A 72089-nucleotide genomic window follows, 5' to 3' on the forward strand; every position below is an offset into this window, starting at 1 on the left:
CATTCATGTGGAGACATATGAGCGGGGGTATCCTATATAAAAGAGCTTGAGACCACGAAATGTTTAGTCTCGTTACATAACTCCGTTCATGACAGAGACTTTCATTTCACTAGGATTACTATAGGTAACATGACCTTAATCCTTAGTGAGTTAGGAACTCTTGCCCATGAGGGCGGTCCTTTGATTTGTATGGATGTGAGTGGCCAGATCACGACTCAAACCTACCACTTTAGGGATTCATCTGATTGGGGAGCTGAGAACTCAGCTACACAAGACGAAATTCACTCATTCCCCAAAGTAGGGGTAAGTAGATAAATTACTCCCTCAATGGTTGATTTTAGGGCTTGAACAATGTGGCGCCACACCTTCTCATGGTCCGAGAAGTGTTTACTCATAGTGGGACTATGATGTATTGTTCATTAGAGGAATTAGTGGCACTTAAGAAGTTAGATATAGCTACTAGGGCAAAACGGAAAATTGGTCCAGCTGTACTTACGAACGATTTGTGAAGGGTCATCATACTGTTGATTGGTTATATCTAATAGACATAGAAATATATCTGTAGTGCGAAGAGTGCAACTGTCGATCTTTAGTGGAATGTTCGGAAGTTAATGGATGGTGGATATCATGATTAAAGAGTTTAGTCGGTTATTCACGTACTGTTAGAGCTTCAAGCTACAGGTTCATAAGGTCCCCTTGGTAGCTCAATGGATTAAAGTTGAGAATCAGTTTTTGGGTTAATTTAAAGTTTTCAAATTAACAAGAGGAAATTTAATTATATATGATATAATTAAATTGATTCAATTATATGTAATATAATTGATTTGATGTATTAGATATATTAATTGGAGGAATTAATATAAATATGATTTATATTAAATGCAATAAAGGAGAGAATGAATTATGGTTTAAATATTACATGTGATGTGATATTAAAAATCTGGGTTATAAATATAATATGATGAATTAGTTGTTATATTTATTTATAATAAAATTTTTTTGAGATAATTGTTGGTTAGTTATTATTTTCTCCTTTAACCGTTCGAGTGGAAGTTACTATCAGTTTTAATAACTGAAGAATAAAAATGAAAATTGTTTTCATTTTTAGGATCACATCACATTCGATTCAGTTGAAAGAAAAGCTATACGATAGCCTTTGAGAGAGTGTGTGAACGACAAGGCGTCGAGTTTACAAGACAACAACTCCTCATTTGCTAGATGATCAAGTACACAGTCTATATGATAGACTTAACCATTCTTCCACTTACTTGATCGTTCAATTCCTCCTTCCCTCTACCAAATCCATACAGAGTCCACACCTCCTAGATTCTCACACCGAGAATACCAAGGTTACCTCTTGGTGGTGTTGAGTTTGCTGTTCGAAGGTCGAGGATCGAGTCTTACTCGATTATGTTCGAGGATCTGACAATTCGTAATTCTCATTGGTTGTTTGTTGCGTTTGTGTGTTTTAAGGGTGGAATCGATTCGGTTTGACAAACCAAACCGAACCGAATTCATTTATATATAAAATTGAACCGCACCATTTGTGTGGTTCGAATAGAACCAAACCAAATCGAATATTCAGTTCGGTTCGATTTCGTAAATTGGTTTCTTCTTTTTTTTTCCATACTTTTAAACTTTTTTTTTTATTTTATTTCTTCTACCTTTTATTTTTCTTCTTCCTTATACTTTCTCTTGCCTTTTATTTTCCTTTTTTTTTTTTTTGAAATTTGTATATTCTCATTTTTTTTTATTTTAAAAATTTTTCTAAACATAATTTAAATATCAATCCACAATAAGAACATGTCCAAATGACTACAATAAAAAGTTAAAAACTAAAAAGTTTTCAAGATTGAACAGAGCAACAAATGCAAAAAAAAAAAAAAAAAAAACAAGGAGAAGGAGAATAATGATTGACAAACGAACAAATTATAAACTTGTTAGTAGTTACTATAATAAATATATGAATAAATATTATGTTTAGAATATACGAACCTTCCTCTTCATCCTCAATTTCCTCCAAGTATTGTCATAAACTAATACTAATTTGTTCAGAACGTAACCAATTTTGTGCACATACAAGTGCCTCAACAGTGGTTGGAGATTATGGTGTACGAAAAGGATCAATTACTCTACCACTAGTGTTGAATGTGGACTCAGAAGCAACTGTGGATACCAGAACTGCTAAAAGATCTCGTGCAATTTTGCTAAGAATATTATATCTAGAAGAATTCCCCTTCCAGTAAGTAAATATCAACTTCTGAATCACATTGCGAATCATCTTCATCCAAATCTTCAAAATTAAAACGGAAAATCTCTGAAGCACTTGCACTTTCAGTTCTAAATGGAGAACTTTGAGTGGTACATGAAGATTGACCCTTATTAGCAACTGATAGTGATAAATTGTATTTATTAAACAATACTCTCAAAACACCCTTTACCTTACTTCCTACGACTTTTGCCATATCAACATCAAATAATTGATTTAGGCAATACAAAAGAAATTTCATCTTATAACGAGGGTCCAAAACGAAGGCAACATACAAGAATAAATTTGCTTCATCTTTTTTCCCCCAATATTTATCAAACTTTTCTTGCATTTTCGTTGCCATTTCTTGCAAAAGCACATCATTAGGACCAGTTGCACTTGAATATTTTTTTTATGCAATTCTGAACAATACTAATCTCATGGAAGATTATGTTGGAAGTAACATACAAAGACCCTGAAAGCCTAACAATTACATCATATAACACTGACAAGAATTTGGTAAATATTCTCGCAATTTCCCAATCCCTGGTGGTTGGTTTTTCCTCCTCATTCATGTAGACTGTGTCGTAGTCTTCTAACCTCTCAAATGCCTTTTCAAATTTTACAGCTGCCTCAAGCATCAAATAAATAGAATTCCATCTAGTTAGAACATCAAGACACAACATAATTTTACTATCCATGTTCTCCTCTTTGATACAATTTTTAAATGTAGCAAGTCGAGCAAGAGAAGATCTAACAAATCTCACGACATCTCGAATTCGAACCAATGAATCATTAACATCTTTTAGGCCATTGCATACAATTAAGTTTAATATATGTGCAACATCGAACATGCAAGAACTCATCATCTAACACTAACCCATGCTTAAACGCTTCTTCAAATAAACAATGGCAGTATCATTTGACGAAGCATTATCAACTGTTATTGTCATAATCCTTTCAATACCCCACTGTTTTAGACATTTTTCAACCTCTTTTCCTATCGTCTCCCCTCTCGGATTCTCAATTTGGGTGAAATTAAGAATTCTCTTATGTAATTTCCAATCTTTATCAACAAAGTGTGCAGTCAAAACCAAATAGTTCATATTTTGTTCTTCCTTCTCAAAAAACAATTGCTAGGGATATTTTGAGAATATATGATAGTACGAAAGAGATGTTGAAAGACATTTTTGTGAAAGAAGGATAAAGAATGTCACTCACAACCGATACGTGGTCATCATCCAAAATTAGGTTATACTAACGTCAAAGTCCCATTCATAAACCTCTTAAATCCTTAGTTCTCCAAGAATTTAAATAACAATTCATCTATTACAATCATCTCAACAAGTAGTTTCCGAGCACTCTCAATAGTAAACATCTTATAACTAACGGATGAATGTGATTGTGAACTATCTCTAATACTCTCATTCTTCTTAACGACCAACTTACTTTGTGTTACATCTAACTTACACTTCCTAATCTTATAAGGATTTTTTTTACAGTAGTGTTCAATATGCATTCTCATAGTTGAATTTCCATTCCTTTTAGGATGTCATGCATACGCTATACCACAATAGTTACATTTAGCATGTGGATCATCATCACTATATTTAGAACATTTAGTAAAGTGATTCCATACCATAGATGAAATTTTCCTCTTTCTTCAATTTGCATGCTTTGAAACTGTCTCCTCACTTTCATCTTTTCGTTGTGGTGGTGGTGCCATCACAACAACATCATCATTGGAATTGTTGCTCTTGCTTAAGCTCAAGCTCATTGTGATAGTACCTATAAAGGGGAAAATAGAGAGAAAACTTATTACCATAAAAGAAAATGAGATTAAAATTCTATGAAAATTATTTACTTAAACTCAAAATTCAAATATTCCATTCCCTTCCTCGGCAGTTAGCCTCCACCACATATTCATTTTTTTTTATTTAAAGAAAATTTCAAAATTCAAACATAAAGTCAAGTGAGAAGGAACTGGGAAGTAGAAACCTGAATGCCAAACGGAATGGGTGGAATATAATTTGGAATCTTTTGTCAAGGAAGTGCACCACTCCAATTGTATAGGGCTTAACGATTAGAGATCGAGACCGTCAACGTCAAGGGAGAAAGAGAACTGATCTGATGGAAGGTGAAGAGATCAGAGATGGAAACTAAAATGTGAAACCTGAACGAAGGGAGATGGAATCGAAACTGTCGTCGTCGACGTCGAGGGACGAAAAGAGAACTGAGGGAAGGTGAAGACTGAAGAGATAAAGACGAAGAGATGGTTGTTGAACGTTGAGTGAGAACTGAGGTCGACTGAGGATTGAGGGAAGACGAAATCTGAGGTCGTGAACGCGAACGGAGAACGACTGAGGCTGAAGACGAATAGATGAAATTGAACGGCGAACGCGAACGACTGAGGCTGAAGTGAAGACAAAGAGATGAAACGAGTGGCCCGAACCCTAAACAAAAACGTATATATATTAATATTAAAACGGTTCGGTTCAGTTTAGAAATTGACTTTCAAATTTGGAACCGATCTGAACCGTTTAAATTCGGTTTTAACGTTCCAACGAACTGCATTGAACCAAATTTTTTATTTTGTTGATAAATCGGTTCTCTTTGGTTTGGTTTTGTAAATCGATTCGATTTATGCGGTTTTGCTGTCCACCCCTAGTGTGTTTGATCAAGTTTGTATGGATGCATGATTGGTGTTGATCGAGGGAATGCACGAAGAATAGTTCTTCAAAGGTATGCCACTCGATCCTAGTTGGCTTTAACTTAAAAGCATGCTATAATTTACTCAATGATGCATAACTGTTGTTGTTTGTTTGTAAATGTTTTATTCTTTCACAATGGGTTTCGAACGATCTTGCTTCTGCTCAATGGTTCTCTTGTTTAAGAGTTCCTTCATCACGTCATCCGTGATGCGTTATTTTCAGAATCTATGATAGCAAATGCAAGGGGAAAGATTTAACTGATAAAGTTGTTAATAACATGCCACCATACTTACACTTAAATGATAAGATCTCATCATTCTTAGAGAAAATGCATGAGATTACTTGAACACTACCAAACTCATACAAAAGAGTGTTTATTACTAAAAAAACTGTGGCATTAACGCATAATATTGCAGGGTTTCAACAAAGATTCTAAGTGTCGCAGGCAACGTCAACGCATAGGCATGCGTCAGAGGGGTTTCAACGCAAGAAAAATTAATTGATTTAGGCTATTTATGTCAAATCACCACTTGCAAGCATGGACATCTACAGCAGGCGGCGTCTGAAAAGTGTATGACTGTTAGACGGCTGACCAGGGTATGGAATTTAATGTTGCCCCATCATCAAGCTGATGAAGAACAATGCCTATAAATAGAAGAAATCCCACCAGATGAGACGATTTTAGCTCAATTTTTATAATTCTGAAATTTAGAGACTTAGAGTCTTGCTGTTGTAACATGAACACAAGAAGGAAGAGAACCACCCCCACCGTTGATCTAGGAGTGGAGAAAGCTTAGCTCAAGAGAGAATTTTCTTCCATTTCTTCTACAAGTTAGTCGTACACGAATTTAAATTGAGCCAAAAAGGACAAGAGATTGTACTCTATGGCTTGACTCATTTCTTTTCATCACATTTGATTGAGTATTGATTTTTTAAAGACAATCGGTTTCTTTATGAATTCACATATTTAATCTACTACACTTCGCCACTATTTATTTCTTGCTTTACATTAGATGCATCTATAACTTCATGCAAAATCCATTTCTAAACGTCTAAGCCAACTGAATCACTTGGTAAAAGCTACTTTAGCTTGAATTATTCAAGAGAATAAGCAAGCAAACCTTAAGTTAGAAACGCTTGGTATATCTAGAGATAGACATACTAGTGTTTTATTGCATTCTGTGACTAACGCATACGTCCTAAAGATAGGGAATTGTATGACATTCGCATTGAGAAGTACTGAATAGAAAGTAAGTAGAAATCTAACGCATAAACGAAGATAAACAAGTCATTTCCATCTCCATCACATTCTTGTACGTGTACATTTCACTTAGATTGGCGCATATCCCCTACACTATACACCATTTTCACACGACCCCTTGTTTTTTACTTGACCTTTTTGTATCTTATTGCACGCACACAGTAAACTTAGTGTAGATAACTCATTCCACATTCACTTAGAATACTTCTACATCAATTACAACGCAAGCTCTGTATTAGCTTAAATTTAAATCCCTGAGTTCGACCCTGGACTTAACAGGAACCCGAATTGGATTTATACTTGGATCTTATTCAGGAAAACTTGAATGCATAAAGAGGAGTGTCACGCGTCCCTTCACACATCACTAACGCATCAATCACATTTGCACTCTATTTTTTCAATTACCTCATACAATACACTCCTAAGCTCGCGTCACGAATCCGACGAACAAACAGCTATCCCTATCTATTGTAAATTTACTAAGCAAAATGGATCATATCTGGATTCAATTCATTCAACTTTTCAAAAAAATCTTGTAATCAAGGTATATGATTCAATTTCATCTCCTTTTAACATCTTTACTATGTGTTCTTTTGCCCTCCAAGCTTTTTGATAACTTATCTTAACTCCAAGTTTTGTAGAGCTTTGCGGATAATGTTTTTAGGAATGGATTGATTGATAGACATGAACCTAAAATCATCTATAAAATATTTGTCAATTACTGATGAAGAAGCTTGCCTATGACAACTCTGAGTTGTGTTTAATGGACAACCATGCTCAGAATGTACTTCTTAAGCATCCATAACTCATTATTCTTATACCAAAATGCCCTAACATACCACTTGCAACCTTCTTGCAAACATTTGAACTCAACAAACTTCGAATTTGATCTTGTAATCTTAAAATGAAAATTATTCTTCATTGCATTTACGTAAAAAACTTTTTGAAAGTATTTGTTTACTTTCAAATACATTTTTTTACCTTCAAATCTCATAAAAGAAAATATCCTTTATAACTTCATCATTTGAAGAAGAAGAATAACCTAAATATAACATTCTATAACCATCTTCACCTATACTACTTAATAGCAGTAGAAAACCCTTCCAAAGAATAAACAATTATATGAGCAACTATTGGATTGTTTTGATATCATTCTTTTAACAAATATCCACTCAGGCGATGGTACCACATCTGTCCTCATTGTTTCAATCCATATAGCGATCTCTATAACTTTATTAAATACAATTCCCAAGAATTTGATTTATATGTTTCAGGTATCTTAAATCCTTATGGGATTCTCATATGAATATCATTATCAAGAGATCCATATAAATATGTTGTAATTACATCCATAAGATGCATGTTCAGATTTTCATACATAGTTAGACCAATTAAATATCTTAGTGTAATTATATCTACCATCAGATAATACGTCTCCTCATAATCAATACCAGGTCTTTGTAAAAAAACATTGTGCAACTAGTCTTGTTTTATATCTTGTGACCTCATTATTTTCATTTTTTTACCCTCACAAATACCCATTTATATCCCACAAGTTTGACACCTTATGATGTTCGTGAAGGATCTCATAACAAAGGTTCCATGAACGGGCTTAGATCACTCCGATTTCACAGTGACCGAAACATAAACGATATACATTCCATACTAACAATTATGCATATTAAACTCATCAACGACATGCTCATAATACAATAAAATATAGGGAAAAGAGGTTCATACCAAAGGAAGACTGTCTTCGTATGTGTGAACCCAAAGCAGCGGAAAACTTCCCACCGATCTACCAGCACCCGGTAAGTCTGTCGACTGTTACTGCACGATCCGAACGTACACGAACAAGTTCGCAGGGATAACACCACTACAATGAAAACCCGGGTATCCTCGGCGTCAAAACCCAAAGAGTGGGCTATGGTGAGTTTGGTAGAGGACAGAGGAGAAGACGTCGTATAGACGATATGCACGCGCGAGAAGAACTTTGCTATCGTATAACGGAGGCGCTTATCGTATAGTAGAGCTACATGATCGTTTAGGAAAGAGGTATACGATCGTTTGATCGTTTGGAGAAAGCGTGAACTAGACGATCGTTTAGACGAATGAGCTTATATCGTATAGGCTCTCACGATCGCTCTTTCACGGATTCTTTTTGGGCGTGAGCGATTAGAATGCACAACTGAATTATTTCATCAAATGAAAACAATTTTCAAAACTTTAACCTGCTGGTTACCATAACCTTCGCGGCCTCATCTTCCCACGTCCGAATGTGGATTAATTGGTTAATTATTAAATAATTAATTTAATTAATAAATATAATTATATTATATTTACATCCTATAGTTTGATATCATATATCTACTATAGTATTTTCCTCTACTTGATATAAATCATATTTATATCTAATTTTCTCTAAAATAATGTATCCATACATTTAGCCAATTATACATATATAATTAACCAGTCCAATTATATCATATATAATTGGAATTTTCTCTTGTCAATTTGAACATTTCAAATTAACCCAATACTGTTCTCGACTTTATCAAGCTACCCAGTGACCTAATGGACCTGTGGCTCGAGCTCCAACGGTACGTGAATAACTGATTAAACTCTTTAACCACGAGATTCACCATCCATTAACTGTCAGTGATTCCACTAAAGACCAACAGCTGAACTCTTTACCACAGATATATTTCTGTGTCCATTGGATATAACCAATCATGAGTACGATGACCCTTCACAGATGCTCGTGTACAATTGGGTTAATTTACCGTTTTGCCCCTGTAATTACATCTCACTCCTTAAGTACCACTGATTCCTCTAGTGAACAATACAACATAGTCCAACATGTGTGAACACCTATCGGCCAAGAGAGGTGTGTGACGCCACATCTTTCAAGTCCCGGAATCAGCCTTTAAGGGAGTCATTTATCTACTTACCCTGCCTCGGGAAGAAGTGAATTCATCTTGTATAGTTTAGTTCCAGCTCCCAAATCAGACGAATCCCCAAAATGGTAGGTTTGAAATCGGCGACTTGGCCACTCGCAACCCATACAAATCAAAGGATCACCCTCAATGGCAGGAGTTCCCAACTCACCCAGTATTGAGGTTATGTTACCTATAGTCGTCCTAGTGAAGTGAAGTCTCTATCATGAACGATGTTATATAACGAGACATTACGCTTCGTGGCCAGGTCTTATACAAATCTTTGTATAGGACGCCTCCGCTCGCATATCCCAACACGAATGATCAGGATCAGATCATCTGTGGCAAGTCACAACACTTGTGACCATTCCACAAAGTGGGCCACGTTTGTAGCATTACCAGGATAAGGTTTCCCTCCTATAATCCATATACTACAGACCATTTTGGTTATCACTCAAGACATGATCCACTTGTATGTCACCACATACATGCTTGAGTCACAGATAACCAGGGATTTTATGTTTATTGGTTTGTGGTAAAACAAATAAAACAAATAACCGAGCAAAACAACAAGATGTGAAGTAAATATCATATATTAACAATCACAACGGTTCGTATATACTGTTTACAAACTATAGGACACGAGACTTTAGTGCATCAACCCCAACAGTTCGGACCATTGGTAAAAAAATCTGATGTTTTGAAAGTGAGTTTAATTTCGCCTCGATTACTCCTTTCTACCGAAGCCAATCTTTTCTATGTCAACATTCTTTAACAGATCTTGGTTCAGGATCCTCACTTTCAAATATAATATCAAGAGCAACATTATACGCAAAATGTTGTCAATAACTACATTAGTTCAGTTCCATCTTTTTCCTGTCATGACATAGTTTATTGAAATCTCATTATTATCTTTATGTATTTCACCTTCCTCATTAATCATGTCATAAATTTCTTCATGAGTATTTACATTCTCAACCATGTCTTCTTGACTATTCATTATTTTTCTTTTTCGAGAATTTTTCTCTTTGGAACCCACTGGTTTACCACGCTTCTGGCATGTTCCAGACTCATTAGTGACAACTTGCTGTGTTGGAATATCAATTTTCGATGGAACATTTGCAACTGGTATATATGACTTAGTTACTTTCTTTGCATCTATAAATGCATATTGGTAACTGATTTGCTATATTTTGTAAATGAATTATCTCTTGAACTTCAAGTTCACATTAATCTGTATGGGAATCTAAATGAGACAATAACGACGCATTCCATGTAATTTCTTTTTTCAACTTTTTAATTCCTCCTCCTAATGTTGAAAAATTCATGTCATTAAAATGATAATCAGTAAATTGTGCAATAAATACATCACCCTTCAGGGGTTCAAGATATTTGATAATTTATGGGGATATCCAATATATATTCCTAACCTCTTTTAAGGACTCATCTTAGTACATTGTGGCGGAGCAATTAGAAATATATATTGTACATTAAAAAAAAATCTCAAATGGGAAATATTTGGCTCATAGTCATAAGCTAATTGTAATGATGATAAGCTACTGGCCTAATATATACAAATGATGTTGTATACAAAATATCCTCATACAGATGTAGGAAGCTTAGCTCCATAAGCAATGGTCTAGCAATTAACTGCAAACGTTTTATAAAAGATTCTGCTAAACCATTTTATGTATGAACATGAGCTACAAGATGTTCAACACTTACCCAAATTGACGTATAATAATTATCAAAAGCTTGGGATATAAATTCACCAGCATTATTAAGAATAATGGTTTTAATTGTATAATCAGGTAATTGTGCTCATAACTTAATTATTTGAACAAGTAATCTTGCAAATGCAAGATTTTGACGTGATAATAAGCACACGTATAACCATCTACTCGATGCATCTATTAATACCATAAAATATCTAAATGGTCAACTTGGTGGGTTAATAGATCTACATATATCACCATGAGATTCAATCCTCACTTTAGTTGGAGATTGTTTAATTATCAATTTTCCTTGAGAGCAAGCATCGCATGATAATTCATTAGATTGAAAAATCTTTTGGCTCTTCAATAGGTGTCCATTTAAATTTTCAATAATCCTTCACATCATTATAGACCCTCGATGACCTAATATGTCATGCCAAATTGTAAATATGTCTGGATTCATGAACTTCAGGTTCATTGTTGCATATGTTTCAATTACTCGTATATGATTATATTATAATCCAGAAGATAAAGCAGACAACTCTTCCAATATAAGTTTTTCATATGAGACAGTAGATATGATATAAAGATACTCCATATTATTCTTTTTATCAGTCTCAATATGATAACCATTGCAACATATATCTTTAAAACTAAGTAGATTTCTCTTTGATTGACTAGAGAACGATGCATTGTCAATTGTAAATTTTGTTCCTCTATGCAAAATAATATTTGCTTTTCCAAAGCCTTCAATCAAGTTTGCAGAACCTGATATTATATTGATTTTTGCTTCCACCATTGTCAGTTTGGAAATTTTTTTCTACTTGTAAGTATTGTATATGTAGTTGCACTGTCTGCCAGACATAAATCTTCTTTACTCATTTTTTAGTCACCCAACACATGAAAATGATCTAGGTTTCTTCATTAAAAATAAATAATTACAATAAGAAAAACAACATTTAGAATATACAAAGGTTAACGTCTACTAAGGGAAAAAAACATGGAGATGAAATAAAAAAAAAAACATTAAATCTAGATATTTTCAAAGTAAAAGGAAACACTTAATGTTCCATCAATTCTGACGATTTTCTCTTCTGGTGATTCAAAGAAGCTTGTTACATCTAAATTTTTCATATGGGATGAGTCAAATATGTCATTATCCTGGTATGCAAAATTCGCTTTTACATTTTTTTTTTCTTTTTCCTTTAAGGATGCTTAATAGAGATTAACTAAGTGTTTTGACGTACGACTGGTGACCAGTGCCCAATCATTCCACATCGAAAACATTTATTTTCAAAACTTTTTTTTAACTCTGAACTCTTATGTTGGGGAACTCTTCCTTGTGATCGTCATTTTGTGTGGTTCTTTTGGAATTTGAATGATTAGAATGACCACCATGAAAATAAAAATTATTTCTTCATCTGCTACGGTCACGACCTCGACCGCGACCGTGACCACGACTACGATTATTAACATTCACAACATTCACTTCAGGGAATGATGTTGTTCCAGTTGGTCGAAATTCATGATTTTTCATCAATAACTTATTATTTTGTTCTTCCACGAGAAGACATGAAATCAGTTCAGAATATTGTTTAAAATCTTTCTCTCGATATTGCTACTGCAGGAGCATATCCCAAATGTAGAAAATGTATTCACTAACATATTGCTTTAAAATTTTGGAGCCTCAAGTGCATCCACTTATAACGAACTTAGCAAGAAAAATTATTTTCTGATGATCACATTTTTATGGCATTCAGGTGTATTTTGGTATCAAGCACTAATGAAAAATAATTATTAGCATTAATATCAAATGTTACAAATCCTAATTTTATAATATTTTCATAGTACACTATAACAAAATATTATATTTATAATAGAAATTTAATAGATACCAAATATGTAAAACAACATTCGATTTATTAATTATAACAAAAAGAGAAAAATCGATATACTTTTAGGACCTACCTTTAGCGAGGAAAATGATAGGAATTCGTGCTGATAACGTGTTGTGAATTTGAGGAGCACAACAGGAACACGGATACAAATAGAATGTAATATTAAAATAAATAAAATATAATATAATAATAGCATAAATAAAATATTAAAATAAATTAAACATAATATATAAATGAATAAAATAAAATAAATTAACAAAATATGAAATAAGAAATTTCTCTAAAATCTCAACTTTCTCCAATTTTCATCGATTTTGTCCAATGTGTGTATCTTCCAAAACCCACAAAAATGTCATTATTTATAAGCAATTTGGCAAGTAGGAGGATTACATGAACAATAATGTGTAATGTTGAGACACATGGACAAACACTTTTAGAAATTGGGGCATGACACGTGGTCAATGGACACTAAATATATGCATCTAATGGACATCTATTATCATAATATTTATAACAATTCTCTACATTTTCACTAATTCACTGAATATTTTGGTTCATGGCTTAATTGAAAAATGATTAAAACACAAAGGACCAAATTGAGAAAACAAAATTTAAATTGCACCAACATGTCAACTATTCAAAGATTTATAGCTATATAATACTCTAACCCTTTTTTTTTTTTGGTGCGTGTTAAATATATAATACTTTAATCATTCTAAGAACTAAGAGGAATTATCTTTAAATATCTATTTATTTGGGTTTTTTCAAAAATAGAAAAAAGAGGAAAACTATTTACACAAAATAGTAAAATTTAATTTTATTTGATGGAGACTGATAGAAGTCTATCAGTGATAGAAATTAATAGAAGTCTATCATTGGTAATATCAAACTGATACAAATCCGATAGAAGTCTACCATTGATAGAGACTGATAGAAGTTTATCATGAAGGATCCCTGTGAAGAGTCCGCAGCAAAAGCGGATCGTCCCAATTCTCAAAATTTCATAGATTACTAATTTTACAGTGACATATAGAAAAATGATGCATTTCTTCAGAATACAACATACTAGATAAATAAGAAGAGAAAAAAAGGGAAGAGGAGACTTACCCTTAAAGAATGAAATCTTCACGTTTTCTCTTCTTTGTGAAAATCACAAACACCAAAATATGACACTACCACAAAAGAAATCTCGGTATTTTCTAGATGAGAATCCAAGAAGAGTGATGCTCTGGCTATTTTGAATTTTGAGAGGGAAGAGATTGAGAGAGGAGGTGGACGGAGCAAGAAAAAAAATAGAACTTTTCTATCTCTTTCTTATTCTCGGTATCTTTTTTCACATAGGAAGAATAAAATAAAAAACTACTCCTTACGTGATGTGGAGAGAAAAGTAAGGGGAGGCCTCCCATTAATTATTAAAAAAAATTAAGTAAAATAAAATAAATTAAAAAACTTAATTTATTTTAATAAATAATTTAATATATGTATATTTATATGATAAACACTTTATCATATAATATGTATATATATATATATATTATATATATATATATATATTAAACTACATGTTATATCAAATATAACATATAACCTATAGTTTATATATTGTATCAAATATAGTATAACCTATAGTTTATTTTCTCTCACCAATGACATTTAATATAAATCATGTTTATATTAAATTTAACAATATGAATCTATAATTAATATTTGAATCATATTTAAATATTTATTTCCTCTCATTGATATTATAATCTATTAAATACATTATAGTAATTATATCATATATAATTAAAATTTAATTAATTATATAATATATAATTAATTTTCTCAATTGATTTGAATAATTCAAATTGATCCAAAAAGTAATTTTCACTAAATCCCGTTGAGCTACCGAGGGGACCTCATGGACATGTAGCTTGAAGCTCTAACGGTACATGAAAAATTAATTAAACTCCTTAATTAAATTATTCACCATCCGTTAACTGTTGGACACTTCACTAAAGACCGACAACAACTACACTCTTTGCACTACAAATATATTTATGAGTCCATTGGATATAACAAATTAACAATACAATGACCCTTCACAAATTGCTCGTAAGTACAATTGGGCCAAAATTACCATTTTGCCCCTGTAGTTACATCTAACTTCTTAAGTACCATCGACCCCTTTAATGAACAATAATTCATAGTCCAACTATGACCAAATCCCTCTTGGATAGGAGAGGGTGTGATACCACATTGTTCAAGCCCCGGAATCAACTTTTAAGGGAGCAATTCATCTACTTGCCTCGACGTCGACGATTTGGCTACTCTTACCCATGCAAATCAAAGGACCGCCCTCATATGCAGGAGTTCACAACTCACTTAGGATTCAGGTCATGTTACCCATGATCATCCTAGTGAAATGTAAGTTTCTATTATGAACGGTGTTATATTGAGACTAAACATTTCGTGGTATGGTTTGATACAAACTCCTTTGTATAAAATATTTCTGCTCATATGTCTCCACATGAATGACCAGTATCAGATCATTTGTAGCACTTTACAACAATTATAACATCTACAAAGCAGACCATACTTGTAGTGTCACTAGGATAAGATATGACATCAACCTTAGCATATCAATGTTTAAAAACTGATATAAGTCTATTATTGATACTATAAACTAATACAAGTCTATTACTGATGAATGCGATAAAAGTCTATAAATATTTTTTTTGCTATTTTTATAAATAGTTTGACATTTTTCTATACGTGAAATTTTCCGTAATTATTTTTTAAATGAAAAACAAACTAGAATTAAAAAGGAAAAAAAAAAAAAAACACATTTCCTGGACAAGAGGCAAACAATCTCACTTTTCAAATTTCCAAAATTACCCTAAGAAGAAAGCTAAAATGACCATCTCGCCTCTTCAACTGTATTGCGTTTTTCTATTCTACTCCGCCAAGCCTGACGAGTGACGGCCGAATCCACCATTGAAAATCCCCACAAGTCTTTGCTGTGAAGCTTACTGGTCGGAGTAATGATCTAGGTTTCTAGATCACGGAAATGGTTATCTTTATCTCGAAAGGATAGCGAAGGTGTCAAACAAGAGTTCTCTTCAAAGGGTATCAGAATGAGATCTTCTTCGGAGAGAATCAACATCGCCGCCAGTACCCGGCGGGTCGTTGTTGACAATCGATTTCCTCTTCGTTATTACTATCGAGTCGCCGATAATGTTTTGAAACAGGTGATTCCGCTTCTTGAATTTCCATTTAAAATTTAGTTTGTTTGACCAGCGCTCAATGTCGGAGGGCTTTTAATTGCATATCCTTTTCCATTCCTAATAATAGTCTATTTCGGGAATTCGATCTTGTAGTTTGTTCTTGTGGACTACTGCTGCATTTAGTCCAGTAATGGAACGAGGCCGTTTTAAATCTTTTTGTATATTTTCTCAATAGATTAAAAGAAGTGCCTTGGGGGCAGTCAATACACTGGTCGTCAATAAATATAACAATATTCTCTGGAGTCGTTAAACGTAAAACAATGATTCGTGTAGAAATTTTATGATTATGTTGGAGGAGTTGCTAAGCAGCTTGAAGTTAGGCGTGCAAAATTTTTAACTTTTGATTTGAGATAAAGCAGATTGGGGTAAGTTAAAAATGGGAGTTTAGCAAAGACGAGGTGTTTTGTTTTTAAGCTTTATGTCGTTACTGAATCGAGTATGTAATTCTCTCGCCTGTTTGACTTCACGTTCTTGTTCTCTTGTCCAATTAAGATTTAACTCACCGCCTGACACTATTTTTACATTTCAGGCTGACATCTTTCGAGCAGAGAAGAACATAATTGATCTTTATGTCATGTTAATGAGATTTTCAAGGTAAAAACTAAAACTAAAGCGATCGAGTACAAAAGTCATTGAGTTCTCAAGAAACTTTGATGTTTATCTTTTTATTTGCAAAATTATCACATTTGATTTTGCCAGTATGTTACAGTTTGTTTGTAACTAGCTACTAAGTCATTATGTAATCTGCTGTAAGTCTGCAAGTACCTGATCTACTCTTCTGTTCAAGAAATGAAAGTTGGTTTGTCTCCACTATTTCTCCTTTTCCCGTTTGCTTGCCAGTTTGTAGTTTGTGAGGCACACATGGAAATTGAAGGAAACAAGCTTTCTTTAACTTCCCTTCTGAGTGGATCATTTTAGGTCTTTCATTCAGTATCAAGATTAACTCTACATACATTTGGTTTTTTCATGTATCAGTTTGGTCACTGAGACAATACCTCGTCATTTGGAGTATGGGACAACTCTGAAATCCCAAAAAAATTATTTTAGAAAGGTAAATGCTGCATTTGGTGTAAATTACAAGCACTGCATTCATGTTGTCCATTACATCAACTTAGTTTGTTTGTGCAGAAGCTATTAAATGCTTTGAGCGAGCTTGAAGAATTGAAGCCAGCAGTTCAAAGAAAGGTGGATGAAATAAATGGGAAACAAAAATATCAAGTCAATGGGTGGGGTAATCAGCATCAAAATGGTTCATTAGAATGGCATTCTGGTGGAAAGCAATATCTTACTGATAATGGCACGGCTAAGGTATAATCGTGTTGTGACCTAAATGTATATGCCCTTTCACGAATTTGGTCAATGTCCTTTATGATAGCATTGCAAAGTAATACTGTTATTCATGCTCCATTAGAAAATAAAAGAAAATTGGTTTTTATTTGCTATCTTCTCTGACAGGCTGGTAGATCAGCTTCAAGAGAAATTGCTCTTCAAGGTTCAGGACCTCAACAATTTTCATATTCCAGGTCCATGAATGATAATTCTTCTATTGTAAGCTTATTCATGCATGTTTAGATGTTTTCAATTTCTTATTATAATTCTTCTATTGAATGTGAAATAAGCTTATAATAGGTAGCACCATTTTTCTTAATTTATGCAAATATTGCACAAATATTAATGTGCTTTTGAATGCTACTTTAAGTTCGTTGTTCTAATCCTGTTAACGAATATGGTTGATCTTGATACTATATGGATCTTTATTGTCCTCATTCCACATGTTTGTATCATTGTAGATCTATTCGTATTCCACTCCCAAAGGAGGAAACATTATCCCGTCATTCTATTTTGGGTCCCAATGGGCTTCACGGGCAGTGGCAACCACCTATCATTGAAAAAGGGGTATTTTCATACTAATTAATTTTTTCTGGGTTTCCTCAGAAGCATACTGATTGATCTCGTCAATGCAGGTCCAATATCCACGTATTTCAGATCTGTCTCCCCTTGACATTCCAAGGTTTGTCTTATAATCAACTTTGTAAAAGGTCCAGCTTTTAGTAACCTTAAACTACATTGAATCTTTACTATTTGTTTAAGTCATCACCCAGTAGGTCTATATGTACAATTAAGTTCTTACAGTTTTCTGTCTTGTCTCCATGCTTCTGATTTCTAAAAACTTTATTGTCACGATATTTTTGTTTCATACAGAAAGGATTTTACCTCTATTGTTTTGTATGTAACATCTTTTTCCTCCATGTTCAATATAAACAGCTTACAACAATCAATAGAAACCAAACTTACAATAGAAAAAGATGTTGGAAACTTGGAAAAAGAAAGATCTGATATAGACTCAATCTGCATCCAGAATAATGGTCGCGAGATAAATAATGCAATGGGAACAGATTCCTTGATCTCGTTTGAAAAAGTTGAAATGCCTGCCCCTATTGAAATTGTGCGACAGCCTTCTCCTCCACCTGTACTTGCTGAAGTACAGGATTTGATTCCTGCAATGTCACCTCAAGTTCCTGAGGCAGAATGTGCACAAGACACTTCATTGTCAGATGGTTTTGTTCATCCAGAAGCTACTATGGAATTGCACATTGTGAGTTACTGATCCTTGCTTTTGGTTCATTTTATATGCCTTATATTTTTCAGTTCTTTCTGGTATAGCTGGTGAATTATGAAAAGAGAACCAGCTGTAAAGATAGCAAGTCATACCTGTTATGTGTTAAATTATATACATATGAGATTGTCATTATTTTTGTGCTGAATATTTGGAAAATTTAGGGGCCATTTTATCTAGATGGAGGTTTAAGATTGTGTTTCATCCTTGCAATTTCTCTTTTCGCAGTCGACCGCGATGATGGAGAGCTTCATGAGGCTAGCCAAGTCAAATACTTCCAAGAATTTAGAAACCTGTGGTGTTCTTGCCGGTTCACTTGTATGTTTTGCTATTTCTGTCACCTGCACGTGTTTACAATTTTTAGCATTATTGGCTGTTTATTTGCAACTCTAGATCAAAGTTTAACAAATTGTTCCCTTTTTGCAGAAAAACAGAAAATTTTATGTCACTGCTCTCATCGTACCAAAGCAGGAATCAACACCAAATACTGTATGTCTGTGATGATTGTTTATTAAACACTGTTTGCTTTACACTTCATTCATCGAATGAGTATAAACTATTAACTTTTAATTATCTAATCATTAGTGTCAGGCAACAAATGAAGAAGAGATATTTGACGTGCAGGATAAGCGTTCTCTATTCCCACTTGGGTGGATTCATGTAAGAATTCTGATTTCTTACAACAGTTGATCGTTTTATTATTTTTAGTTATCATTTTGCAGTACTTTTCCTGATCTCTTCAATGATTGCAATTCATATTCAAGTTGAAGTCTTTAGATTTATTTCCATTCAAGCACGACACATTTTAAAAATAGACTGTAAACCATGATAACAAATGTTGTAAAAACAACATTTCTGTCTATCTTATCGGTTTTCAGATCTAAAATACAATTGCATGCCAAAAATATTTAATGTTATATCTCTCACTACAAAGGTCTTCAGTTTTATTATCAATATGTGTGGATATTAGTAGCGGTTCTAGGCATTTGTTGATAGTCCTTCATGTTAGTCTTTGAGTTGTGTACTAATATTCATTAAAAATACGTCAAATGCTACCAATAAATTCTATTAAAAAGAAGAGTTATGAGGACCAGTTGTTGACACTTTTTAAAAGTTATTATTAATTATTGTCATTATGTTGTTATTGTTATATTTATGTATATCTTTGATAGAAATAAGTAGCGATGATAAATAGTCAAAGGAAGATAAGGTATCCTCCCACCTTAAAGCCAGAGATTACAAAAAAAAAATTGTAAACGAAAAAAATGGTTCAATCATTGATCATAGGAGTGTTATGTTATTAAAATGAAATTTATTTAACTCTGCAAGAAAATTATCTCCATCCCTTGATAATTTTCTTTAATCAAACATCCAAAAAGAGGCCTTGATTACATTACTCCATATGGACTTAAGACTGCTTTGTCCCTGGTAGGATGACCACACAATGAAGAAATAACGACATTCTTAACCTTCTTAACCAAAAAAAAAAAAAAAAAAACCAAAAAAACAACAATGTTAACCTGATGACAAAACGACCTATGAGATAACAGTTCAGAATTGTTACCAAAACCTGCTAGGAATAGAACATAAAATTGAAAGATGATTTGGATTTTCTTTATCTTGTTTGCTCAAGGTTCCTCCTTGGATATTGAACCATTGTAGGTTTTCCTCTCCTATTTTGTTGTTGGTGCTGATGCCACCAAGCACAGGGATTATTATTGTTTTCTTTGTGTGTTTACCTTTCCCATTTGTTTTTCATAAGGAGGGAGGTCAGATCTAAAGTTGTAGGGTTGCAGAAGAAAGATGAAAGATATCGTTTATTAATTCTCAAAGAACAGTACAATCTCCCTACAATCTCAAGCTACGATTCCAAATGATCAAACACTCTCTAACCTCCTCTCTCTATTGAGAGTTCCTCTCTCCAACAAAATACATTCCCCTCCCACTAACATGCTCCTTTTCCAATATAAACCACCCCACTCTTAACTAACTAATTCTCAGTCGTGGTCCCCATAGTCACCCTTCTTTACCCTCCCTTATTCTTTCTAACATATGTATGTATAATTGGAGGCCTAACATTACTTCCCAGTTGAAGGATTTTTGCGATACCCAAAAACCTCTTCTGGTTTAGTAAGCCATTCCATATTATCAGAAAATGATGGAATATCGTACTGAACTTCTGACTATGGTCCCATCGCCTTCTTCAACTTAGAGACATGGAACACTAGATGAATGTTTGCCCCCGTAGGCAACAATAATTGGTAAGCCGAAGTCCCTACACGATCCACAATCTGATATGGTCCAAATAATTAGGGTGACAACTTCTCATTCCGTCGACTAGCCACTAAAGTTTGATGATACGGACGAAGCTTCAAATAAACTTGGTCCCCAATTGCAAATTCAACCTCCCTCCTTCTATCAGCTAACTTTTTCATTCGACTTTGAGCAGCAGCCAAATGATCCTTCAAAACACGCAACATTGCATCCCTTTCTTGTAGTTGCTGATCCAAACTAGAATTAAAGGTAGCTTGCTCTCCATAGTAAACCAAAGTTGGAGGTTGTCGACCATACACAACTTGAAATGGTGTAATTCCAATGGAGATATGAAACGTGGTATTGTACCAATATTCTGCTTAGTGCAACCAAGCATGCCACTGCTTAGGTCGATCCCCATAGAAACATTGCAGATAGACCTCCACACTCTTATTCACAACCTCGGTTTGCCCATCTGATTGTAGATGATAAGTTGTGCTTCGATTTAATTGTGTCCCTGCCAACCCAATTCTTGCCAAAAATTACTCAAAAAGATTGTCTCGATTAGAGACAATGGATCTAGGATAGCCATGTAGACGGACTACCTCTTTAACAACACATCCGCTACCACCTTAGCTGAAAAAGGATGTTTAAGCCCAATGAAATGACTATATTTAGACAAATGGTCCACCACAACCAGGATAGCATCATAATCCTGTGATTTGGGCAACCCTTTGATGAAATCCATTGAAATGTCCTTCCAAATCGCATTGGGGATAGCTAGAGGCAACAACCCAGCTGGAGATACAGCCATGGCCTTATTTCGCTGGCAAATAGAGCACTCTTCTACATACTTTTTCATATCACTCTTCATTCTCTCCCAATACGATTCTCCTATTAAACGCTTATAAGTGCGCAAAAAACCCGAGTGCCCCCAATCGTATCATGGTAGATATGCAAAATAGTAGGGATCAAAGTGAAAGCACAATTCTTCCCTTGAACCTCGACGTACCTTGCTGTATCGAAAACTGATGAACACTATCTTCATCGGTGAGTAGTTGTTGTATCACTGCTTGCAACTTAGAATCATGTTTCACTTCCTCTTTGATCACATCTAGATCCAACAACGTAGGAACTGTCAAATTAGCTAGTTCCACCTCCTCCAGCCTCCTAGACAAAGCGTTAGCTGCTTTATTCTCCACCTCTGGACGGTATATCACTTCAAAATTATATCCAAGCAACTTGGATAACCATTTTTGATGTTGAGGCTGTACCACCCGCTGCTCCAACAGATACTTCAGTGAGCGTTGATTGGTAATAACCACAAACTTATGCACCAACAAATATGGACGCCACCGCTAAACTGCCATAACCACAACCATCAATTCCCTCTCATAAAATGGCTTGTTGCGATCCCTGGTAGACAAAGTATGGCTAAAGTAAGCAATCGATCTCCTTTGTTGTATCAATACCGCTCCCAAACCAAAACTAGAAGCATCGGTTTTCACCTCGAAGGGCTTATTGAAATCGGGTAAAGAGAGATCAGGCAACGTTACCATGGCATTCTTCAATTTCTCAAATGCCTCTTGTGCAGCCTCAGACCACTCATAAGCTCCTTTTTTAAGCAATTGTGTTAACGGTGCTGCTAGACTCCCATAGTTCTGCACAAAATATCTATAGTACTCTGTGAGTCCCACAAAACCCCTCAGCTCCTTGATGCAAGTGGACATTGGCCATTCAAACATAACTCTAACTTTTCTCGGATCTGCCTCCACCCCCATACTGGAAATTAAATGTCCCAAATACTTAATCTTTCCTCTCATAAATTGGCATTTATTCCTATTAGCATATTACTCGTGATTACGTAGAATGACTAATACACAATCAAGATGCTTCACATACTCCAAGTCTTTACTATACACCAATATGTCATTGAAAAAGACTAGCACAAATTTTCTCAGATATGGTTTAAATATCTGGTTCATCAACGCTTGGAAAGTTGAGGGAGCATTAGTCAAACCGAAAGGCATGACTAAAAATTCGTAGTGTCCTTCGTGCGTGCGAAATGCCGTCTTCTCTACATCACTTGGGTTCATCCGAATCTGGTGATAACCTGATTTTAGGTCAATTATAGAGAATCACTTTGCCCCATTCACCTCATCAAATAGCTCTTCAACAACTGGTATCGAAAACTTATCCGGAATAGTCACACTGTTCCACTATTCAAGGCTCGGTAGTCGACACAAAATCTCCACCCTCCATCCTTCTTTTTGACCAATAAAATTGGACTAGAGTAAGGGCTGGTACTGGGTTGAATAATCCCTGAAGCTAACATTTCAGCAACCAGCTTTTCTATTTCACTGTTCTGATGAGATGTGCATACGATATGGTCTCACATTCACGGGAGAACCCCCTGTTTTCAGATGAATATGATGCTCTACTTCCCTCCTTTGAGGTAAATCCCCTGGCCAATCAAAGACATTATCCTACCTAAAATTGACTTCAGTCGGTGCTTCCTTCGGATTAAAAAAATCTTCAATACCATAGAATGCTTCCAGAGTTTCAACTCTCTCTAAACCACGACACTCTATCAGAAATCCTTGGTCTTCCCCTTTCCAAGTCTTCATCATCCTCTTCAGGCTAATCTGCATCTTTCTCAAGCTTGGGTCTCCCTTCAAAACCATCAATCTTCCCTCCTTCGTAAATTTCATGGTTAACGTTTGCCAATCAACTTCAGTCACCTCCAATATATGTAGCCACTGCATTCCCAATACCATATCCACTCCTCCCAACTCCAGAGGCAGGAACTCATCAACGTCCTGGACATCTAATTGGTTAAATGGGAGGGAGAAAAGAATTCAACCCTTGAAACCTAGGAAGTAGAAGTACATTCTGAATTCCAACAATTGCTTCCCACTTTATTGTCTGCAAGAACACCGAGTCTGGATATTAGAGGGACTAAGGAGACTAATATTTCCAATTATCTTCCCAAAATCTAGTGGAATCTCCATTCTGACCTTGAAGAACGATCTCTCCTTGATTTTTTTGTGGAATTTTGAGATAGAAAACCAAGATTCCTTTCAAAAGGGGCAGAAATGCCGGCAAATGTTTCGAGTATTATACATAATTTGCTAATGAATTTCCACTCTCAAGTGAATAATTTTAGGCAAAATAAAGAGTTGGAGTTTCAAATTGAAATCATGCTTAGTTAGGAATGGCCACTCGACAGTTTGTACATGGGTTACTGTTTATTTCTGAGATGTATATTATTTTCAATGCTAATTTAAAGTCTGTTTTCAATGTCTTAATATTTGATCATAGGTGCGTGAGTTATGAATTTATGATATTTTAAGCTATTATACATCTTGTTTCATTTTTCCTCGTGTTATTTCAGACGCATCCTTCACAGTCATGCTTCATGTCTTCGGTTGATGTTCACACACATTACTCATATCAGGTATCTCATTTTCTTGCAAGAAAAAAGTTGACGTGTTGGATACTTGATAAACTATACTTCCCTGTTGCATGAATTATCAGTATACTAATTTATTCCGGGATCCCTCATCTCCTTTCTCCTGTATGGTCTTTTCTTCCATATATGATATTTGTTTCTTCCCCCCCACACCGAAAAAAAGGAAAAAAAAGAAGAAGGAAAAAAAGAGTTTGTATGCGCTGGGATATTTCAGTTCAATTATCGTCAAACCACCTGGAGGTACACATTTTTTTGCGCTTTTGTTTTGGAAGCTAATGTAGATCCTCAATCTCCAGGTAATGTTGCCAGAAGCTGTTGCAATTGTGATGGCTCCCAAGGACAGTGCAAGGTATGATCTTAAAACAAAATCTTTATCTAGATTGCTTGGATTTCATTAAAATCATTCTCTTGGAACAATCTTTAACATCATCTTTCTAAGAATCTCCTCCCTGACATGAACAGAAACCATGGCATTTTCCGGTTGACAACCCCGGGTGGCATGTCCATAATTCGGCAATGCCAACAACGTGGCTTTCACTCGCACGGTCAGCCTCCTGATGGCGGACCCATTTACAAAACCTGTACAGATATATACTTGGACCCCAATTTGAAATTTGATGTCATTGATCTTCGATGATCACAACCATTGAATTTCAAACCAGTATTTTTGTGTCATTGGAACACTCCTAATTGTTCGTACAGATTTTAAAGTTCTATCAATAGAGGCAAGCTCCTTTAACTTTGTTCATACATAAGCTTTGCTCCAGAGGTAATGATGGTCAATCTTCTTCTAGCTTGAGCTTCCGTGCACCAAGTAATTTTGCCATACTGAAAGAAGAGTTTCCATCCAAACAAACACTTCAAAATGAGTGTTTCTTGTACAGACATGATTGCGTTATATTAGCGAGGAATTCTATACATTACAAAATGGCTCAAGAATCCTATGTTGAGGAAATTACTCATGTCAATTGATTGCGAATTGTGGATAGATATATCGGTTCGTTTTGATATGTCGGATATTAATTTGTGTGTGTGTGTTTTAGCTTATATCATTCGTGCCTAAGATGCCTTTTTCTATTTTTGTCGATAATTTAAAATAAAAAAGTTGCGGCATTTCTAGGTAGCAAGTCTATGCATGTATACAATATTCTCAATTCAACCATCAACTTTGAATCAACTTACATGTCCTTTTAACTAGTTTTGCTTTTAATTTTTTTTTGCACCGAGGGATTTACCTAAATTAAGGACTTGTTTGGAATGATTTAATTAAAAACACTTGGAAAGTTGTTCAAAACACTTAAGACATGTTCATGTAGCTAGTTGTAAGTTTGTCCTTCGAGGTGAAGCTTCTCAAAATGATGGTGATTTGCTCGGGTCTTGATCGTATTTCCTCAATCCATATTTCAAATATTTTTGTTAAATCTGATTGGAATGATATTGTCGTCGATATATTTGAAGTCTCTTTCTTTGTTACGAAGGCTAAAGATCGGGACGTTGAGATGCACACTATGTTGTGCATAAAGTTTTGGTGGATCAGGAATTAGTTGGGCTAACCCTTTAAAGGTCTTCAAATAATAATAAAAAAGAGTTCAAAACAGCCCTTAAATCATCTTTTAAAATTGCAATTGCAATTTAATTTTCAAATCATTGATCGAACTTAATGAATAAACAGCATATATGGTTTGATATCGACCACTAACTTCCAATCCTTGACAATTTGTAAGAACAATGGATGACAGTAATTCCAAACCACATTGGCCTTGTTCTGTTCTTCAATCCAACCCCACAAGACAGGTTTCTTCTTCATTTCAACTCTCTCTCCCCCTCAGGGGATGTTAAATTTCGACAAATCTTACTTCTTTGGTTGTTGTACAATGAGCAATACTTGAGTGTATCGCAAGATACACATCTTTATGCATTCTGCTCTCATCACACACATAAACAATGAATTAAAATATTTCAAAAAAGAAGAGGAATTTTCATGTGTCAATTTATGATTGCACAAAGATAGGTAGAGTCCAGGATGCATTTAAGTATTTTTCTTGTACGACTCTTTCTTCCCTCCCACATTCAAACTGGCATGACATGTCGGAAATGGTACTCTACCAAACATGGTTTGAATGATTCAACATGAAGGGTTATATAGAGAACCTCCCTGAAAGGGGTCTCCCATTGGCAGTTTAACCACCAAAATAATACACTTCCAACACATCAGTTAAGGTTCAATCACAATCACAGAGTACTTTGATGAGGATCACAACCTTTGTTTTGTTTTGTTTCTTTCTCTCTCACTTTCTGTTCTTCATGTTCATGTCCACTGCATCATTGCTTTCTACCCATCCTCTTATTCTCTATAACTAGACAACACAAGATGCGGATTGCCATTGGCTGATGGGTTACAGTGTTGCAGCTGAGGACTTTTTTGTCCTTTACCTCTTTTTCCCTTTTTTCCCCTCTTGGTCCCTCTCAACCAAGATTGCTCAAATGACAAGTTACTGGACCCTACTTCCCATCATTCTCCAACTCACTCAACTCAACATTGTTTCTTACTTTAAAACCAATTTCCATGCTGCATTTGTATAATTTAAGGAACACAGACACTTTAGTTTGGCAAGCGCGTCTGTGTTAGATACTTGTTAGTGCAACAAATGTGTTAGACAAGTATAGAAAACTTGTTGAATAGATTAAAAAGCCGCATGTATGTCAATAATAATAAATTTGAGTGTGAAATACATCAAACTAAGCTTTTTAAGCATGTAAATGCATCAACCCATTGACTTTAAATTTTCTTTTGGTATAAAAATGTGTATTTTAATAAATGTATCCTCACCGTGTCATATCCTAGATTTTAAAAAAAAAAGACGCATTGCCGTATTCCTTTCGTGTCGTATCTATATCGGTGATTCTTAACAGTGTATAACAAAGAACAACTCTTTTTTAAGTATATATGAGTAGTCAATATTGGAGAGCTTTTTGACATGGAATTGAAAAGATTTGTATGCTTTTGGAAAAAGGAAATAGAGAGAAAAAATCCTAATGGAAAAAAGGGGAAAAAGTGAATGTTGGCTTGACTTAAAGCATTCTCCATTTTATCATGTTCTCATGCTGTAGCTTTTGTCTCAATTAAGCATATTCTAGTGGAGACTGAAATAATAGTAAAAGAACTCATGAAATATGGCGAAATCCAACCTTTGAAAATGTGTATATAACTGGAAATTCAAGAGATCTTGCTAAGATCATTGACATATTTTATTTATTTACAGCTTGTTCAAACAATACCCAATATAAAAAAAGTGTCACAACTGACCAAAGAAACCAAGTGCAAGGTGCAATTTTGAATAAATCATGTGGGACAGCTTCCTCATGAGCTAAGACCACGTTTACCCCAATGAAAAAAGATTACAAATCAATGATAATATGAAAAGTGAGCCGTGATTACATTTGGTGTTGTTTACTTAAGTTGTGCATCCATAACGAGCGAAGCGTGCTCAATCCAATTGCATTTGAAAATTACGTCGTATTGTTACCATTACCACTACCAGTTATTGATACTGTTCTAGAAGAAAAATTATGAATTTTGTCTCATTTGCTATTATCGTTACTGTTTGACAATCAAAAGTAACGGTGACGGTAATACTAAATGTGAAAAAATTCATAATTTTAAGTAAACACAATCACAATTTAGTTACATTTGCGATTTAGGTTTATTACAATTGATCCATCAATAAAATTTTATTACGATCACTCCAATTTTCATTAAGATTCGATAAACGTGGCTTAAATAAAATTCAACTATGAAAAAGTCAACTTACAAAAGATGATAGTGCTAATCACAAGGGATTTACTTACTTCTACCTCAAATAAACTATATGTAAAATTGGTATTTAAGAAAGTATGGAAAAAAAAAAAAAAACAAGAGAACAATCATTTTCATTATAAAACTAAGGTGTAACAAGAAAAAATAAATTCTCACATTGATAGGATATCTTTACACCCTCTGCTAGCTGGGTTGTCTTTTCCCAACACATTAGTTTTGTTACAACTTGAAAGAATGAGACGATTTTACGTACGATTCAAATAAATTACTCGTTCGAAAACGATGTAGAAGAGGCTCTTCTCATTAATCAAACATGGAACAACACCTAGGAAATTTGGAAGCAAGTTTGTGTAGTAAATCCCCAACTGCTCTTCTTTTTCCAAAATTATTAGCCTTGTGAAGTTTCTTCCTTAAAGTACACATTTTTTTATCTAAGAAGGAAATGTTCAACTCTTTGAAAAGGCCACATTCTTTATAAGTTGGTGGAAAGAGGTGGTTTGTTACATCTAAAAATAGTAGATTGTTGCATTTAAATAGGACCAATAATCCACTAGTTTTACTTTTACAAGTAATCTTTATTTATTTAATCTATGACCAATCTAATACTTTTTCTATTAGAAATTTAGATACATTATGGTTCTTTTTCTTTTTGCTCCATTATGAGAGAAATTAGCTTGGAGTTGTTCACAAGTTTCTTTCTGCTGATTCAACATGGTAATTTCTTTCAACCTTTGATAATGAAAATAATAATAATAATAACGTTGAAACAAGCCACCTAATGTTTACAAATTCAGGAAAATAAAAAAAGTTAATTAAAAGTATGTTTGGAAGTGATTATAAAATTATTAAAATCACTTTGAAAATGCTTTTAATCATTTAAAATCAATTTTAATAGAGTGATTGCAATGAGTAGCACTTTAAAGCATAATAATTAAGTGTAAAGCAATATTTTATAAGCATTGAAAATATAGCAAACATTTATGAGTGATAGTAGACTCTTATAAACGATATAGTCTAACACTGATAAACTCTGAGAGATGGATCTAACATTTGCTATATTTGCAAATTATTTTGCATCGTTCTATAAACTACTAATACTTTAAGCAAGATTGCTATATTTGCAACTACCCCTTTTTAACAATATGAAAATTATGTTTAAAAGTGTAAAATTAAATATTGAATTGACTTTGAGTGATTAAATGCGTGTTTTGGTGAGATTTTGAACATGATTTTGACCCTTTTAAAATCACTCTAATAAAAACAACTTTTTCTACTGTTTTTTTTTCTAAACATGTGGACAGGCTTTACATTACTGTCTTGTAATTTGTAAGTACAATTGGCAAATGCTGGAATTTGGTCTCCAATACAATATAAAACTCTACCTCTAGCAATTTCCATTTACTTACCATCACTTTCTTCTTTTAAAATGACCAAATTCTTGAATCTATTTCCCTTATTTCTTACTCTTCTATCATTTTCTTTCTGCATTTTCTCACTTGGGTTCTTCCTTTTTTCTACATTTTCTTCTCTTTGATGCCATATCTTGAAGCTAGTTCCTTATCCTTTCTCAATTTATGTTTGATTTTGAAATTTGTCAGTTTGAACCTTCAAAGCTGTAGAAAACAACAAGATTTCCCTTATATTCTTGACTGATTTGAGCAATTCTTGTCTCACTTTTGAGTTTCCTCTTTTCACTGACAAATTAGCAGATTCCATCTTCATTTACTATGTAATATTAGAACATTGAGGCCCTGATTCTTGGGGTTTTTTGGACTCCATTTTTATCTTCCTTGAAACATGTGAAAGACAGATCTTTCTTTGTCTTCTTTTTAGTCCCATTATTTTATTTATATACCCCTTCTCTTTTTTTGACTTTCTTAGCTAGTCCTCCTCACCTATTTTCTCAATTCTCAAGCCTTTTTCTCATCCTCCTCCTTCTTGACTTCTACAACCTCCCCATTCCTCCAAAAGTTTCAAACTTGGAAGCCGGGGTGGTGGAAAGCGAACACCATGTGCTCGGAAATATCCTCGCCGAGAATATCGTTTTCGTATAATCTTGTTGGCGACGGTAGCCTACCTATCGATCAGCACGTCGAATACAGGCGGCGAGACGTATCATTGTTGGATTCAAATCTAGACTTTGAGTTCAACATCAGTATTGAAGATGAATCTTCTTGTGCTGATGAACTGTTTAGCAATGGAATCATTCTTCCCATCAAAATTCAATCTCACAAACAATCTCATCCTTCACTTTCACTCCCTCCTCTTCCTCCTCCCACACAGAATTCAAAGCAAATCACATTGGTGAATTCATCTTCTTCTTCTTCTTCTTCTTCTTCAGATCATCAGTTAGAACAGAGAGTTTCAGAGTCCAAATCCTTTTGGGGATTCAAAAGAAGTAACAGTCTCAACAACTTTGAAAGTAGAAGAATTTCTCTTTGCCCAATTCCACTTTTATCACGAAGTAATTCAACTGGGTCAGTTTCAAATTCAAAGTCCAAAAAGTTTAAAGATTCACAAAAGCAAATTCCCCAGAAACAGAACTCATCATCAATGAAGAAGTCATCGTCGCCGTCGTTACCGCCGTCATTGTTAAATCAATATCCAACAATTCTAAGGACTCAGATGTGCAAGAATCCAGGTGGGGTTTATGGAAATTATCATTACATTGGCCCTGTGTTGAATGTTCCTCCAAAGTTCTTTGGTTTTGGTTCACTTCTTGTATGTGGGAAAGACAAAAAGAGTAAGAAATGATTTGTTCTTCATTTTGTTTGTATTTTTTTCCCTTTCTTTTTTCAGTTCAATCTGCAACTGGCTTTGCTATTGTGTAATGGTTTTGTTATAAGGTTCTTAAACATTTTTTAAACTGATTTCTATGGTCATTTTTCTGGAGAATCTAGTATTAACATGTAGGATTATGTAATTGGCAGAGCATTTTAAGATTTTTAATTATACTCTATAATTTTTATTCTTCATTTAGAACATATGGTGACACCATCAATATTATTTTATTGTTTAATTAAAAAGAAACCCAGCATATGTTATTCAGTGTTATTTTGACAATTCTTTTAATCTCGTACTTTTATGTTTGTGTCAAATGTTGTCGATTGTATACTTAAATTTTTGACGTTTATCTTTAAATGTATAAACTTTAATTCATTTAATTAATCGACCAGTATGGTCTTTATTATTATTATTATTAGACGTCTGAAATTTGGAATTATGTTTAATGCTATGTTAATTTATGCTAGACTTGTGTCATTTTCTTAAACTTAACACGAGTTATTAGTGGTAGTAATTAGTGAAATACGAAGGACTTGCAATTTAAAACCCAACTAAAAAATGGTAAACCAAAATATTAGTCCATTTCATAATTATATTTAGCTTTTGTATAATTAAATAGCTTTTGTTTTTTATTGCAATTTTTTTTCTTTCTACTTGAAGTGGGAGATCAAGAATTTTGTATTAGAGGTGTTCAAAAAATCCGATGATTTGAAAAAATCGATCAACCCGTTTGGATTGGATTATCAACTCATTTGGGTCGGATTGGATTCAAATAAATGAAAATTTTAGGAGTTGGGTTGGTTCATGGATTTATCTAATATAACCCGAACCAACCCGAATTTATTATTAACTTTAAAAAATATTTTTTTATTACTTATAACACAATTATTTATACATATATTGATTTTAATTTTATTTAATTCCAATATTTTTGAATAATTTATTCTTCAACAACTCTTAAAAGTAGTTTCTTTGCACTCTAGAAAGAAAATTTTCATTATATAAATTGAAATTGAGTTATTAATCTCAATTCAATATATGAAAATAATTAAATTATATTTTTACATATTTACATTTTGTTTTTTTTAGAACAAAATTTTAAATAAATGATCCGATTAACCTGAACTAACCCAATCCAAATATTTTATAAGGCTTGGGTTGAGTTCATTTTTTAATAAGGGTTATTTGTGTTGAAAAAAATTATAACTTGAACAATTGGGTTGGATCTAAAAAGTCTGATAATTGATGTCTTTACTTAACGAGCTATAGTTGGATTGAGCTCATATTGCTGTGGTTAATAGAATTAAAGGAATAAGATTTAACATCGAATACTTTATAAATTTAAGTGAACATGGAACACATAAATATTTTTATTATATTTAAAACTTTTACGTTTATTTATTTAGCTTAATTCATTAGTTTTCTTAATTAATTAATATGACAGTTATAAATATAATAATCAAATCCAAATTATTATAGATATAGTATAATGCAAAAATAATTGTAGATATAGTAAAATTTAGATAATCTGTCAGTGATTGATCATAAAACTAGTAGGAGTCTTTTTGTGATAGATCATATCGTTGGTAAAAATCTATCAATGATGGACTAACCTTCTTCTCATATATCTATATTGTCTTTCTTTTTAGTAAACATTGGAATCATGTCATCATATTAATGTTATTTCAATATGTGCGTTGTTTTCTTATATTTAACACTACTTAAGAAATCAAATCTTAAAAAGTACTATTCCATTGAATTCCAAACTTCAATTTAGGTTGAAAATAATATCCTCTTAAGACCCCATCTTTTAAACTTCATGAACAAATATTTACCTTAGAAAGATTTGATTTGAACATTTAACATTCTAATTATGTTAGTTTATTATTATCATTATTATTTATTTTTTTAGCATAATAGAAAGACGAAAATGAAATAATTTAAAGAACCAACAAATCACCAAGCAATCATGAAGGGTGGTTTTCGAGTTAGATAGTCAAAAAACGAAATTTTTGAACATGATGAGCTAAGTCATGAGTTACAGAATTACTCTTGCGATTAATCAATCATTTTATATTTTTTTTAATAGTTTATTTTTGAAAAATAAAAAATTTTAAATTGTTTGTCAATAAACCAAATAATTTTGCTGAGTTGTTAAATGAGTAGCTTGTCATGTCGTCTCATCGGTCCAATCAACATTTTATTAATTTAAATTAAGTCGAGATCATATAAAATTATTTGGGAATTAAAATGTATCTTTAAAGAAGTTGGGAACCAAAACTAAAAGTGGATTTTATCGGAGAAATATTAACTTGGTTCAAAACGGACAATTAAAAACCTAAGAACAAATTTTGTAGGGTGGATGAAGATGAAATTGTTTTCTCAGTGAATCTCGACGATCGTCCTGGAAGAATAGCGTCTCCTTTCATTTGGTTTTGCTTAGCTTCTTTCCATGGACGCCAATGGCGACGATCCCTTCGATTCACTCACCAAACTCTGCATCGTTTCTGACTCCCAAGAGGATATTTTACGTCACTGCTCTTTCGCCGGCGACCCCGAATCCGTCAATGCCTCTGGTATTTCCGCCTCCCAAATCCTTCACCTTGAACGCACTGATAATTCCATGGCTTCTCTACCGGAGAGTTTGGAACAGAGAGAACGAACTACCTCTCGTGATTCCTACCAGCCTCCACCGGAACAGTCCGGCGGACAGCATCCCATGGCTGTAGACGATCTTTCTTTTCAATATGCGGCAGCGGCGGCGGCAGTTGAAGGCGGATGTGTGTGCGATATTGCTACTGTAGTCGATTTGGGGAAGAATAATGGCCTAGGGTTTCGTTTGGAAGTTCAATCGACACAACAATCTGCGGAAATTGAAATGATCGGTGTTGGTAGAAGAAAGGTTTCAGAGTCTGATGCTGGTGGAGAGGCGGAATTGGCATCGAAGAGGTTGAAATTACTTGTCGATCTCGAATCCGGTAGAGAATCGAAACCGGAATCCGTACCAGTCGGTGAAGAATCCAGCAAAATAGGCGATGGAAGGATCTCCAATGGCGAAGAAACTCATTGTAACAAGAACAAAGAAAAATTTTCAGAGAAGGAAGTCGAAAATTCCCAACCTGAAGGACAGAGCTACTTGGAAGGAGCGTTGAATCGCGATCCATGGAGGCACGTTCTGCCATTAACAATGAATGGATCAAATTCGAAGAAGACGGATGATGCAACTTCCTTTGGTGAATCTGGGACGCCCTCTTCCATTGTTATGAAAATCTTAAAGATTCTCTCACAAGAAGAAAGTGAAGAAGACAAGAAATTAGCAAATATGAGCTTATTGGAAATCGCATCGCGTCGTGGAATGACATTTCCTCGGCCGTGTTGGTGGCCGGAAGGGGAGGATTTCAGCTTCAACAAGAACAGTTGAAGGTAAAATTATTGGTATTAGAAGTTGGAAGAAAGATTGGTTTTGGAAATGAACATTTATTTTTAAAGATGAAGAAATTGTATAGTTAGTTCTTGAAATGGTTGAATGTTGTGAATTTTATACCATCAGTGTGTTTTTGAGATGCTCTGAATAGTTGAAGGAGTATTGGATGGGGTTTGTACTTTGTGAAGATTTTGAATGTAAATGATTTTGTTTGTTCTTCCATTTCATGGGTGTGTGTTCTTCTTTATCATAAAGAATAAGCTTAAAAAAGTTGAAGCAAGAAATGCCTTAGATTGTTTTTTAGGATGGAATTTGTTGAACTCAATATGAATCACAAATTGATTGGGGAAAATTTGTACGGATGACTCAAAAACTAGGTCCAAAATGTCAAATGACCAATTTTTAGAAAATGATGTCAATTGACCTTTTAATGACATCATCGCCATACCAAATTACGTAAATTGCCTTTACATCGGCCTCACGAGGTAAATTTCGCTCTCGCTCTCGCTTGAAATTCTCTGGTTTGATGTGATTGCTCGTCAATATATTGTTGATTTGACAAAATATCACGACGAAAGCTTCAAATCAAATCAATAATACCTAAACACAATACAATACTGATTTCTTTAAACTCTAAACTTCATTTCAAAGGTGATTACTTCTCTGGTTTTCGACGGTGTTTTGTTGAACGAAGATTTTTCGAACGGGGATTTTCAAGACGAGGCTTTCTCAGAAAGGAACAACTTTTTCATAAAGGTGAATTATTTTGAGTCTGTTTAATTATTTTTTATGTGTTATTTCTAGAAAGGTAGCATTATGAAATTTTGTATTGGGAGAGAGTAAGAATTACGGAAGAGTAAGAGAGAGAGCGAGATTACGAGAGAGAACGAGATTTTGAGAGAGAGCGAGATTTTGAGAGAGTAAGATTTTGAGAGAGAGCGAGATTGAGAGAGCGAGAGCGAGATTTTGAGAGAGAGCGAGATTTTGAGAGAGAGCGAGAGTACACTTCAGTTGCCTGTACAACTTAATGAAAAATGTTCTCTTGCTTTGTAAGATGACCGAAAATTGTATTTATTCGATTTGGAGGTGATTGGGATGAGAATGAAAGTTCGTATATTGGGGGACAGTTGAAAGGAATTGTTGTGCCCCCTACATTGAATTATGAAGAACTTAAATCTCGCATTTACAGGGCTACAAAAGTCAGTTCTTCAGAGTTTGATTTTATCCTGAAAGTTAAATATAATATTGAATTTGAAGCCCCTCCACAATGCATAATGGATGATGATGATGTTCACTTCCTTCTTTTGCGAGAAGAGCTTAGTAGACTTCGGATAGCTGTAACGTTGAAGTCTAAACAGGACGAAAGGGTTGGAATGAGGTTTGGAAATGTGAGTTATGATGATACGGCTGTGGACAGACAATACGAGGAATCATATCAGTTTCGTCGGAAAGAGGATGATATTCCATTGTCTACCAACATTGTACCATCAACATTCGATTATATGGATTATGGTCCTTCAGTGGATGTGGATGTAAATGAGCAACCAACAAGATTGAATGAAATGGATCGTGATCATGGAGATGTGTGTCGTTCTACAACAGCTTCAGTGGTTCCACCATCTGTGTCTTCAAGTCATAAGACAGAGTTGATTATGCCTGGTACCTTTTCATCTGGGATTGAGGACGTTGAAGTTGGTCAATTATTTTTGAGCAAAAAGGACTTGAAATGAGATTATCTATTCTGTCTATCAACAGAAATTTTGAATTTAAGGTCAGGAAATCAACTAAATCTCTATTCACTGTCAAATGCATTGGGGAGACATGTAAGTAGAGCCTTCGTGCAGTCAAAATGGAAGGGTCTGACATATTCAAGATCACAAAGCATTGCAGTTCGCACACATGTTCCATAGGAATTTTGAATCGCGACCATAGACAAGTAACTGCTACAGTTGTTGGTCAACTCATCAAAGATAAGTTCATGGGCATAGGACGTATTTATAAATCTTGTCATATCGTTGAGGATATGAGGAGAGATTATGGCGTGAACATAAGTTATGATAAAACGTGGCATGCAAGGGAAGCCGCGTATGATCTTACTAGAGGTACTCTAGAATGCTCATACTTCATACTACATGCTTATGGAGAAGAGCTAAAAATAGAGAATCCGGGTACAGTCTTTGAGATCGAACTTGAAGATGAGGTGCATTTCAAGTATATGTTTATGGCATTAGGGCCTTGTATTAGAGGTTTTGCAAGCTTTCGACCTTGTATTATTGCTGATGGGTCGCACTTGAAAGGAAAATATAAAGGCACCATGTTGGTTGCGGTTTCTATGGACAAGAACAATCAATTATACCCACTAGCATATGCAATAGTGGACAATGAAACCGATTGATCATGGAAATGGTTTATGTCAAACTTGAAATGAAGTATCGGAGAACCCGATAATCTGGTGTTTGTGTCTGATCGGATGGTATCTATCAGTAATGCTATTCGTGCATTTTTTCCCACAACATTTCATGGATTGTGCACATGGCATATAGAACAAAATCTGGTTACAAACTTTAAGGATAACACGATTATTGGGATATTTAGAGATGCAACAAGGGCATTTCGCATGATAGAGTTCCAAACAAAATGGGACGAACTCTGCAGTTTTAGAGACGGTACTGTCACGAAATATTTGGAAGACATCGGTCTTCAAAGGTGGGCACGGGTTTACAAATAGAACGAAGATATGATAACATGACATCCAACAGTGTAGAGTGTTTCAATTCCTTAACTAAAGAGTATCGACTAATGCCCATAGTATGCTTGATTGAACATGTTAGAGGAATGCTTCAATCGTGGTTCTAGAAACAGAGGAATTACTGGACATCTCGAACGATATTGCACTCTGACTACTGTGAAACCTGATTGGCAAGTGAAGCCGATAAGGGCAGACGATATCGGGTGGAGCCTATTGATTGTTATCAGGTACACGTGCGAGATAATCGATTGAATGGTGTTGTCAATCTTCACACGAAGGAATGCACATGTAAGGAATTTGACTCACTTGGTATCCCGTGTTCCCATGCAATTGTTGCTGCCAAGGAAAGAGATATACCCATCCACAGTCTTTGCAGTCAATTTTATACAGTAGACTCTCTAATGACTGCGTATGCGGAGCCTATAAATCCATTTGGCCACATATCTGAATGGAAAGAACCTTATGGATACGTCGAAAAGATTATCCTTCCTCCGAAGTTTGTGCCACAAGCCGGGCGACGGAGAGTGAGAAAAATACCATCAAGAGGAGAATTTCGCAGACAAATGAAATGTGGTTGGTGTGGAAATTATGGGCACAACGGCCAAAATTGTACTGAACCACTTACCAACATGCGGACGTGCGCAAAGCCATAGACCGAGACACAAACACCCCTAATCAGTTAGTATAAATACAATTGATAATTTTTCATACGTTCAAATACTTGTAACATACTTCATACTTTTATACTTTTAACATACTTCTACTTTTCATACTTCATACTTCACTTGTAAAAAAAAAAAAAAAAACAATAACAAGCGGAGTATTAAAATATGCAATATTCATACTCTCTCAATCTTCATACTTGTAACAAAAAACAATAACTTCATACTCTCTCAATCTTCATACTTGTAACAAAAATGGATACCAAATACTCTCTCAATCTCGCTCTCTCTCACAATCTCGCGCTCTCTGAACATCTCGCTCTCTCAATCTCGCTTTATTATTATTTTTACAATGATTTGTATAATAGATAACAAATAAGAAATTTGGAGATGAAAATAGTGTCTACAAAAACAAAAAACTAAATGGTTACCAAATGATCTTTAGTTATTTGTTTTTTGTTTTGAAAAATTAAATATGTAAACAATACTTCTATCTATTGATTTCTATGTCTTGTTTGAAGGATTGCATGACAACGCTACAGGGTAAATAGAGTTGCTTCAAAAATTATTATTTTTTTGATAAATTTAATATTAAATTTAAGCACTTGAAACCGATGAATAGAATTAACAACAAAATCAACTAAATTGCATAAGTTAAATAGTAATTGAAAAAAATAGGGTGGATCTAATACAAGATACAATGTCAAGCACAACGTCACAGACAATACGTATGACAAGTGGGCAACACAAAAACAAACAGAAATATAAAGGCACAGAGATTGATAATCCCATCTGGTGTAAATTTACCTATGTCTATGGGGTTGTATGTCTGTTGGAACGAAACTTCACTATATAAAAAGTTTAGAAATTATAATGAAAGTACTTATTTGATAGACTCCCTCTTCAGTGACTCACTTACAACTATCTCTTCAATTTCAACTTAGGGTCCCCCTAAGTTTGAGCTCCCTCACTTCCACAAAGAAGCTTCTCCAAGCTTTATATGAGATTCTCTTAATATAACATACTTAGACTCCCTCTAAGAGTGAGATCCCCTCACATTCATCAAATTTAGATTCTCCCTACATATGAGTTTTCATTATCTTCAATGTACTTAGGCTCCCCCTAAATATAATATCAAATCAAACTCGTCCCAAGTTCTACAATGGTTGTCAAACCAAAAATTCAACGACAAATACAAGGATTTTCAACCATAATACAAGGAGGTTAAGGATTAGACAAACCCTAAGCTCAAAACTCTCGATATACACTTGTCTAATAAGACGGCTAACTCTAAAATTGAATAAGAGTACAACATAAATAAGGCTAGCTATGAGAATATCTTTTAGGAGTGAATAAATATTATGTACTGGAGAGTAAGGAAAGCAACCACAGAAATTTGCAAATCAACGCAAGCAAATAAGGAAAAAATATTCTGATGAATCTGCTGCCATACATGTAATAATGTTAATAACAATGTCTTTGACATGTTGCACAACATGTTGCTCGAGTTTTGCTTGTAATAAAAGCAACCAACCACACTGCAGTCTTATGATAATATCAACCAATCACACTGCAATAACAATCTACCCCTTAGGCTATTTTTTAAGCCAAAACAAGCCAATTATTAAGGCACAATAGCGGAAGCAAACCAACAAGACTAGAGCAACACACACATAACCACAAACCATCAGAATGGTGCTGAACCAAACTTATTCTCCCCTTTTTGTTTGGCTTACAAAAACAATCATGACAATAGAGACACGAACCAACCAACAACAAGTAAGAGTAATATGAAAGCACAAAACCACTGCCCCATCAACAAAGCTACCAATGTAGCCATCAGAGTGCGTATCATCCAACACATGTTCAGAGTCTTGAACAACTTGCCCTGCTTAACACAATAGCCAACATAAGGAGAAATAGAGAGAGCTCTATCCAAGATAATAATATCATCGGTAGGAAAAATATCCCATCAACTAGTTGAGGAATGCCCTGGACGATGATAGGCACAAGATACCGTGAAGTAGATTAACACCAACATAAGTAACACCGAGATCGAGAATGCTTACGAACACCTTTAGAGAGTGTCTCTTTCACATAAACTTTTGTAGAACAACTTGCACAACAATATGCTGCTTACCCTAACACAAAAAACAATAATGCCTTTAAATTCAACCCACAAAAGGAAGGAATATCGTAGACACAACAAGAACAAAATAAAAAAGAATCACCTCAGCAAATCTACAACCAAATAAGGAAAGAAAATCAGAACAAAAAAACCACCCATAAAGCTAGAGAAAAAAAAATCGATGAGATAAATAAGGAAAATATTATCTGCCAACCAAAACCACAACAACCCATACCAAACAAACCAAAACAGAAACATGTCATGATCTCCGATCTCACGATCGCAATCTACCCATTCTCCCTCTTTTATCATGAAGAAAATCAGTTAGTAGAAGGGGGTTGAGATGACAACGTATCATTAGAGGATGTATTCCTAATGACATTGCCAACACTGAGAACAATAGGATCAACAACATCTTCAGCATCAACATGATAAGTAGTATGAATATTAGATATACTAACTTCTTTAAGCCCTTTAGAGCCTAAAGTTTCGATGCCCAAATCTGAAACAATTTTATTAATAACAAAATCAACACCGACCTTTTCCACAATTGATTCATTATTGACACAAGCATTCAACTCTAAAACATCTTCACGTATATTCACATCAGAGAGCAATGGATTGGGAATAATAGGACTAATATAGCAAAAAATATCTTCCTTAAAGATTAAATCTTTAGGTACCTATTCTTCTCAAAAGGATGAAAGCTATATCCTTAATGTAGGGATCGAATCCCGAGTGGAAGCGTGCGAATGCCTTGTATTTTGAAATTCGATTTTAAAGAAACAAAATGCAGCAAACTAAAACAAAATAGAAGAGGATAAATATCATAGTAAGCATGCATTATAAAGGAGAAACAAAAGAGATAAACGATTCTTACTTTCGTAGATTCTCAAACTTCTTGAAATTCCTCTTGTTCTTCACACGAATGTCTTCTCAACAATCACCGACACCACTAGAAGAATAACCTTGTTATTCTTTAGCATTCCAAGAGTTGGATGAGTGGTCTCCAACACTTGGAAGAGGAAGAGGTAGAGAGATTGTAAAGAGAGTGTAGAGAGGAATTATCTTAGAGTCTATGGTATGTTTTTACACAAATGAATGCTTGCCCTAAATAGGCTAATATGATGAATTTATATGGAGAAGAGTTTACCCCTTCTCCAAGTATTTCTTTTTTTCACCCTTGATGCTAACTAAATAAATAACTCCTTATTTAATTAATTGGCACATTAATTAAATAACCATATATTAAATCTAATTTAATATATAGTTAATTAATTAATATATAAACATTACATGTTTATATGCTACCACCTCTTTAACCTTATAACTAATTAATTCTTCATGAATTTAATTCACATCAATTAAATATTTGAATCTCATTCAAATATTTCTCTCTAACATAATTTGAATTATAGATCACATCTATAATTAATTATATATTAATCACATCAATATACAATTTCCTCAATTGATTTGAACAATTCAAATCATTCCTCATTAATATCATTTAATGAGCTAACAAGGGGACCTGGTGGACTTACAGATCAGAAGCTTCGATGATATGAGAATAATTGGCTAAACTCATTAACCAAATAATTGGCTAAACTCATTAACCAAATTAATCAATATGTGTTAACTGTAGGTATACTTCATTAAAGACCTACACCTGTACTCTTCTCACTGCAGATATATTTATGTGTCCACGGATATAGACCAATAACAACAAGTTAGTCATTCACAAGTGTTCGTAAAACCAATTGTGTTAAATTACCATTTTACCCTTGGATTACCTTTGTATCCTTAAATACCATTGCTCCTCTAATGAACAACTTGTTTATGGTCTAACCTTTAAACAAAAACACCTCTCGGGCCGGCGAGAGGGTAGGACCATATATTCAAGTCTTGAAGACACTACTTAAGGGAACACTTAACTTACCCTAAAGTAGGGAATGAGTGAAGTCCATCTTGTATTATTATGTTCTCAACTCTCCACTCAGTTTTGCCCCTAAAACGGTAGGCTTATTGAGTTGAAAAATTGGTCACTCTCACCTGTACAAATCAAAAGACAATCCCTTGTGAACAGGAGTTCATAATACACTCAAGATTAAGATTAAGTTGCCTAGGTCATTCTATTGAAATAGAAACCTAACTAGTTATGATGTTACATTTAGTGGTTACTATTTCATGGTCCGGTCTTATGCAAACTCATTGCATATGATATCTACACTCACATGTCACCTATATGAACGCGTTGGATAATTGCGTTTGTATCAAATACAAAATGGGTCGTATCCATAGTGTCACCAGGATAAGGTACCCAACCTTATCCCTATACTATTGATTTTTTAGGCCGTATCTTGAACATTGATCCCTGTATGTCTCCATATACAACTCAAGACTCATAAGACAACCTATGATGTTAGTTTATTAAGACAAAATAGAATACAATACAATCAATAAAATTTATTGTAATAACATCGATAACTCTTTATTGATGATGGTCAATTAATTACATTTATAATCTACAAGTTTTAGGGAATAAAACCCAACAAACTCCCACTTGAACTAAAATCCTAGTCAATAGGCTGTACATAATATCAAAATCCAAAACAACGTGAATATGGTAAATAAATAAAATAAAGTAGGGCATCCATATGCCCATTACACATCTTCTGCTTGCCCTAGGTTATACAATGTATATGTCTCGCAGACCTAAATTTTTTAAATGACTCTCGAACACTTTAGCCAAGAGAGCCTTCGTAAATGGATTAGTAATGTGTTGGGATTGATATCTTAAATTTCTCTTGTATTCTCGTAGTTTGTAAACATTATATAAACAAATTGTTATTTTATGAGCATTTACTCAATCCAATAAACTAAGTTCCTAGGTTATTTTATATAATTTAAACATGTATGTAGAGACATTGGGTGGATCATGTTTAAATGATAATCTAAACGGTCTGTAGTAGATGGATAAGGTTAGGTACCTTATCCTGGTGACATTACGGATACGGTCCGCTTTGTAGATGTTACAGGTGTTGTAAAATCTACAAATAATATGATCCTAATCATTTTGTGGAGACATGTGAGCGTGGGTATCCTAGATAAAGAGTTTGTATAAAACCAGACCACGAAATGACTAGTCTCATTACATAATTATAAGGATGAAAACCCTAAGGCACAACAGAAGCCATAACATACAGAACCCAAAACGTATTTCAAAAAGCCATTTAAAATCAAACCAAATTTTTTTTTTTTGGAATAAAAACTACAAATCAAAATATATTAAGCATGCAATTCTAGAAACAAAACATACAAAGAGAAGAAATCCTACCTTGCAAACCTTTTAGGAATTCTGTTGAATTCTTGAATGGGCACCACTACTTGAAGTTCTCCCTATTCTTGCAGGGAAATTGAGGATTTGAGAATTGTGGGATTCTCTTTAGAATTTGGGAGAATTTTGGGGAAAACACAGAGAGTTTTTGCTTTTACCAAAAAAACAGAGAGATAAAATGATTGCTCTTCTTTATGCATTTATTTTTATTTTATTTTTTTTATATAAAGAGAATGAGAGAGAAGTGAAGAGACGTGGGATAGTAACTTCCCTACGTGGGGAGTTACATTTTTATTTAATTAAAATTAAATAAAACTATTTATTTAATTTAACTAAATAAATATAAACCAATAACTATTTAAATCATATTTAATTGGTTTCCTCTCACACCTATAGTTTTAATGCGCATCTAATGTGCATTAATTTTAGCCTATAGTTTTCAATATGAATCTTATTCATATTAAATAAATATTTGAACTCCTTTCAAATATTTCGTTCTCTCATTTATTAATTTTGAATCATATCTAAAATTAATCATAAAGTCTAAAATTAAACTTTATATGAAAATATATCAACATACATTAAAAAATCCCAGTTATAAATTTGAACATTTTAAATTCAATTTAATGACAAATTTTCTCAATACCCTTTACAAGCTAGGAAGGGAACCTAATGGACCTGCAGATCAGAAACTTCAATGAAGTGAGATTGATTGACTAAATTCATTTGATTGACTAAATTCATTACCAAATTAATCAATAATTGTTAACTATGGGTACACTCCACTAAAGAACCACAGTTGCACTCTTCTCGCTACAGATATGTTTCTGTATCCACGGATATAGACCAATAACAACAAGTTAGTTCTTCACGAGTGTTTGTAACATCAGCTGGGTCAAATTACCATGTACTCTCCACCCCCATCAGATCGAAGTGTTTTAATCGTTTTACCTAACAGTTTTTGAACTTTAGCCTTATACTCCTTGAATTTTTCAAGGGCTTTAAACTTATGTTCTATTAGGTATAAGTAACCATACCTCTAATAATCATCTATGAAAGAGATGAAGTATTCGTATCCTCTGATTTTTACATTCATTGGACCACAAATATTTGAATGTATGAGCTTTAAGGGCTCTTTGATTTTATAACCTTTTCCACTAAAAGGTCTTTTAGTTATCTTTCCTTCAAGATAGGATTCATATGGAGGCAATGAATCATCTTCTAATTCACTTAGAAGTCCATTCTTCATCAATCTCTCGATTCTATCGAGATTTATATGACCCAATCTCAAATGCCAAAGATATGTATTATTGTTACTTGGAGAAATTATTTTCCTTTTTGTCTGAGTATTCGCAGTTTTAAACATCTCATGATTTAAAAATGCTTTTAATTTAGTTGGTCTTAACACATTTAAGTTGTTTTCTAGTTTAGCTGAACAAATTGTGACACCATTTTCATAATGAATGCTTTATTGAAAGAAAAAGAAACAAAATATGATTGTTCAATTAAACAAGAAATAGATACAAGGTTCCTCTTAATTTTGGGAACTATATACAAATTTTCCATAATTAAGTATCTATTTCTAAAAAATAACTTAGCGGCTCCCATTGCATGGGTTGAAATGGTGTCTCCCGTTCCAACCTTGAGCGTCATTTTACCCTTCTCGAGCTGTTGGAAGGAACTAATTTCCTATAAAGAAGAACAAACGTAATTAGTGGCTTCCAAATCAAGTATCCAGGTATTATGGTCATTTTCTACTAAACAAGTTTCTAGAACCAATAAATCATATTGACCTTCCTTCTCTTTCTTCTTCTTGACGAGGTACTTCAGACAATTATGTTTCCAGTGACCATCCATATTCAGTTGAAGCACTTGTCCTTGTCAACCACCTTGGCCTTTCCCTTGCCTTTCTCAGCAGCGGGAGCCTTCCCTTTCCCTCATTTCTTTTTCTGGATTTTCTTAGAACCAGAAAATGAGGGAACAAACTTAGCTCTCGAGGATGAACTCTTGTGGAACTTCTTGGAATGGATAACATTTGCCTCTCCTTTTATCGGTCCCTTATTTTTCATAAGAGATCAATAACTCTACAACTCATTTAGGAGGGTAGTTACTGTGTACTCTATTTTATACATAACCGCATTGCTGTGGAATTGAAGGAAACTCTTCGAAAAAGATTCCAGAATAAAGGACGCCTGACTTTGCTTGTCGATGATCACACCATTTCTCTCAACGACATTGAAGTGGACCATCTAGTCAAGAACATGTTTTCACACTGACTGGCTTTCTTTATGCACGTATTATAAACATACTTGAGGATCTCATGTTGGATCTGAGTGCATGGTTGTCCAAACATCTCCTGGAGAGACTCCATTATTTGACGTGCAGTGATCATGACCTCGTGTTTCTTGGTAAGAACATCAGACAAACTTGCCAAGATATAGACTCAGGCCTTGTCATTGGCCTTCATCCAGCGGTCATAAGCATCCTTTAATACTTAGGATGCATTACGAGCGGGGATTGGAGGACATTTCTCCATTAAGACGAACCATAGATTATCTATAACTAAAATCGCATTCAAGTTGATTTCCACGTTGCATAATTTTCTCCAGTTAATTTTTCATTCTTAAGCAAAAAAATTATTGTGGAAGACATGTTGAAACGGATAATGAATGTTATATTGATGATTAAACAATAAATTAACGAAATAAATTCAACCCAAAATAATCAAGGAGTTAATAATTCTACTTTAAAGCACCCACTATAATTCTAATAACAAGTTTGATAATGGATATAAAAATTCAAGAACGACCAATCAAAATAATCCAATATGAGCAAATCAATTTCAAGAACAAAATTTGCAATTAATTTCAAACAATAAAATATAATAACAAATTAATTGCCAAATTAAGCAAGAGAGGGATAGAGAAATTGACACCGGAAATTTTATAGTGGTTCGGTACGACCGGCCTACATTCACTTCCCAAACTCCTCTTAGGTATGCTATTACGAACTTGACTCTTTCCAGACTTAGAGTCGAACTATACTACATTCTTTTTCTGGTACAAGAACAAACTCAATCCTTTCCACGGTTGAGGATCAAAATATTGCAATGGCTTTTTTTCCGGGATGAAGAGCAACTCTTACAATGGTTTAAAAAATAAATATCACACTTGACAAACTCTCTAAAAGAGTGGATTTATAAATTTAGCACTCAATGAATCAATCCTCACAACATAAAATATCTCTCTAAAGAAGAAGATGAAAAGAAGAAAATTGAAGCTTGGAGAGAGAGCAATAATGGTGGCTTAATGAGTTATGGAGGATTGAAAATAATAAAAATTGTTGTCATGATTTGAAAAAGAAGATGAGTTCAAATAAAAGGAAAAATTGTTGAAAACCACATTTAATTTGGGTCATTAGATCTTAGAAAAGAAAAATCAATGGTGGAGTTTTTAAACTCAACTATCGTTAGATACAAACAAAATAATAATATAATAATATATATTTTTTAAAACCTAACAAAAAGCAATGTCCACCATGTGTCCAAAATTAATTGTTAGACACACACATAAGATAATATTAAATTCATTTTCTTTTTTAAAATCGATCCAAAAATCAAAAGCCCATATGTCCTTCCTCCCATGCTCCAAATGACACCTTTCAATTGGTCCACTTTGATGAGAAAAATTCTGACACGTCATTAACTTGAGATTTTTTCGTTAAGCTTGTTTCGGCCATATCTTCTTCATTTGAACTCTGATTTGAGTGATTTAAATTGCGTTAGAGCCGTTGTTCCAAGCTCTAGACAATGAAAATTTCAAAACACTCAAATTATTAATAATAAAATCAGGTTTTTTATCAACAAAATATTAATTAATTAAAAGTAATTAATTTGGGATTATGGGCCAAAAAACCAAGAACCACAACTTCATTGTGCCTAGAAATGTTACAAACATGATGAACAACATTAGAAGTCCACAAGTAACAATTATTAGAAGATCGTGTACCTGTCACGATAAGAGAATTATCACCATCAATGAATAGGCATCTGTCTTTTGAGAAATTAATATTAAAGCCTGATAACTTGTAGAAATACAAGTTATTTTTGCTCTTAAGATGGAACAACTAAGGTTTTTAATGATAAATTCTCCTCATTTTTAGAAAAAATGCATGGATTTATTCAAACATTAGCAAACTCATACAAAAGAAGTTTTATTACTAAATATCGCGGCACTAACGCGTTGTATTACAGGATGTCAACGCAAGGATTAACGCTAACACATTAGACAAGTGCCGCAGGAAAAGCTCTAACGCAAGGGCCATGCATCAGAGGGAGTTCAACGCAGAGAAGATTCATTGATCCAGGCTGATTGTGTCACATCACCATTTGCAAGTATGGGCCTGTCTCTTATACACATCTAGATGTGTATAAGAGACAGGTCGGAGGGAGTTCAACGCAGAGAAGATTCATTGCTCTAGGCTGATTGTGTCACATCACCATTTGCAAGTATGGGCACCTGCCGTAGGCGGCGTCTGAAAAGCTTCCAAGCAGCAGGCGTCGTCTGAAAAGCTTCTAAGAGTCAGGTGGCTAACCAGGGTATGGACTTTAATGCTAACCAGGAAATGGACTTTAATGCTACCTATTCACCAAGTGGACGTGACCAACGCCTATAAATAGATGAAGTCCCTCCAGAGTTAAGAAGTTCGGAAATTATCAAGATCTTTACTTTCTATATATTGTAGTCATAGTCTTAGTTCTGTAGAAGCTATGCCGTGGTGTTGAGACGATCAAAAGGGTTGAGAACCACCACCACCGCCAGTCAGGGAGCGGAGGAAGCCACTCTTGAGAAAGACACTCCGTCCACTTCCCATACAAGTGATTGTATACAACGAGATTAAGCCGAAAAACTACAAGAAATTGTATTCTTTGGCTTGACTGAATTTCCTTCTTATTTATCGCTTTCATTCCATTTGATTGAATATTGTTTTTGTAAAGACTCCTTGTTTCTTTATAAAATTCATATATTTGATCCATCATACTTACTATTGTTTATTTCTTGTTTATGTTGAATGCATTAATACTTTATGCACAACTTCATTCTAACGCTCAAGCCAACTTGACAACTTGGTAAAAGCATCTTTAATTTAGACTATTTGAAAGAATAACTAAGCTTCATTAAGTAGGACGCCTAGTACAGCTAGAGATAGACTTACTGGTGTCTATTGCATTTTGTGTTAGACGCATGCATTCTAGAGATAGGCTTTGTATGTTATTCACGTTGAGAAATGTTGAATGAAGTCTGATGCATAAACAAAAGATAAGCAAATCATCTCATCTCATTCACATCACATCCTAGTTATGTACACTCATCTTAGACCGACGCGTCCACTTACCTTAAACTCCATTTTCGCATGATCCATCATTCACCACTCCCCTTTTGTATCTTCTTGCACAGGCATAACAATTTAGTGTAAATAATACATTTCTCACATTCATTTAGGAAAACCTCTACAGTAGATACAACGCAAGGTTTACGTTTGGTTAACTAAATCCCTAAGTTCGACCCTGGTCTTACCAGAAACCTAAATTAGATTTATACTTGGGTTTGGTTTAGGAAAACTTGAACGTCATTACAAGGAGTTGTGTGCGTTCTGTGCATATATCTAACACCCCAATGCATTACAATTACTTAAACGCATCAAAGCTTAAACGCATCACTTGTATTTAGAACCTATTTTTCCAATTTATTTTATACAATACACTCCCAGAGCAAATCATTATAGCAACGAACAAGTTTTTGGCGTCGTTGCCGGGGATTCAAAAGCAAGAACTAACCAGAAATTTCGTCTGTATCTGTTGTAGGAACACTTCATTCGAGGGAGTATTACAAGCTACGCCTAAGCTTGTGAATGTTTATGAGCAGGGAGAGCACTCATGAATTCAGATACGACCCCGAGATTGAAAGGACCTTCCGGCGTAGGATCCAATCCAACCGTCGTCGAAAGTTAAGGTAGCAATTTCTCAGACAACAAGACAGGCAACGAACAATGGTAGAAGAACAGGCAAATCAGCAACTAGCTCATGCTGTTCAGAATCCGATCCTGATGGCAAATAGCAGCATGTGTCCCATGAGGGAGTACACATCCCCTGTACTGTATGATTTCTCTTCAGGAATTATATACCCAACGCCGGATGGAACCAGGTTTGAAATGAAATATGTTATGCTCCAAATGCTCCAGAGTGCTGGACAATTTGGGTGTGGTTGTGGTGAAGATCCTCACGCCCATATGAAGTGTTTCCTGGAAACGTGTAATTCATTTGTGATTCCTGGAATCACTCCAGAGGCGATCAGGTTGTCCTTGTTTCCCTATTCTTTACGTGATGACACAAAACAATGGGTGAGTTCACTAGAGCCTGGTGAAATCACCACCTGGGAGAAGTTGATGGAAAAATTTATGCAAAAATACTTCCCCACCTACCACCAACGCGAGGAGGCGTCGAGAGATTATGAACTTTGAATAAGAAGATACTGAGACCTTAAACACCGCATGGGAGCATTTTAAGGGCTAAGTCAAAAATTTCCCAAACCATGGACTACCACTGACTATCTAAATGGAGACGTTTTATGGAGGACTGAATAGAGCATCACAGATGGCAGTAGACACAGCAGCGGCTGGTGGACTTATGGACAAATTCTATACTGAGGCTAAAGAGATACTAGACCGCATTACTAAACACAATATGGAATGGGTGGATGATACATATGATGGAAGAATTGATAGGAGAAGGAGATCTCAGAACGTTAATTCTATTGATACCAACGCAATAACCATACTTTCTGCTCAAGTGGCTATGATGACCAGGCTTCTGCAGAACATAACGCTGGGAAACGCATCAATTTAGCAGAATGTGAATCAGGTAGAGGCGTTTGGGCAGCCCATGGTTAGCTGTATGGGCTGTGGAGATCCTCACTCCTATGCTGAATGTCCACAAAACCGTCAGTTAGTATGCTTCATAAAAAACAACCCATTCTCTAATGGATGGAGAAACCATCCGAATTTTTCTTGGACAGAAGGAAATTAGCAAGAGCACTACCCAGGGGCGAACCATCAGCAAAGGAATGGACCGCCGCCTGCATTTCAACAAACGCATCAGTAGCATCAATAACCCTTTAATAGAGGACAGGTGTTGAGCTCAGGATCTTCGCTTGAGAACCTATTGAAGGAATACATAGCCCAGAATGACGCGTTGCTGAAAAGCCAGGCATCATCTATCAGAAACCTGGAGATCCAGGTAGGGCAGATAACAAGCAAGTTGAAAAACAGGCAGCCTGAAGTTCTACCTAGCAATACCGAAACACCTGGGAATAATAATGGGAAGGAGCATATCACGCGGTGATGTTGCGGAGTGGAGAGCTCTTGAAGAAAGAAGAATGAATCCAAGAAACAACAGTCCTTCGAAAGAACGCATTACATGTTCAATGGATCAGGAAGAAAGAACGCCCGAAACCACAAGCCATTCGGAAACCAGTACGTCTAACACGGGAAAGCCTGAGGTGCCGCTGAACGCACCATTCCCTAGGCGTCTGATGAAGAAGAATGATGAACATCAATTCAAGGGCTTTCTTGAGCTCTTAAAGCAACTACACATCAACATTCCACTTATAGAAGCTTTGGAGCAGATCCCAACATATGTAAAATTTTTTAAGGACATTTTGACGAAGAAGAAAAGAGTCAATGAGAAGGAAGTAATAGCGCTAACGCAGGAGTGTAACGTGTTAGTAAGCAACAATCTACCAAAGAAGTAGAAGGACCCTGGGAGCTTTACAGTTCCTTGTTCGATAGGAGGATTAGATGTGGGTCATGCGTTGTGTGATCTAGAAGCCAACATTAATCTCATGCCACCTTCAATTTTTAATAAATTGGGAATTGGCGGAGCACAACCTACTTCTGTTACTCTTCAGCTCACTGAAAAAAAAATTAAGTACCCAGAAGGGAAGATTGAAGACGTTTTGGTGAAGGTTGACAATCTCATATTCCCAGCAGACTTTATTATCTTGGACTATGAAGTAGATAGGGAGGTACCAATTATCCTTGGACGCCCTTTCTTAGCTACTGGAAAAGTTTTGATTAACGTGCATAAAGGTAAATTAACTGTGTGCGTGGATAATGAAAAGGTGAAGTTTAATGTGCTCAATGCATTAAAGTTCCCAGATAGTGAAGATTGTCAACTAAATAGTATTTAGTTGCCTGAAGAAGAGACCCTTGTATGTGAAGTCCTCGCGTTGGAGGAGAACCTTAAAGAATTAGAGCCGCCAAGTCTGAGTGAGCGACGGACAAAACCAACGCGTCCATCACTTGAAGAACCACCAGAACTCGAGTTGAAACAGTTACCTGGACACTTGAAATATGCATTCCTTGGAACCAACAACACTTTACCTGTGATCATTTCCATAAATCTCATAGAGCTTAATGAGCAATCTCTCTTGTAGATGTTGAAAAAGCACAAGCGTGCAATAGGCTGAACGCTTGTGGATATCCGTGGCATTAGTCCATCTTATTGCATGCATAAGATTAGGCTTGAAGAAGGGAAGTCGGGGTCAATCGAGCTTCAAAGAAGGCTGAACCCCATAATGAAAGAAGTGGTTAAGAAAGAGATTTTAAAATGCTTGGACGCGGGAGTTATTTATCCAATATCTGACAGTAGCTGGGTAAGTTAAGTTCAATACGTTCCTAAGAAAGGGGGAACGACCGTGATAGTCAACAGTAATAATGAACTCATACCCTCGAGAATTGTCACGGGCTGGCGCATCTGTATGGATTACCGGAAGCTCAACGCAGCAATTAAGAAAGACCACTTCTCCCTTCCATTTATTGATCAAATGCTTGACAGACTTGCGGGTAAAGAATTTTATTGCTTTCTCGATGGTTACTCTAGTTACAACCAGATTCTGATAGATCCGGAAGATCAGGAGAAGACTACGTTTACTTGTCCCTTTAGAACATTTGCATTCAGACGCATGCCCTTTGGGTTGTGTAACGCACCGGGGACATTTCAACGATGTATGATGGCTATCTTCTCTGACTTCCTAGAAAAGACAGTTGAAGTCTTCATGGACAATTTTTCAGTCTTTGAAGACTCATTCTAGTCATGCCTAGATAATTTAGAGGTCGTCCTCGCTCGATGCGAGGAAACAAACTTGGTGCTGAATTGGGAGAAATGTCACTTCATGGTGACTGAAGGAATTGTCTTGGATCACAAAGTATCTAAGGCTGGCTTGGAAGTAGATGAAGCCAAAATAAATGTCATAGCAAAACTTCTCCCACCAGCAAATGTTAAAACTTTACGAAGTTTTCTAGGGCATGCTGGCTTCTATAGATGGTTCGTTAGAGGATTCTCTTTGATTGCGCGACCTCTGAGCGCATACTAGAGGCGAACCGACCCTATGACTTTAATGAAGACTGCACTGGCGCGTTTGAAACTTTAAAGTATTCGTTGATGACACCCCAGTACTGATAGCACCGGACTGGACGCAGCATTTTATTCTTATATGCGACGCGAGTGAAGTGGCAGTAGGAACAATGTTAGAGTAAAAGAAGGGTAACTTGATACATCCCATCTCCTACGCGTCCAAAACACTAAATGACTCTTAGGAACACTATACCACTACTGAAAAAAAAATGTTGTCTGTAGTGTTTGGTATTGAAAAGTTTCGATCTTACTTAGTTGGTGCGTCAGCCACCATATACACCGACCACTCAGCCATAAAATTCCTGATGAGCAAAAAGGACGCTAAGCCAAGATTGATAAGATGGGTGCTGCTGCTACAGGAATTTGATATTGATATCTAGGACAAAAGGGGAACAGAATATCAGATGGCTGTCCACCTGTCCAGGCTAGAGAATCAAGAAATGCAAGCCCAAGAAAGTGAAATCAAGGACGTATTTCCTAATGAAAGCCTGTTTGGAATTGAAGGCAAGGAACTTTGGTATGCGGACATAGTCAATTATTTAACCACTAAGCAATTCCCTGGGAACTTCAACTCTTAGCAAAAGAAACAGCTAGTTCATGACAGCAAGTTTTATTTTTGGGATGAACCGTTTCTATATAAACAAGGCCCTGACTCCATAATGTGTCAATGAGTCCCGGAGGAGGAGACACAACGCATCTTAGCCGAGTGTCATGACTCTCCTTATTGAAGGCATTTCGGTGGACAAAGAACCACAGCGAAGGTCCTTCAAAGCGGATACTTTTGGCCCACCCTCTTTAAAGACCCGAGGGAGTTTGTTCGAAAATGTGACCCCCTGCCAACGCACCGGGAATATTTCTTCAAGGGACGCAATGCCCTTGAACAATATTCTTGAAGTTGAGTTGTTTGATATTTGGGGCATAGACTTTATGGGACCTTTTCCCCTGTCCTTTGGCCAACAGTACATCCTGCTTGCAGTAGATTATGTATCTAAGTGGATAGAAGCAGTGGCTTGTGCTAGGAATGATGTGTCCACTATATCTAAGTTTCTTACCAGGAACATCTTTACACGCTATGGAATGCCAAGAGCCCTTATAAGTGACAAAAGTACACACTTTATTAATCGCATCATTTCCAAATTACTTGCAAAATATAATGTTAGACACAAGATTGCCACTGCCTACCACCCACAAACAAATGGTCAAGCGGAAGTATCAAATCGAGAAATCAAGTTCATCCTAGAGAAAGTCATTAATGCAACGCGGAAGGATTGGGCACAGAGGCTGAATGAGGCGCTCTGGACCTACAGGACTGCTTATAAAACTTCTATAGGTATGTCTCCATACTCTCTTGTATTTGGAAAAGCCTGTCATTTACCTTTAGAGTTGGAGCACAAGGCGTTTTGGGCAGTTAAGAAATTGAACATGAACTTGGACGCCGCGGGCACTCAACGTAAACTTCAACTCAACGAGATCGAGGAGTGGCGATTGAACGCATACGAGAACAATAAGCTGTACAAATAAAAGACAAAGTGTTGGCATGATCAACGCATCAGTAAGAAAGAACTTGTTGTTGGCCAAAAAGTTTTATTGTTCAATTCACGATTGCGTTTATTTCTAGGAAAGCTAAAATCCAGGTGGTCAAGACCTTTTATCATCAAGACAATCTTCCCACATGGAGCTGTGGAAATAACCAGAGAAGATGGCACCAACGTGTTCAAAGTAAATGGCCACAGAGTAAAGCCTTACTTTGAAGATGGACTAGAATGCCAAAAGTCATCTCTTGCACTACGCGAAGTCAATTGAGGCCCGCGTCGAAGTATCCCTACGTTTGCATCACCATATATTCCAGGGATGCTTCCTCTATTCTTATGTTTTTGTATTCTGTATTTTACGATGCGTTTGAGTTTGTTGATTTATTTGTTTGGTTGTTTTAAGATTGTTCTTTGTTTTTGCTTTTATAAAAGTTGGAAACTTGCTTGTTTTTCTTTAAAAGTTTGTGTATAATCGAGTTAGGAACAACGAACGCATTAGACGCAAGTCTAACGCATGGCCCAGTTGAAGGAACGCGTCTTGAGAACACAAAACACTCAAGTATTTAGATAACCGAGAAGTCCCTTCAGTTTTGCATTTATTACAAACGTCAGGCGCCGTCTGACGTCAGCCACGAATTTTCTCAGCCTATAAAAAGGGCCCAACAATTTGAAGTCTCTTTATTCTTCTTCATTTTTCACTCTCGAGCTATCTGAAACAAAAGAAAAATAAAAAAACCTCTCCGTCTTCCTCGCTTCCGATTCGCTCGAGCTTCTTCGGCCATAATGTCGTCCGCCTCAGATAGCCAGAACCAGATAGTGAGCTTTGGGAATGACTCTCTGGTAAGCTCTTTTTCCTCCTCCTCTATTTTGATTTCTCCTCCCCTAAGCCCTAGAAAAACCACCAAAACCTCGCCTAATCCAAACCCACACACGGCGGAGTAACCTCTTCTCAGAGGCCGTCCGTTTTGAAACCTTCCATAACCCCCACGAAACTCCCTTCCAAAGCCTCTAAAGCCATCGTTACCCCTCCGGCCAAGATCCCTCAACCTAAACCTAAAACCCCTCAACCAAAACCCAAAACTACCNCCATCGTTACCCCTCCGGCCAAGATCCCTCAACCTAAACCTAAAACCCCTCAACCAAAACCCAAAACTACCCCCAAGCCAAGGGCCAAGCACCTACAAAACCAAGGACGCGTCCGTTATCTACGGCCGCTTCCAAACTCTACACCAAGCCTGCCCTACCACCAGTCATCCCTAACATCACTATGGTGGGTACAATGCATAATCCACTCCCAGCCTACGTCCACAACGCGCCGTCACCTACTGTGCGTCCACCACCTCCACTTTCTATCGAGCCTTTGGCCATCATTTATCCCGTGGAATCAGACGCGTCGAGCCAATCACCTCATTCGCCGATCCTCATATCTTCCCCTGGGACGCCTCACCCCTCCATTTACTCCACCCATACCACCCTCTGACAATCCTGCGTCAGAGCGCAATCTTGAAGAGTTGGCAGAACTGGCTCGACTGAACGAGCAAGAGGTTTTTGGTGCGATCTTGGCATCCCTCAATCAAAGCCAAGAGGAAGAGCAAGTGATACATTCAGACCCACCTAACGTATCACTTGAGTTAAACGAAGCGGAGCGGTATGCTATGATGCTTGAAGAGGAACTAGAAGAAGAAGAAAATAGAGAAGGGAGAATTGGCCCTGACGCGTCCAACCACGCCCATCCGACGAGAATGAAGGGCCTTTAAAATAAAAAAGAATAACAAAGAAAAGAAGATTGATATTGGAGGAAGAAGAAGATGAGCAATCTGCATCTGGACCTGAGGGTGCAACGCATGAAAACAGCTCAAGGCACGACACATTAGAGTAGGAATTAGAAAACTACCAGCCCGCAAGACAAGGGCGAAGGAAGACGGATCTCCAAAGGGAATTGGAGAATGAATAAGAGAGCTAACAAGGGAAGCAAAAGAGCATGCGGTAGGAAAACACAAGGTAACCGACGCGTTAACTAAGAAGGCTTGGGGAAGAAAGCGTCAATTTAGTGACATACTCGTAGAAAAGGGCTTCTTCCCCGAATGCCACCCATTGCCAATTTACATAACTGAGACAATTAATGCATTGGGGTGGAATTAGTTCTGCGTTGGGCATACCCATATTTGGCCCAACCTCATTCGCATGTTCTACAACCGTGAGTTTGACATGGAGAAGAACACAATTTTTGTTGATGGGGTGTTAGTGCGCTTCTCAGCTGACAAGATAAATGAAGTGTTCAACATTGACAGTAATCCGGACGCGAAAGGAAATCGCATCTTGGAACAGCCAATGCCAAGTCAATTAGAAGATGCGTTAAAGAAGGTAGCCAAACCTGGAAGCAAATGGTAAACATCAAGAACCAGGGCAAAAATGTTAGCTTCCAAGAATTTAACTCCAGAAGCGAATCTGTGGTATTACTTGATCAAACGGAGCATCATGCCTACAATGCATAATGAGACATTATCAAAAGAACGCGTCCTAGTTACTTATTGCATCATGCAGTGCATCCCTCTGGACATTGGAAGAATTATAAGGGATCAGATCAAAGCCATCAAGACTAAGCCACAAGGGCAACTCTACTTTCCATGGCTGATCTGTGCACTATGTGAACGCGGGGGTATCCTTCTGGGGGATGATCATGAAGATATCGATGGCTTGATAGACATAAAGTTAGTAAGGCGTCTACTCTGCGGTTCGCCGCATCAACCTGCCTTACCTGCCAAGGAAGTGGCACCCAAGCCTCGATCATCCAAACGCGCCCTCAAAAGAAGACGCGTCCAGATTGTTGAACATAGCGATGAAGCTTCAGAGCACGAAGAACATGAAGCTGAGCCTGAACTTCCAGCTGAAAAAGTGCAACCACCCCTCAATCTTACTTTCCATGACTCACCATTGGCCCCGCCAGAAGGGAGTCCTAATTAAACGCACCAAGAACCAACTCATAGAGATTAAGACATCCCTCATTCCCTTCCTTCGCCCCAACTAAGTCCAATTCCCAATTTGGTGCCTCCTCCAATAATTTTTGAGCCAACTGGGCTAGGGTCAAGCAACGCAACAAATTTTGAAGACCTAGTTGAAAGAAGTGAAGAACCAACACTACCTCAACGAATCGCAAACTTAGAAGAGTTGAAAACTTTTATTAGTGATTAGCTCAGACCACTGGCCGCGTCTATCGAAGGTTTTCAGCAACAGAATCGGGTTCTAAGGGATTATCTAAGGCAGCAAACAAGACGGATGTAAGACCAATTTGTTTACACAACGTAATACATCAATCAGGTCTTGGTTGGAAGTTTGCCTGCCTTCAACTGCCTGCTCATCTCAGAAACCCCTTGCGCTTCATGAATGAAGACCCTGAGGAAGAACGCAGAGACGAGCGCGCCAGCACAATAGAGTTTGGGGTGTCGGTTATTTTGTATATTGATTTAATTATTCTTTTGTATCTGCTTGACTTGTTTTGTTTACTTCATGTGGGTTTATAAAAATGAATGAGAAATTCCTTATCATTTTGTTCCTTGCGTTTGACTTTGGCATACCTGTTTTTTGTTCTTTAGATATTTTCTAAGTCTTGTGGCTTGGCCTAACCTTAATGATATCAAGTATATGAAATCTATAAGCATAGAGTAGGCGTTAGAAAAATCAACAAGGCTTGAACTTCTCTAAAAAAGATTAAGTTTACCTTCTAACGCATGCAAGTTTTAAGTCTTAACTCCTTTCAGACTCTCAAAGCCTTTTGAAATGTTGTTCTTTTAGCAATGAGGATTTAGCTTGCCTCCAAATTTGGGATGAGTATAGCTCATCTCCAAATATTGGGGATGAGGAAAATTCGAGTTTAAGATGCATCAAACGAACTACATCATAAGAAAAGGAACAAAATAAGAAGAATGTTAAACGCAACTCCTCTTTGTCATTACTTTCCAAAAAAAAAAAAAAACAAAAAAAACAAAAAAAAAAACAAAAACCTTAAAATGGCATGAGTTTAGTTGGAACAGGCATTTAGCCGTAGTTGGATGCTCGCATGACACCCATGGGGGCACAAGCAAAACGAAGTTATTTTTACTCTTAAGATGGAACAACTAAGGTTTTTAATGATAAATTCTCCTCATTTTTAGAAGAAACGCATGGATTTATTCAAACATTAGCAAACTCATACAAAAGAAGTTTTATTACTAAATATCGCGGCACTAACGCATTGTATTGCAGGATTTCAACGCAAGGATTAACGCTAACGCATTAGACAAGTGCCGCAAGAAAAGCTCTAACGCAAGGGCCATGCGTCGGAGGGAGTTCAACGCAGAGAAGATTCATTGCTCTAGGCTGATTGTGTCACATCACCATTTGCAAGTATGGGCACCTGCAGCAGGCGGCGTCTGAAAAGCTTCCAAGCAGCAGGCGGCATCTGAAAAGCTTCCAAGAGTCAGGCAACTAACCAGGACATGGACTTTAATGCTGACCAGGAAATGGACTTTAATGCTGCCCATTCACCAAGTGGACGTGTCCAATGCCTATAAATAGATGAAGTCCCTCCAGAGTTAAGAAGTTCAGAAATTATCAAGATCTTTACTCTCTGTATATTGTAGTCATAGTCTTAGTTCTGTAGAAGCTATGCTGTGGTGTCGAGACGATCAAAAGGGTTGAGAACCACCACCACCGCTGGTCAGAGAGCGGAGGAAGCCACTCTTGAGAAAGACACTCCGTCCACTTCCTAAACAAGTGATTGTACACAACGAGATTGAGCCAAAGAACTACAAGAAATTATATTCTTTGGCTTGACTCAGTTTCCTTCTGATTTAAAAATGAGAGAGAGAAAAGTTAGGAGTTTAAAAAGAGAAGAGTTTTAAAATTTATAATATTTATTAGTTTCAGTTTATTCTTATTATTACTATAAAAAACAAAGAAAAAGATTATGTGATTTGACGACAGCCATCACATCATCTACTTTTTCTTACTTTATTATTATTATTATTATATTTATTTATTATTATCATTATGGGACTTTTTGGGACGCCGAGTTGATATACGATGTTTAGAGTTTATATGTCTGTGAAGTTCATATATCTGTGCTTGGAGTGCAGAATTATTTGGTTGAATATACTTTTTGTAAAGACTCCTTATTTCTTTATAAAATTCATATATTTGATCCATCATACTTACTATTGTTTATTTTTTTTTATGTTGAATGCATTAATACTTTATACACAATTTCATTCTAACGCTCAAGCCAACTTGACAACTTGGTAAAAGCATCTTTAATTTAGACTATTCGAAAGAATAACTAAGCTGCATTAAGTAGGAAGTCTAGTACAGCTAGAGATAGACTTACTGGTGTCTATTGCATTTTGTGTTAGACGCATGCATCCTAGAGATAGGCTTTGTATGTTATTCACGTTGAGAAATGTTGAATGAAGTCTGACGCATAAACAAAAGATAAGCAAATCATCCCTTCTCATTCACATGACATCCTAGTTGTGTACACTAATCTTAGACCGACGCGTCCTCTTACCTTAAACTCTATTTTCGCTTGATCCATCATTCACCACTCCCCTTTTGTATCTTCTTGCATAGGCACAACAATTTAGTGTAAATAATACATTTCTCACATTAATTTATGAAAACCCTCACAGTAGATACAAAGCAAGATCTGCATTTGGTTAACTGAATCCCTGAGTTCGACCCTGGACTTACCAGGAACCTAAATTAGATTTATACTTGGGTCTGGTTTAGGAAAACTTGAACATCATTACAAGGAGTTGTGTGCGTTATGTGCATATATCTAACGCCCCAACGCGTTACAATTACTTAAATGCATAAAAGCTTAAACGCATCACTTGTATTTAGAACCTATTTTTTCAATTTATTTTATACAATACACTCTCAGAGAAAATCATTATAGCAACGAACAAAACCCTGATCATATAATTGACTTATACTAATGAGATTTACTGTTAAGCCTTCCACAAGGATAGCGTCATTGAGAGAGGGAAGTCCAAAATATCAAAGTTTTCCTTTCACAATAATTCTTCCTTTAGCACCATCACCATAAATAACATGTTAAGAACCATATGAATTTAGACCAGTTAGAAAATTCTTCTCTCCTATCATATGCATGGAGCTGCCACTGTCAAAGTACCAATCTTCTTTGATAGATGATTGTAAGGATGTAAGAGTCACTTGACATATTGTCTCAGATTGATGACTCGCTTTCTTAACCCTCCATTCCATTTTGTTTCTATGTACATATTTGTTAGAGTTTGTAACGAGCCATGCTCTTCTTGAATAATTCCAAGATGATGTATGGCCGATTCTTCTATACACACGAAAACAACAAAGTCGAATGTATCATTCTTTGTCATAATAATGACAAATCCATTTCGTTCGCTCCTTATCATTTACATGAACTGGAGACATTCTTCTTGTCTTGGACATAAAGGTCAACATTGGTGAATCCTGGACTGGAGCAAAGTGATTTAAAGATGATGATTCACCTTTGTAAAGGTATTTTCTATGCTGATTGAATCTAATGTCACGCTTATCAGATGATTATTTACTAGAGGATAAGATCTTATTAAGATCATCTATGCTTGAATTAAGCATGCAAATAGACTTTGACATCAATTCAAGTTCAACATTTGATGCTTTCAACTCTTTCTTCAGCTCAGAAATGGTGCTTAATAGATGATGATTATCTTTAATTAATTTTTCCGTCCATTCTTTCTGCAACTCAAAAACTTGTAAGTCTTCCTCCCACATTTCATAGACTTCTTTTAGTGATATCAATATGGATTGAAGCATGATCAGATACCCTTGAGGCTTTACTTAAAATTTTATTAGATATTTCAGGCTCTTTAGTATTATTAGATGTAACAAAAACAGTCAAGACACGAATTTCCTCATCAGATTCACTACTTGAATCAGACTCATCATCCGACAAAGTCACTGAATATCCTTTATTCTATCTTCTCAGATAATTTAGGCACTCATCTTGGAAGTGGCCAAACCCTTCGTATTCTCTACACTTGAAGTTTTGATCTTTGCTGCCCTGAGCATTGCTTAAATCACATTCAATTTCTCTTTTTCTTCCAGATGGTTTAAAATTTTCGCGCATAATAAAGTTGCTATTACTATTGCTGTTTTTGACATGTGAAGTATGATAGTTCTCGCACCCCCTGTCCAATCGTTTTATAACTTTGCTAAAATATTTAGTTAACAGGGACAAAGTATCAGCAAGATTTTCATTCGTATCTTTGCTTTTATTTCGAGTTTGATCTTCATTAGAAACATACCTTTTCCTTTCTTATCACATTTTTATCAAAGGTCAATTCAAAGGTTTGGAAAGATCCAAACAACTCATCCACCTTTATGATAGCAATATCATAGGCCTTTTCAATAGTTGTAACTTTCATATAAAATCTTTTTAGTAGTGAATGTAAAATCTTCCGAACAAGTTTTTTTTAAGATATTTTCTCACCAAGAGAAAAGTATTCATTTGAAATATCCAAGATGCGAGTATTAAACTCGAAAAACATTCATCTTCCAACATCTTAAGAGATTCAAATTTGCAGATGAAACAACTTCACTTTAGAGGTGCTTTCATGCACCACGGGAGGGATCTCCCACGCTTCCTTAGTAGAAACAAAAGTATTGATAAGTCAAACAATGTTTGGATCAACTCCATTGAAAATAGCATTTAGAGCACGAGAATTTTCAAGGGAAGCTTCATCCTCAACTTCAGTCCAGTGCTTCTTGGGCTTGAAAGAGACCTTGCCATCTTTGTCAGTAACTTGGGGATGCATCCATCTAGAGACAACTACCTTTCAAGTTTTGCTGTCAATGGACTTAAGGAAAGTAATCATTAGGGCTGTCCAATAGAAGTAGTTAGTTCCATCAAGCATAGGGGGACGAGTAGTTGATCCTCCTTCCTTGATCGACTCCATTGAATACTCAATGAACAATAGTCAACCTTTTCTGATACCAATTGAAAAAAATAAGATGGATCTAACATAGGGTACAATGTCAAGCACGATGTCACAGACAATATGTATGACAAGTGGGCAACACAAAAGCAAACAGAAATATAAAGACACAAAAATTGATAACCCAATTCGGTTTAAATTCACCTACGTCTGAGGGGCTGTGTGCCTGGTAGAACGAAACTTCACTATATAAAGGATTTAGTGATTACAACGGAAGTACTTATATGATAGACTCTCTCTTTAGTGACTCACATACAACTATCTCTTCAGTTTTAACTTAGGCTCCCCCTAAGTTTGAGCTCCCCTCACTTCCACAAAGAAGCTTTTCCAAGCTTCGTATGAGTTCCCCTCAATACAACATACTTAGGCTCCCCCTAAGAGTGAGATCCCCTTACATTCACCAAATTTGGGCTCCCCTTAAATATGAGTTTTCATTATCTTCAACGTATTTTGGCTCCCCCTAAATATAATATCATAAATCAAACTCCTCCCGAGTTCTACAATGACTATCAAACCAAAAATTCAACGACAAATACAAGGATTTTCAATAATAATACTAGAAGCTAAGACTTAGACAAACTCTAAGCTCAAAACTCTCAATACACATTTTTCTAATAACGCGGCTAACCCTAAAAACGAATAAGAGTACAATATATATAAGAGTAGCTTTGAGAATATCTTTTAGGAGTGAATAAATATTATGTGTTGGAGAATAAGGAAAACAACCATGGAAATATGCAAATCAACGCAGACAAATAAGGAAAAGATATTCTGCCGAAACTACTGCCAGACATGTAACAATGTTAAGAATAATGTCTTTGACATGTTTCACAACACATTGCTCGAGTTTTGCCTATAATAAAATCAGCCAACCACACTGCAGTTTTATGATATTTTCAACCAATCACACTGCAGTAACAATAATGATTTTTATAGTGATTCAAAATTCCTATTCCACTCCCAAAAACTCCTTCTTGGCTATTTTACTGCATGAATTCTTTTATAGTTGAGAATCAAACAGATTTACTCTTTTTACGAGTTCAAGGGTCAAACCATTGTCGATCCTTTTTTCAGGTTTAAGAGCCAACCTATTACGATTTTTTCAATGGGTTCAAGATTAAACAACTACAAAATCTTTTTCCTTTTTGGGTTCAGAATTACAGTCAACCCAAGGTGCACCCACCTTATTACAAATTCCCAATTGAAATTGTGCAATTGAAAACCCACAAAAATGGAACACTCCCAAAAGTGTAGATATACAACTTTAGGCACTCAAAATAATCTCTCTCACAATAAACCCTCTCTTACGAAAGCAAAGTTATGGAAACAATGAAGTCTTGAAAGAATGAAGAACAATGGAGAATTAGAGAGAAGTTTTCAAATTAACTAGGAGATGAGAGAATTTTTTTAATCAATAATAATTAATTTTTGAAGAAGATGATTGTTGAGGTTTAAAGAGATTTTTAGCCTAAAAAGGATATTAAAAGTAGGATTTGAAAATAGCAATTGGATGAAAGCTTGAAGAAATGAAGGGTGAAGATTGAGTAGTAAAAGAAGTATATTTTAAAGATAACAAAAAGAGTAGATTGCAAAAACCACCCTTAAAGTATGGTGGTAGTTGCAATTACACCCTCAAAGTTTCAATTGTAAAAATTGGATCCTAAACTTCTATTAGAGTTAAAATTGGACTTAAGCTTACAATAATCGTAAAAATTGGACCCATAAATGATAAAAATCGAACCATCAAACTTATATAAATATTACAATTTATATAACTATATAAGTTTGAAGGCCCAAATTGACCCAATTTTAACATTTATATAAGTATGAGGGATCGATGTTTAAAATTAAAAGTTTAAGGGTATAATTGTAACTACTATCATATTTTAGGGGTAGTTTTTGCAATTTTACCTAATAAAAATAATAATAGATTATATCATTTTTAAAAAGGAAGTAGCGGTTGGAAGACTTTTTTCTTTTCTTTTATTTTAATTCCTTTTAAAATTAAAAATCAATTATTTTAATTTCTTTTTAAATTGTTTAAAAAGGAATGATCATAATAATGCCACATGTCACAATTTGAGCGATCCAATTCATTTGATTCACCACACATGCACTATCTCTTCAACCACATTGTCACGTGATTTGTCCACGTATTCCATATCATCGCCACATAGGAATTTTCTTTCTAATCTTCTTTTGGCCACAACTTTTTCATTTAATGTCAAATTTAAGTGATTTAAAATGTGTTGGAATTGACTCTCAGAGCTCTATGTTATGAACACTTTAGAACATTAAAATTATTAATAAAAATATTTATTATCATCAAAACATCTAATAAGATTGAAACTCATAAAGCTAATATTTTTATCTACATTTTATGTATGCGATCAATTTTGAAGCTAAATTCTGAAAACTAAAAGAAAGAGTTTTCGAAGATTTATTTTTCGTTTTTTGAATTTGGCTAAGAATTTAAATATTTATCTTGGAAATATAAAACCTATGATTAAGAATTTGGGAGAAAACAAGCACAATTTTTAAAAATAAAAAACAAAAAATCTAATGGTTACCAAATAAGGTTTTGGTTTTTGGTTTTTGATGTTTGATGTTTGAAAATCAAGCTTATAAACATTATTTTCATTTGTAAGTATATTTACTTTATTACCCACTTTCTTAAGAAAACCGCATCAAATTTTGAAAACTTAAAAAAAGAAGTAATTTTCAAAAACCTTGTTTTTTTTTTAGACTTTGACTAAGAATTAAGTGTTTATTTAATCCAGATGAAAATCATAATTACATAACAGGAACAAAATACATATAAATTATAAAAATAAAAAACTAAAAAACGAAATTATTATTAAACAGATCTGAAATATGTTTTCAATTTAGCTTCTGCAGTTTAAGAAGTATCAAGTATAAATTTCTTTCATCTAATTTTTTTTTTTTTACTCAATTCACCTAAGTGTATGGAATGTAAATTCATCCTCATCAAATTTTAATATTCAAAAAGTGTCCTCAGATTTTTAAATTAAATATAAAATAAGGAAATTACATTTTAACAAATCAGAGTGGCGCAGCGGAAGCGTGGTGGGCCCATAACCCACAGGTCCCAGGATCGAAACCTGGCTCTGATANTGGATTTCTTGAAATTTTCTTCTCCATTGATCCACACAGGTCCAGTCCAGCATTAGAGCGAAGCCCACATTCCCAATCCATCGTCTTGATTGGATTTGAGACCCAAATCCAGATCATCGTCTCTTCCGATTCCCATAATCTTATTGCAGAAAAAGCCTGCAATTATTTGTTTGATTCTTCCATTTTTTTTCCTTCCCGAAATCACACCTTCCCATTTCATCAATCGAGCTCTACTGAATGGAATTGATTTCTCCGATCTCTCCTTCTTTCGCCAATTATCTAACAACCCCTTCAACTATGAAATTCTAACCCAAATTCCCATCTGGGTATTGTCTAAACAGACATTAGAGTGAGCAGTTTCGTCTCTATCAATGGCGGGTTCATCTCTCATGGACACTCTCTTCCAGCGAACTCTCGATGACCTTATCAAAGGCCTTCGCCTTCAACTTATAGGTGAGTCTGCTTTTATCTCCAAAGCCATGGATGAGATTCGCCGCGAGATCAAATCTACAGACCCTCAAACTAAGTCCACCGCTCTGCAAAAACTCTCCTATCTCAGCTCCCTTCACGGCATCGATATGAACTGGGCTGCTTTCCATGTAGTCGAGGTTATGTCATCTTCTCGCTTCGCTCAAAAGAAGATCGGGTATCTCGCTGCGTCCCAATCGTTTCACGAAGCCACCCCAGTTCTTCTCCTCATCACCAACCAGCTCAGGAAGGATTTAACTAGCACCAATGAATTCGAGGTTAGTCTTGCTCTTGATTGTTTGTCGAGATTTGCAACTACCGATCTTGCTAGGGACTTGACACCTGAGATTTTTACATTGTTATCGAGTAGTAAGGTCTTTGTTAGAAAGAAGGCAATTGGTGTGGTTTTGAGGGTTTTTGGGAAATACCCAGATGCTGTTAGAGTGTGTTTTAAGCGTTTGGTTGAGAATTTAGAGAGTTCGGATCCTCGGATTTTGTCTGCAGTTGTTGGGGTCTTTTGTGAGCTTGCTTCCCAGGACCCTAGATCTTATCTTCCATTGGCACCTGAATTTTATAGGATTTTGACTGATAGCAAGAACAATTGGGTGCTGATTAAAGTCTTGAAGATATTTAAGAATCTTGCTCCATTGGAGCCTAGATTGGCTAGGAAAATTGTTGAACCTATAACTGAGCATATGAGAAGAACAGGGGCTAAGTCATTGATGTTTGAGTGCATTAGGACTGTGGTGACTAGCTTGTCTGACTTTGAATCAGCGGTTAGACTTGCTGTTGAGAGAACTCGAGAATTTTTGGTTGACGATGATCCGAATCTCAAGTATCTTGGATTGCACGCTCTTTCAATCCTTGTGCCAAAACACTCATGGGCAGTTCTGGAGAATAAAGAGGTTGTAATAAAATCTCTAAGTGATGTGGATCCAAATGTTAAATTTGAATCCTTGCGGCTTGTGATGGCTATGGTTTCTGATAATAATGTAGCTGAAATTTGCAGAGTTTTGGTGAACCTTGCGCTTAAATCTGATCCTGAGTTTTGTAATGAAATTCTTGGGTCCATATTAGCCACATGTGGTGAGAATGTGTATGAAATCATTATCGACTTTGATTGGTATGTGTCACTTCTTGGAGAAATGTCGAGGATCCCACATTGCCGAAAAGGGGAGGAAATTGAAAATCAGCTTATAGATATTAGTATGAGGGTCAAAGATGCAAGGCCTACTCTTGTCATGGTCGGCCGTGATCTGCTTATTGATCCGGCATTACTTGGTAATCCTTTCATGCATAGGATTCTATCAGCTGCTGCTTGGGTGTCAGGACAATATGTGCAGTTTTCAGGCAAGCCATTCGAACTCCTAGAGGCATTGTTACAGCCTCGCAGTAATCTTTTGCCTCCGTCAGTTAGAGCAGTTTATGTTCAGTCAGCATTTAAAGTGACAATTTTTTGTTTAAATTCCTACATTCAAGAGCAAAATATTGACTCCTCTTCCTATGTTGAGACGTTGGTAGAGAATGGTTCAGAATCTATCTCTGCCAGGGAATGCCATGATGCGTCTGATCTTTGTGAACAGGTTGAAGAGTTCAACCCGAGGGGGTCTAATCAACCACCAAAAGTTACTTTCACGGAAAATGATAGGGGGACATTGTCTCATGTCCAGACATGTACATCTGCATCGTTAGAGGATAATAGTTCATCTCTTGGATCAATAATTGAGTTGTTGAACTTTATTCAGTTTTCTTTGGGCCCTTTAACGTGGAGCCATGATGTTGAATTGCTTGAGAGATCTAGAAACTTGCTCAATTTTATTGAGCTAATTAGGCAACAGATCCCTGATGACCTAGATGAAAAGGATGGGAGTTCAGAAATGGAACTTGCTGAAATCTCCAAAATAGTTGAACTGATTCTTGAAGCCTTCTCCGACGACTTTGGCCCAATGTCAATAAATGCTCAAGAAAGGGTTCCGATTCCCGAAGGATTGATACTTAATGAGAATCTTGATGATTTGGAAATGATATGTAGTGATCTTCAGCTACCAGAAGGCTCTTATTCTTTTGGAAATTCTCTCTATGAGGAAAGGGTCGATTCATCTATATTATCTCAACAGAGCCAGCAAGAGTCTGAATCATCAAAAGCAACCACATCTCTTCTTTCTGAGCACCGTAAGCGGCATGGACTGTATTATCTTCCATCAGATAAGACTGATGATGCCTCTAATGATTATCCACCAGCCAACGAACTCAAGTTACAAGATAATCTGGATGATGATGCTGCCCACCTTGTCAAGCTTGCAGAACGGTCACTTGCATTAAAGAAAAAGTCTAATTCAGCCAAGCCTAGGCCTGTGGTGGTGAGATTGGATGAAGGAGATGAATTTCCTGTTACAAGCAAGAAGCCCCAGTTGAACGATGAACAGCTTTCTGATGCCGTACGCGATGTTCTTGTGGGTAGTGATGCAAGGCCTACTTCCTCACAAACAAACCAAACTTCCAAACCCTCTAGCAGGAGAAAAGGAAAGGAGAAACAGAATGCTGATAATCTTTCTGAATCAAAAGAAAATTTAGGTGATGTTGAAGAGCAATCCTCCAATATGGTAGATACAAGTTTGAGAAGAACACATCGACATCACGGAAAAGATGGCAAACAGTCAAGTCTTGAAAAGAGCAGTGAGAAAAAGGATCAAGCTCATAAAAAAAGCAAGCGAACGAGTAGTCAGCGGCATGGTAAGCAAAAAGCTAAACAAAGTGGGGATGCTTCGGTACCCGTGGCTTCACAGACAGTTATACCCGATTTCCTTTTATAGCTCGAAAAACCCGAATCAGATTTGCTGCAGAACATTCTGACATAATGACTGGTTTGATCTCCAAATTCTCATGTGCCATGATTAGTTCTGCAGTAAAAATTTGTTGATTTTTTTGGTGTATGTTTGGGGCTGCTTTTAGATTCATATGTTTCAGAATGGATGTCCATTTCAGAAACAGAGTTTCATAATCGGGATTATCTGGTTTCTGATATTGATATGAAGCATTTTTTTGATAATCTTTGTATATATATTTTGGAGTGGTGGTTCCAAATTTAAGTCGAGGAAGTATGGTGAATTTTGAGCTGATGTTAGTTGATAGATTTGAACTTAAATATTAAAAGCAAAAACATCACTCCTTAGAAACAAAGGCATTTATACTAAAAACATGTTAGTGTTTTCTGTTTTGCTTTTTTCTTTTGAGTACTAGGAAAGAGACCAAAAGAGAAAATAAATTGTTTCCTGAGTTGAGAGTAACCAAGAAAGCAAAAGGAAGAACGTGGTGAATCCTTAAAACGATGGTGGGGTGTGAATGAAGGGTGTAAAGTCAACTACTTGGAAATGGCAAATCCAATGGAAAGGAAGACTTTTAGAGAGCTATTATCAAAGTTAATCCCAAACAACTATTCATACATCACAATATCGAATTCGGGTGCTTAATGGATCTGATGGCTTTGGTTTTAGCTAATTATTACTTTTAACTGATCATAATATCATAATATCGAACATCTTCACATTATCATTTGCAATTTTTCTCTTATATATCAAACAGTATGAAATTGTCAGACAAATTTTGTTCTCTCGTTTCTTTCTTATAATAGTTTCTCCAGTATTTTCATTCGGGGGATGTTATGCATGTTAATTAATTATGGCCCTTCTTGGAACAAAGCCAACAAAGAAGACTTTTGGAGTGGAGATCACGTGATTTCTTAGTAACTTTCGGTTCAAGTAACTTCTTTTTCACTACTCATCCAACTCTCTTCTCTCTTCATCATCTTCTTCTTCTACTTTCACCCTCTTGAGTTTGAGCCTGATCAAAAGCCAAAACCAAAATGGCTAATGATCAGCTGAAGCATTCTCCATCTCAGTTTTCCCAAATCTTCCATTTTCTCTTCTTACTTATTGGCTTCTCCTTTGGAATGGCTATCAGTTTGAACCTCAAGAGCTTCTCATCATTTAATATCCATCTCCCTAACTTTTCCTTGCCATCTTCACAATCATCAACACTGGTGTCTATCAAACAACAGCAGCAACAACCTCCAGCCTCATCGTCACCCCCACCACTTCAACTGCCGTCCCCTTCGGTTGAGCTCGACATGAATGAGTTTTTGGAGGCAAACGTAGAGCCGCCTCTGATGCATAGCATGAGGGATGATGAGGTGTTTTGGAGAGCGTCCATGGTTCCAATGATCAAAGAGTTTCCATATGAACGTGTGCCAAAAATTGCTTTCATGTTTCTGATAAAAGGGGCATTGCCTTTAGCTCCTTTGTGGGAAATGTTCTTTAAAGGCCATGAAGGCTTGTTTTCAATTTATGTGCATACTCATCCATTGTATAATGTTTCTTCTTCATTACCTCCAAACTCTGTTTTCTATGGAAGAAGAATCCCAAGCCAGGTCAGGTTAAACCCTTTCTTTTCTTATTTCTCAGTTTATTTTTCTTTTCATTACTATATTCGGGTAGCTGTTCTTGTGTTATCATTTAAAAAAAAAAAATTCTCTCGCTCTCTAAATTAAGGCAGTGTTTATTTTGACAACAAATTTTAATTTAATTCTATGATTTTGTTTTATAGTTTCAATTTGGTGAATGATTTTAAAATTTTCAACCTAGGCTACAGTGAATATGTGATATTTTCTGATTAAATCACAACCCAAAATAATTATACATATATAAAGTTCAAAGTTTGAGATATTTGAATCTCTTTAGTTGAAATATATATTTTAATCAATTGAGTTATGATGATGTTGATAATTAAGGATTGTTTGGGACACCTAATGGAATGAATTTGTAATGTAATGTAATCCAAACCTCATGTTTGGATTGAACGTTTTGGGTTTAATGTGTAATATTAAACTCACTCCGTTTTGTCATAATTTTCACCCAATCCTCTTTCCCACTGTTTTCATACTTCACAATCTCATTTCCATTCCACCCTTGATTTCTCAACACTCATCTAATCTTGATTTCGCCTCTTAGTGTGCACTTTACGTATAAGGTTTGATAAAAAGTAATTTTTAAAAAACAAAACATTCAAAATTATTTAGTTAATTTTAAATTCTAAATGCTCTTATTATGCATTTTACAATTAAAAAAATAAATAAATATAGCCTGTTTATGTTTTTGAAGAACTCGTAGCACAAAAAAGATTATAAATTCAATTATTATATGTACGAAGGCTTTTTTTTTAGTGACTGTATTGTTTTATACTACCATTGTCTCTACTTCTAAGAAAGTTTATGAAACTTTGCACTTTGAATGAAAATAGGCAGTGCAATGGGGAAGACCCTCCATGATCGACGCAGAGCGCCGCCTTCTAGCGAACGCCCTTCTCGACTTCTCAAACGAAAGATTCATCCTCCTCTCCGAAACCTGTATTCCTCTCTACAACTTCACAACTATCTATAATTACCTTGTTAATGCTCAACACACCTTCGTTTCTTCCTACGATGATCCTCGAAAAATCGGTCGTGGTCGTTACAACCCCAAGATGTTTCCGATCGTGTCGATTGCCAACTGGCGAAAAGGATCACAGTGGTTTGAAGTTGATCGAACGGTGGCCGTTGAGATAATCTCTGACAAAACATATTATCCTATTTTCCGGGATCACTGCGGCCCACCGTGTTACATGGACGAGCATTACATTCCTACGTTGGTTAATATTGTTATGCCGGACCGGAATTCCAACAGAACCGTTACTTGGGTTGATTGGTCCAAAAATGGTCCGCATCCTGGAAGATTCGGGAGGCGGGAGGTCTCGGTCGAGCTTTTGAACCGGGTTCGGTTCGGTTTTAATTGTACTTATAATAATGGAAACGACACCGTTTCCTTATGCTTTCTGTTTGCTCGGAAATTCATGCCGGATTCTTTACAACCTCTGCTGAAGATTTGGCCATCTCTGTTGGAAGGTTTGGTTTAATCTTAAATAATAATAATATAATGTTGCTAAATTCTAAATTATCATTCAATATTTTTACACAAATTGATGTAATCTTGATTTAAACTATACGAAAGAACGATATACACAAAAAAATAGAATTAATTTCTTTGCTCATTTTTTTATTTGAATTTCATGTGTTTATGAGACCATCGATTTGGGTGAATTTCGTTAATTAGATCCTACTAATTGAATTAACTAGACTGCCATATTGTTTAAATAAAC

At 35.6% G+C, this 72089-nt stretch overlaps 4 protein-coding genes and 1 non-coding gene across 5 annotated transcripts; all 5 read left to right on the plus strand.

The window, feature by feature from the left end:
- The first annotated feature begins 15673 nt into the window (after positions 1-15673).
- On the plus strand, positions 15674-25390 carry LOC120083087 (AMSH-like ubiquitin thioesterase 1). The gene is made up of 14 exons (XM_039038636.1): positions 15674-16002; positions 16568-16632; positions 17014-17089; positions 17167-17346; positions 17494-17561; positions 17829-17934; positions 18003-18049; positions 18304-18634; positions 18884-18973; positions 19082-19144; positions 19241-19315; positions 24303-24365; positions 24677-24729; positions 24843-25390. Exons 1-14 carry the CDS (start codon positions 15889-15891, stop codon positions 25015-25017), a joined length of 1506 nt encoding a protein of 501 aa, XP_038894564.1. The 5' UTR covers positions 15674-15888; the 3' UTR covers positions 25018-25390.
- Positions 25391-29710: 4320 nt separating this feature from the next.
- Positions 29711-31062, plus strand: LOC120083787. Its single transcript, XM_039039658.1, has one exon. It carries the CDS (start codon positions 30208-30210, stop codon positions 30949-30951), a length of 744 nt encoding a protein of 247 aa, XP_038895586.1. The 5' UTR covers positions 29711-30207; the 3' UTR covers positions 30952-31062.
- Positions 31063-65359: 34297 nt separating this feature from the next.
- On the plus strand, positions 65360-65431 carry TRNAM-CAU. The gene has a single exon. It is a non-coding gene; the product is annotated as a tRNA-Met (tRNA).
- A 76-nt stretch (positions 65432-65507) lies between these two features.
- Positions 65508-68949, plus strand: LOC120083057 (AP-3 complex subunit delta). Its single transcript, XM_039038580.1, has one exon. It carries the CDS (start codon positions 65804-65806, stop codon positions 68711-68713), a length of 2910 nt encoding a protein of 969 aa, XP_038894508.1. The 5' UTR covers positions 65508-65803; the 3' UTR covers positions 68714-68949.
- Positions 68950-69093: 144 nt separating this feature from the next.
- On the plus strand, positions 69094-71884 carry LOC120083058 (glycosyltransferase BC10-like). Its single transcript, XM_039038581.1, has 2 exons — positions 69094-70326; positions 71196-71884. The coding sequence occupies exons 1-2, from the start codon at positions 69763-69765 to the stop codon at positions 71844-71846; spliced, it is 1215 nt and encodes a 404-aa protein (XP_038894509.1). The 5' UTR covers positions 69094-69762; the 3' UTR covers positions 71847-71884.
- Positions 71885-72089: the final 205 nt, after the last annotated feature.

This window comes from Benincasa hispida, chromosome 8, assembly GCF_009727055.1.
Source record: "Benincasa hispida cultivar B227 chromosome 8, ASM972705v1, whole genome shotgun sequence".
NCBI lineage: Eukaryota > Viridiplantae > Streptophyta > Magnoliopsida > Cucurbitales > Cucurbitaceae > Benincasa > Benincasa hispida.

Bases quoted from the DNA above. Each gene is read 5' to 3' on its own strand.
- LOC120083057 (XM_039038580.1), top strand. From the start codon at position 65,804: ATGGCGGGTTCATCTCTCATGGACACTCTCTTCCAGCGAACTCTCGAT.
- LOC120083087 (XM_039038636.1), top strand. From the start codon at position 15,889: ATGAGATCTTCTTCGGAGAGAATCAACATCGCCGCCAGTACCCGGCGG. The intron at 18,050-18,303 runs GTTTGTCTTATA...CAATATAAACAG, and splicing joins TCTCCCCTTGACATTCCAAG to CTTACAACAATCAATAGAAA. The intron at 24,366-24,676 runs GTATCTCATTTT...CTCAATCTCCAG, and splicing joins ACACACATTACTCATATCAG to GTAATGTTGCCAGAAGCTGT.
- LOC120083058 (XM_039038581.1), top strand. From the start codon at position 69,763: ATGGCTAATGATCAGCTGAAGCATTCTCCATCTCAGTTTTCCCAAATC. The intron at 70,327-71,195 runs GTCAGGTTAAAC...GAATGAAAATAG, and splicing joins GAAGAAGAATCCCAAGCCAG to GCAGTGCAATGGGGAAGACC.
- LOC120083787 (XM_039039658.1), top strand. From the start codon at position 30,208: ATGTGCTCGGAAATATCCTCGCCGAGAATATCGTTTTCGTATAATCTT.